We start from the raw sequence: 72,089 nt of genomic DNA, 5'->3' as shown, positions 1-72,089 counted from the left end.
ATGCAAGTTTCATTGTTTATATGTGATTTGAAAGTAGTATACTCACATGAAGTTAATCAGTGGCACATTCAGAGTTAATGCAATCATATAAGTTCTAGTATAAACAGGTAAACTCTCGAGGTGTGTGTGATGTGTGTGACTCAGTACACCAAGGATGCCAGTGGACACCTACAGAACGGTCGCTTTGACTCGGCCTAACTGGTATACCCTCAAAAACACTCAAAGAAAATGGGTTCACTCATCATATGTGAGGAGGAGTGTCGCGATCAAACATCCCACATATTAAAAGGAACAACGCTAAGTATATGGAGTGGACTAGTCTGGAAAGGATCTAGCCTATCTATGAGGTGTCGGGTCCTTCACCCTAGCATCTTCTCACCTACTCGCCATATCCAACTGAGACCACCCTAGATCAACTCATTCACAAACTTGCCGTGAATACATCTGAGGCATTAATCGGTTGAAGAATCTTCGTACGTAGAGAACATGTGTTGTGTCCTTGACTTTTTGTGATATTTCTGCGGAGCAGACATTAGCATTTCATTTCACGCGCATATTTATTTCTTATCATTTCTTCTACTCATTCTTTATTTTTCTGCCTTTTCTTGAACAATTAACACAATCATAACACTTCTTTTGTAATCGTCAAATAATCAATGGGATTTGAGCTTGAATAGGGGTCCATGAATTAAGTCTATCTCTAGGAGTGGCTCAGCCTTCACATCTTGAGTAAGCTACAAGACCTAGGTTTCTATCTCCCCACTAGGTGTCACCTCTAGGCTAGCAAATCAAAGACAGAGACTAGTGTACAAGGAATCATCCAAAAAAAAAAATTGAGTTCCATGAACTCTGATTTGATATTAACGCTCAAAATGACGATAATAGCTCAAGAATATCTCACAAAGGTGTCATAGTCGTCACGGGTGTTCTCTCAGTGCTTACAAGAAACCCTAAGTGTAATGAATCACGTGAGTGTGTATTCAATCTCGTGAGATGTCATGTAAATACAGAAAATTATATAACCAAATTAAATCGAATGTACTACCAATCAATTATTCATGGAGTCATAAAATCATATAAAGAGAAACTACGCATAAATGACTCAAGTGTGTAGTTCTTAGGTTATATGCAGGTATGTGAAGGGTACGAGTCAATGTTAAGCATAGCATAGTGCAATGTAATTCCTTCAGTACTCCTCCTTTATTTCTTTTTTTTTTTCTTTTTTTTTTTCTTTTTTTTGATTTTTTTTTGTTTTTTTGTTTTTTTAAATTAAGAAAAACCGGTACGTGTACGTGCATGGTATCACTTGCAAATGCTCACCCCCCAACTAAAATGGAACATTGTCCTCAATGTGAAAGCATAGGGGAAATAGAAAAACTGTGCACGGGAAAAGTGGGGCGTACCTGGATGAAGAAATAATGGGAAAGGAAAACTGAACTAAAGGAAATTGTACCTATCAATAAACTAAAAATAAGACATAATGAAACAAAATGAAAACAAAGGAAAGCAAAACGTCACAGTGTGTCTGGAGGAGGCTCGGGAGGAATTTCGTCTGGTGGGTGCAGATTTATAAATTGAATTAGCGAATCTCCAAATTTGAGTCGCCATAATGCATCAGCTTTGTTATCTGCACAAAAGTTATCTATGAATAAATTAATACTTTCCACAATATCAGACAACACATTTTCAAATTGTCTTTCTTGGTTTAACAAGAAAGGATCCTTATCCAGTATAGTTTCCAGGAAATATACTTCTTTAAGAACTGGCATTTGAGGAAAAGTTTTCGGAACAATTACCTTTGGTTCTTCAGAAGCATCAACATTAAAATTTGTACCTGGTTCCATGAAGGTTAAAGTCTCACCATTCTGCTCAACTTCTTCATTTAGTGCACCAGTCACCTTACCATAGCTGAGATTTGCTTCAGCATTGCAATCATTGACATTTGCTTCAATATAGGATGACGATTCCATGATTGCAATCTGTACTTGAGTATCTGGCTGGGCTTGAAATTGGGATTCATCTATCTCCAAAGCATTCAATAATGTGTTCAGCTGAGTCAATTCGGTGCTTATCTCGTTGATGGTTTGAGAAGTTTGAGAGTTGATCACAGTTTGGCTTGCCATGAACTGTTGCAAGCTAACAGTTAGCTGCTGTATGGAATCTTCCATTTCCCTTCTTTGCATTGGAGGAGGCTGGTTTGCAAAGTAAGAGGGTCCTGAGTCTTGGCCAGATGTTGTATAAGGAATGTATTGACTTTGTTCCTGGGGAAATGGCTCCACTTGGTCATTTGTCCAACTGAAATTTGAATGACTTCTACAACCTGCATTGTAAGTATCAGAATAAGGTTCATAAGAAATCTCAGAAACCATATACACCGGGTTAGACTGATCAAGCAAAACTTCCTTAAGAGCAGGAATAGTTGGACATGCATCAGTCGCATGCCCTGGATCCTCACATATGCTGCATTTTTTAGAAGATGATGGTAAAACATGCATTTCATTTACCTCCTTAAGCTCAATGGAATCTAACCTTTTGGACAAGAATGCAAGCCTAGCATTCAAATCATCAACTTCTTCCAATTGATACTTACCACCCCCACTAATACATTTTTGCTTTTCAGATCTATCATACACATCAGAGACAACCCAAGATTTGGCGTTTTCAGCCAAATAATCAAAATAGTCAAAAGCTTCTTCAGGCTCTTTATTGAAAAACTCACCATTACACATTGTTTCCACAAATTGCCTCATCTTTGGTTTCAACCCCTCATAGAAAAAACTGATGACCCTCCAATTCTCATACCCATGGTGAGGACATGCATTTAAAAGGTCTTTGAAACGTTCCCAACACTGATAAAATGTTTCCACATCCTTTTGGCAAAAATTCATAATTTGTCTTTTCAAAACATTAGTTCTTTGCATGGGAAAAAATTTCTTTAAAAACTCAGTTTGCATTTCTTGCCAAGTCCCAATGGATCTTGGCCTTAAGGAATAAAACCAGGTTTTTGCCTTATCTTTTAAAGAAAAGGGAAACAATTTCAGTCTTATTACCTCTTCAGTGCATGTTCTATCCATGAATGTGGCACAAACTTCTTCAAATTCTTTAATATGCAAATATGGGTTTTCAGATTCAATGCCATGAAAATGAGGTAATAATGGAATCATCCCAGGTTTAAAATTAAAAACATTTGCATTCAAAGGTAGAACAATGCAGGATGGGGTACTGGTTCTAACAGGTTGCAAATATTCTCTGAGTGTCCTATTAGGGTTCTCCATATCATGAGGTTCATTCTCAGCCATGATGCTATGTGTATCAAATAGTGATTCAAGTGAAACAGGTTCACTCGATGATGAGATGGATGAGTTTGTCCTGACTAGTCTAAATGTGTTATCTCTAGCCCAGCTAGTCATACAAACGCAGTATAAATGCAATAAAAGCAAACAGGTCAAAGGAGAGGAAGTAGATATCACCCAGGCTGTGAAGACGTTCACAGCTCTAAAACACCTCTCTGAAATCTAAGAAACACTTCGATGACACCAATTAGTCCCCGGCAACGGCGCCAAAAACTTGACTCGTTCTGAGTTATGCTTCCAAGTGCAGAAGTGTCAAGTTGTATCAAGGATGAGTCCAGGATCGTATTCCACAGGGACCACTGAGTATCAAAGTATTTACGCAAGTTTAGTGAAATCCTGTTGCTGAAAAATGGGGTTGGAAAATCTTTTTGGTCTTTTACGATTTTGAAAACAGTAAACAAAGTGAGAAAAGGTTGAGTAAACTATCAAAATGAAACTAAAATTTTATCAATTTTCCAAAAATGTAAATCTAATAACGCAACCAAATTAAACGGATTAACTGAAACAATTTACCAAATACTCGGGTTACGGGTCAATGTCTACTTGCTTCCATCGTTTATTAATTTCCTAGGCCTTACTCCTCTTCTTGTTAATCCAATCAAGGCATTAATAAGATGAAATTTTGTCACTAAAGATCGAGTAAATTGGTCACATCCAAACGGAAGAAAATAAAAACTCTTATTACGCATCAACCGAATGTCGTATAAATTAGTTGATGAAAATCCTAGATTAAATCAAGGTTTTGATGTGCCTAACGTCAACAACAAAACAAGAAGCAAGAGCTAGCGATTTATCAACAATGCCTTCAATTTTCGGTTTTAACCAAATAAAAGTTTAACAATGATATTTTAGGGAAACTAATAAACCATGAAACGCAAACGACATCGACCCACAACCCGAGTTACCGAACTTAGCCACTCATGCTTGCAATAAAAAAAATCAAATATGGAAATCCTAGTCTACTTAAGGAAATAGCTAAACACGCATTATTAAAGATAGCAACTACAATTAAGGAATTAAAACATGCAATGGAAACTCAATCAAACATACACACTCACACTAAAAAAATCAAACCTTTAATATGGATCAATAATTCAAACCAAGAACTCGAACGAAAAAATGCAAACACATCGAGAAAAAAAATCTAAACTTTGAACGATACCGAAAACATAAAAATACGAACTTTAACCAAACTGTAAAAAAATTTGAACCTTGACGAAACCGACCCTAATTAAATTTATTAAATAACTTGGAATGTTAAACTACTCTATGGAAAAAGAAATTAACCGAAAGAGAATAATAAAAAAAAACAATTAAACTTCACTAATCATGAAACACCCTATTTAATATTCAAAACCAAAAAAATAACAATAAACTCAAATAACAAGTTAACAATATTCAAAGTAATATTCAAAGAAAGAGAAAAGATAAGAGAGAAAGAACATAAGAATTTGAGGCAGCTTGCTTGCTGTGGTGCTTCACGGGTCTTGCAGCAGGTTGAGCAGGAGTGGTGGGGCTGGAGGATGAAGCTGTTTGCTGGTGTGGACGGGCCTTCCAGCAGGTTACTGCTGTAGCAGGGGCTGTGCTCTGCTGTGTAACTGCTGGAAGGAGGAGCTCTGGCCTGGGGGCTGTGGATGGGAGTTGCAGAGGGGATCCGTGGAGTTTGCAGAGCTGCTGTGCTCTGCTGGAGAGGAGGCCAAAGCTGTGCAGCAGGGGCTGCGGGTGGAAGTTGGTGTAGGGGCTGGTGTGAGGAAGAACAGAGGAGCAGGATAGAGAGGCCAGCGGGAAAGAAAGACAAGAAAAAAAACTAAGAGAAAAATAAGATGAAGAAGATGAAGAGGATGAAGAGGAAGAAGAAGAAGAAGGAGCGTGAGAGAGCCCCCACGGGCTGCCTCTTTTTAAAAGAAGGAGGAGGAAGAGAATATTTAAAGGGGATGGGGAAAAACCCTATGACCCGGATTACCCAACCCGACCCGGCCATGCATGGCCGGGTCACGTCAAATACCCATTCATATATATTTTTTTTCTCATTTTATTTGTTCTCTATTCGTCGTAAATTCTGCTCTTCTGGAGCCCGTATCTCACAAAACTCAAAACATGAAAGTTGTATATAATCCTTTCCTCTTTCTCCAGAAATTTGAATTGTATCAATCGGAGCTCGGACGGAAAAGTTATGTATGAAATACGAACAGGTGTCGGTTTTGATTCCCGGGAATTTTCCTGCGACAAAAAAAATTACCAAAACTTCATAAATAGTGCAATAAAGTTCAAGAATGATGATTTTGGCATTTTATTAAAATATTGGATAATTTTGGACATTTAATTAAAAATATAAACCGAAAAGCCCGGGTTAAGATGCCCAATTAAGTAGTTTTGACCCGTAATCAGTAAGCTTAAAGCATTCATTGCCGTGTCGAAATCATTGAAAATATTATAAACACTTGGCTGAGGATTTGAAAATTTGAAAAATGCATAAGTTGAATATATACATAACTCACAGGGAGCATCACTTTCATAATTATTTAAATTAAATGCTCTCATCATTTCATAACGTTCATGTCCAAATGCGTGGATGAATAACAATACTACACTGAACTCAATACTATCCACTGTTATTTGCTGTTCGTATTCTGAATTTAAGATATGGTTACATGGATTACTGTCGTGAATATGTTACATGATTACATGCTAGTCTAGAATGTCTCCTTCATGACGAATGTAGTTGATGTGTATTGCATGTTAGTAGTAGATATAGGTTCTCGTGTGCCTTCAACTTCTAATAAATGATCTATTTGAACCTATCAGGTGCATGTTTTATGGGAAAACGTTCAATTTATAGACGACATGCTGCCGAAATTGCATTAAAATTTTTCAAAGTCCTAAACAAAAGATATACTTAGTTTAATGTTAAACTATTTTTGAAAGGATAAGTGAAACATAGGAATCATAATAAATGAGGTAATGTAGACTTAGTTCATTTAGAACAGACATTTATTTATATGTTTTTGGTCTGGTAAGCTTAAAGCATTCATCGCCGTGCTGAAATCATTAAAAATATTATATACGCTTAGCTGAGGATTTGAAAATTTGAAAAACGCATAAGTTGAATATATATATAACTCACAGGGAGCATCATTTTCATAATTATTTAAATTAAATGCTTTCATCATCTCATAACGTTCATGTCCAAATGCCTGGATGAATAACAATATTACACTGAACTTAATACTATCCACTGTTTTCTGCTATTCGTATTCTGAATTTAAGATATGGTTTCATGGATTACTGTCGTGTATATGCAACATGATTTAATGCCAGTCTAGAATGCCTCCTGCATGGCGAATGTAGTTGATGTGTATTGCATGCCGGTAGTGGATATAGGTTCTCGTGTGCCTTCAACTTTTTATAAATGATCTGTTTGAACCTATCAGGTGCAGGTTTTATGGGAAAACGTCCAATTTACAGATGGCACGCTGCCAAAATTGCGTTAAAATTTCCAAAGTCCTAAACAAAAGATAGGCTTAGTTTAATGTTAAACTATTTTTGAAAGGATGAGTAAAACTTAGGAATCATAATAAATGAGACAATGTAGACTTAGTTCATTTAGGACGAACATTTATTTTTATGTTTTTGGTCTGGTAAGTTTAAAGCATTCATTGCCGTGCCGAAATCATTGAAAATATTATATACACTTAGTTGAGGATTTGCAAATTTGAAAAACGCATAAGTTGAATATATACATAGCTCACAGGGAGTATCACTTTCATAACTATTTAAATTAGACATAATTAGGGATTCTTTTGGACATATGAGTTGTAATGTCACTATAGAAAAGAACCAAAAAAAGTGGAAAAAAATGGTCCATGCACGAGATCACCGATGAAAGCACCTAGGGCATATTTTATTTTCCATAATTTTCTCTGCTATCAAACAAATGACTAATTTCATGTCCATTTGACTGAAATATTTTACATAGTTATAATATTTTCTCATTAAGGCTTGAAAAGATACACACTTGCTCATACCAGTTCATGACCTTTTTCTCCATGAATCTTCCCATTTCCCTCCTCTGCAAACCCCACAATCACTGTTTAGAGTTTTATTTCAAGTAGAGCAATAATGCTTGTCTACGAAACAGTAAAGCATGCTAATTGGACACGTGTCCCCGACTGGATTTATTCGTTGCATCCCCTTCCCCACGCAATGCTAATACCTCATTGAGTCATTGTGCAAATCCCCCATAAACTAATCTCATGCTGCGTTCCAGAGCATGCATTTTACATCTTAAGTTTATATTTAAATAGACTTTATTAAATTTCAATATAATTTTATGCTCCTCGTGTTTCGAGACACTTTGGACTTGAATTTACATTGAATTTAAATAAAATGTAATATTAAATTGTATTAAAATTTGTTCAAATCCATTCAAATGTTCGAAATCTATGCTCTCGAACACAACGTTACATTTTTCATTGTTGATATTACTATTTTACAAATTATGTAATATGCATGATTATGAAATCTTTGTCAATTTGTTATATCATATAATTATTTTTCCTGATTATACTTAGTGTCAGCTCTCCTTGATTTGGTATACTAAATTTCTTTTAATGACTTTTAATTTGTAGTATTCGCGACTGTCATAATATCAGTGTGATGTCATGCATGCATGCACTACAGTTGTCAGATGCAACTTTTGACTATTTCTTTATAATTTTTATTGTTATTTGGACAAATAGAGTTTTTGTATTTTAATTTGAATTTGTATTAGTATTTGTATTTCAATGTTGAATATTTTTAAATAATTTTTGTTATCTGAACATATGTTATTTCTTCATTTTAATTGAATTTGTATTTAAATTCGAAATTTTGAATGATTTACGAATTTCGTAGTAATTATGGTTTTAGTTTATATATTCAAAAATGTAATTATAGATTTTTATATAAGAATTCATGATTAAATAAAATTAGTATAAAAGTAATTTTTCTAATTATTAGTGAAGGATTCAAATTTGTCACTAATACCCTACTATTAGTGACGAATTTGCAATTTGTCACTAATACCGCTCCTATTAGTGACGAATTTCTGATGCGCCAATAATACCACGCTAGTAGTGATGAATTTCTAATTCGTCACTAATACCATACTAGTAGTCACGAATTTCTAATTCGTCAATAATACCAAGTAGTGACGAATATCTAAGTCGTCACTAATACCTTACTAGTAGTGACAAATTCATAGTTCGTCACTAATACCTCTACTATTAGTGATGATTTTGAGTTGAACCATTATATACTATATAGTGACGGTATTATTAGTGACGAAAACTATATTCGTCACTAAAAGTTAGTAGTAACGGTACATATAGCAACTATTTGAAAACCGTCACTACTACTCATAAATTCGTCACTAATACTATTAGTGACGAATTTATGACTATTAGTCACAGATTTTATCTGTCACTAATACCTTGATTTTTTGTAGTGACTTTGATTAAGGCAAAAATTCTCTCAATTTCCAAAACCCTAGTTTACCCTATACTACTCCAAAAACAATCATACACTCCATATTTCTTGATCTTTCAAGTGTTGTGAGTATTTCTAACTTTAGTGTGCTTAATCTTACTAGTTAGAACTCTTATTTGTGTTATTGTTTGACTGATTTTATTTAAGAGTTTAACATTAAAGTTTTTCCACCGATTTCATTTGATAAATCTTGTGTGGGAAGACTTTGAGAGTTGTGGTTCTTGCATTGTCATTGCAAGATACCTAAACCTACATTTTGGTGTGCAAAAATCCTTTTCAAAAAGTTAGTGTTTGAAACAACTCTATTGTGCTTTGTATATTGAAATATCTTATTGAGTTTGCTTGATTCAATTTGCTTAGCATATTTGAAACCCTGATATGATTTTGTGTTATTTACATATTGTGTTTCAAATTTTGCTTGGATATACACTCTAGATCTGAACTGAAAATCTGTACTTAATTGAGTGTTTAGCACATATTAGAGCACTGAACATATTTACATATTATTCGTACTTGTAATATTGATTGAGCTGTATTGATGCACATATATGCTTGTCTAGAAGTGAATTTCCGTGTGCACATTTTATACACATTGGTTGTATTCCAGGTGCGGGCGTGAAGAGGGAGACTAGCCTTGTTAAATAGTTTTGGATTGGTTTAGACCTGGTTAGGAAAGTTAGGTGCGCCATCCTCATAAGGTGTGTTGGTTGAGGTCAGCTTCGTGAATTGACCTGATTGTAACCGGTGCCTCTCTACCCTTTAAGTGAGCTTTAGTGAATTCTTGTGCTAGTGTAGCCAAGGCGAGGACATAGGCAATTTGCCTGAATCTCATTAATATATCGTGTGTACTATTTACCTTTCCGCACTTTTCTATTACTGCACGTGTATGTTTATTTATTGATCGCATAAACTGACCTTAGGTTGTGCAATACTACTGTTAAACTGATTGACCTAGGAAGGAATTTTTAAATATCCAATTCACCCCCCCTCTTGGGATTACACCAAAACTAATAGTTTGTCCAATGGCTAAAACATCGCTTGCCTTTTCCTTCAAGCACTTCAGTACATTTAGTTTTCAAATTGTTCATGTTGATATTTGGGGGCCTTTTTCTGTGGCTTCCTTATAAGGTTTTCGTTATTTTCTTAATATTGTAGATGATTTCTCTCTATGTATATGGATTTTTTTAATGAAGAATAAAAGTGAGACACATATGCTCCTTTGGAATTTTTTTATTCTTGTTGAACATTAGTTTCATAACTCTATCAAAATTCTTCGAATTGATAATGGACAGGAATTTCTTATGCCTGATTTTCTTGCTTCAAAAGGAATCATCCACCAACACACTTGTGTTGCTACACCTCATCCAAATTCAGTTGTGGAACGAAAGCACCAACATCTTCTTAATGTTGCCCGTGCTCTTCGATTTGAAGCTCACCTTCCTTTACCCTTTTGGGCAGATTGTATCCTCACTGCAGCCTATCTTATAAACTGAATGCCTACTCCTCTTTTGTCTAATAAATCCCCTTTGAAGTTCTATTTTCTAAGGTTCCTTCTTACAAACATTTGTAGGTATTTGGCTGTTTGTGTTTTGCATCAACTTTATCTTCCCTCCGTAACAAGTTTGATTCTCGAGCTTGGAAGTGTGTATTTCTCGATTATCCTTTTGCTGTCAAAGGTTACCGATTGTTTGATCTTTCCTCTCATGAAATTTTTATTTCATGAGATGTTATTTTTCATGAAACACACTTTCCTTTTTCATCTCTTCCATCCAATTTTCTCACCTCTACTTCTGATTTTCTTTCTTCTTATTTAGTTCTTCCACGACCTTCTGATGATATTTCTTTTCCTTTTCCATCAAACACTTTGGTTTCTTCTTCACAAACTCAAGCTTCTCCATCTAATTTCACTTCTAATGATTCTGATATTTCAATTTTTGTTCCTCCCGATCATTCTACTCGTATTTGTCATCCTCCTTCATATTTACACGATTATCATTATAATCTGGCCAATGTTTCACAACCAGGCAAGTCTGTTCTTCATTGCTCTCGGCCTTCTTCAGGTATGCCCTATGATCTTAGTTCAGTTCTTTCATATTCTTCACTATCTCCTAGCTATCACTCTTTTGTTCTTAATATCTTCCACTAAGGAACCAAAGTTCTATCATGAAGCTGTTAAGTTTTCTCATTGGAGAGATGCTATGGCTACTAAGATTAAGGCTCTTAAAGAAAATAATACATGAACTATCACTACTTTGCCTCCCATGCATCAACCTATTGGTTGTAAATGGGTATATCAGATTAAATATCATTCAGATGGATCAATTGAACGTTATAAAGCTCGTTTGGTAGCCAAAGGATGTACTCAACGTGAAGGCCTATATTACATAGAAACTTTTTCATCGGTTGCTAAGCTCGTTAGTGTTCGGTGTTTACTTACTGTTGCTGCCTCCCAGAATCTCTTTGCTCACTAGCTTGATGTGAATAATGCTTTTTTTCATGGTGATTTGTCTGAGGAAGTGTATATGAAGCTTCCTCCCGGATTTGCAGCTCAGGGGGCGAATATGGTTTGTAGATTGACTAAAAGCTTGTATGGTTTAAAGTAAGCTTCACGTCAATGGTTTTCCAAGCTTACTTCAACACTTTTCTCCTATGGATTCACTCAATCGAAGGCTAATTTTTGCTTGTTTACTCTTATTGATGGTGCTGATTTTACAGCTCTTCTCGTCTATGTTGATGACATTATATTTGCTAGTTCTACTATGTCTTGCATTACTGCTATTAAATCATTTCTTGATGAGAAGTATAAGATTATGGATCTTGGTTCCTTGTGTTATTTCTTGGGTTTGGGGGTAGCTCGCTCTTTAAAGGGCATTTCTCTTTGTTAGAGGAAATATGCCTTAGACATTCTCCAAGATTCAAGTTTTTTAGGTTGTAAACTAGTTGCTTTTTCCATGGTACAAAATATCAAACTTACCATTGAAGATGGTGAATTGCTTGCTGATCCATTATCTTATAGAAGGCTGGTTGGTCGCTTGTTGTATCTTATTAGCACTCGGCTTGACTTGACTTATAACGTTCAAGTTCTAAACCAGTTTATGGCCAATCCATGTACTCCTCATTTATAAGCTGCTGAATGTGTATTACGTTATCTCAAATCTAGTCTTGGTCAAGGCTTGTTCTTCTCAAGTAGCTCAAGTTTTCAACCTAGTTCTTTCAGTGACTCAGATTAGGCTAGCTGCTCTACAACTTGAAGGTCTCTTACTGGTTTTTGTGTCTTTCTTGGTTCATCTCTCATTTCCTAGCATTCTAAAAGGCAAACAATAGTATCTAGATCCTCTACTGAAGCTGAATATAAGGCTATGGCTTCTACTACATGTGAGCTGGTTTGACTAGCATCTTTACTTAAGGATCTCCATGTTTCCCATCTGCAATCTGTAGCCTTATACTGTGATAATCAAGCTGCTATGCACATTTCCTACAATCCAATCTTTCACGACGAACAAAACATATTGAAATAGACTACCATTTGGTTCGGGATCATATTCAGTCTGGTTTTCTTCAATTGCTTTATGTGCCCTAACGTCATCAATTGGCAGAATTTTTTACCAAAGCTTTGGGTTCGAATGCTTTCCATTATTTACCTGGCAAGTTGGGCGTGGTTAACATCCACTATACAACTTGAGGGGTCGTATATGAGTTATAATACAATAGCTCATCTCATCTCACGCAGCAGCAGCAGTTCGTAGTAGCAACAAGTCTTAGTTGGCAGCAGTAGCAACTTGCAATCATAATTTAATTCTTGTGTTGTTAGTTCAATTAATTGTTAATTTAGTAATTCAATTGGTAGTTCAGTTGGTAGTTTTGTTAGTTGTTAATTTTAGTTCTTGAGTTGGTAGTTCAGTTATTGAATTGTTGTATATATATATACACCTTGTTGTAGGCTACTTTTGATATAATAGAATTGGAGCATTTTTATAAATATGATAATCTGAACTCCCAATCCCAACTCTGATAAATGTAAACTGAGACTATTGGTTTCTTGGCCTTAGGATTAGTTTATAGATCAATCAAAAAGTACTAATTAGGTGAACTAATCACACTTAGGTAAATAACAGATTAATCGTGACTCTATCAAAATTTTAATATTATTTTTATTAGCCATTCTGGACCATTCTCTGGGACGTTTCGACATTAGTCATCACTAACCACATAGTTTTAAGTTTTAATAACATAAAATGATAAGATAGTAAAACGCAAATTAATCAATATTAATTTTATGTTTTAAATGACATAAATTTGTTTTTTTTTTTATATGAAGAAGAAATTTTAGATTTAGTTTTAAAGTTCTTAATTAATATATATATAGTTAACAAAAATAGTCTTGACTCAATTAGGCTCGTTTTAAATTGATTAACAAATGAGCTAAATACGGAAAAGATTGAGCTTGACTAGTTTAGTTAATGAGCACAACTCAAGCTCAATTCAATAAATGAGTGAAGTTTGAAAATGCTAAAATTTGGACCGACTAGATTTGATTGCAGCCTTATGTAAGACACATGTGACATGGGATGCATATATGATTAGAACTTGCAGGGCTATAATACATGCCTAAAACAATCTTTTTATAAGCAACATGATACAACAACATTTATTTTTTATTTTTTATTTAGCTACCTCTGTTGGTAGTTTAATTTCATAATGCATAATGCATATACGAGAGCAAAAACCACAGTGAAGCCCATCAAAACTCCAGCAACAGGTCCCAAGAAATTCAGGTTATACCCAAAATGGTTCTCCACGTACCATTTGATGCTCGGATCAGGTTCAACCCCAGGCACTTTGATGGTGTCCTCTAGGTCACCATATTGTGACACAATGAGCCCATAAACAGTCCATGCCACAGGACAAATCCAGTAATACCATATCCACCACTTGGGAATTCTCTGAAATGTCAAAAATAATTTGGGTATTGAATCAAATTATGCTTATCTGGGGAAAAAAAAAGGATGCCATATGATAGAAGTGAACTCACTGGTTTGGGGATAAAAAAGCCAGAGAATAGGGTGAAGAGAGCATAGAAGGCTGATGCGAGGATAGAAGCTAATTCATGGTTTGGTGTGATTGAAACCATCATCATCCCGTAGTATGTGAAGTAGAGGAAGGAGAAGAACGAGATGAAGAAGAACCAAGAGAACTTTGCTAGTGTCCATTGAAAGCTCAGCAATGCGTACACTATGAGTGAATAATACACGGCTTGAATAAAGATGTATGGTATTTCACAGATAACCTGCATGACAAGTAACCAATAAGTCCATTAGTGAAACTTCAATTTTCTATCATTTTCATTCATTGAAATATGTGCTTAACCCCCTTTCCCTCACTTGTGCCATAGCATATGGAAATGCAGAGTACATCCCAGCAGCTCTTTCTCTATACAATACTGTTTGTTCAATGGCGACTACGGGCTGGACAGTTGAGCAATTGTCGATTCCAATAAACAACACAGAAGCATACATTGCCCCTATGATCATAGTTAGATCAGTTGCGTTTTCCCTAGACCAACAACAGTTGCAAATGGTTAATATACTGAATCTTGTATCAGCAAGGGAATCACCCAAAATCAAAAAAAAGAAAAAGAAAAATAAAGACAGGAGAACTATTGGATTGGAGTAGGAATTGGATCGACCTTTTACTGCCCACCTGCCAAAATATAGTGCCAAGCATAAAAGCTGCAAATAAGGTGAAAGTGTATCGCACAAGGTTATAGTTGGGACTTCTCCAATAAGTCAACCACTGTTTCCAAAAGCAGGATTTGAATTGTCCCCAAGTTGACCGAGAGTACTGTGTGGGAAAATAAAGCTCTTTTGTTCCTTGTGTTGGTGTACTCAACTCCTTTACCAGATCCTTGTTTTGCCTAAATCATGACCATGCACGTTAGGCTTTTGAACACCCATATATTGCATGACACCAACCTAGAAGCTCTAACTAGTGTGATATTTTACACTTACTGGAATAAGGCAGATGCTTTGTAATGTTCAGCCAAATCAATTCCAATACGGACTTCTACTGCAACGGAGCTGGCTTCAAGCATCCATGCAGCCGGGTTGTACTTTTCTCTAATTGTTGGGACTCCAGGAATTGCCTATAGTAATCAAGCAAATGTGTAATAAGTCCACAACTTGTTCATTCATCTTCTTTCACATGGCTGTCAGGAACAAAACATGTTTCTGGCCAGGAAAATACATTACCTCAAAGTATTTGATAATCTTGTGGGAATTTTGACCCAATGGTCCTGAGTAGATGATTTGTCCCCCTCTCTTCAAAAGTAGAAGCTGGTGGAAAATCACCTGTCAGAGAGAGAGAGAGAGAGAGAGAGAGAGAGAGAGAGAGAGAGAGAATATTACCTCATCAAAGCTTTCAAATATGTCAATACTGGGCTGGTGAATTGTGCAGACTACGGTTCTTCCAGTATCCACTGTGTTTCTCACGGTCCTCATGACAATGGCTGCTGCCCTCGCATCAAGACCTGAAGTCGGTTCGTCCATAAATATGATTGAGGGATTTGCAACAAGCTCCACTGCTATAGTCAACCTCTTCCTCTGTTCTGCTGACAAACCTGTAATCCCTGGAATCCCAACTATAGCATTTTTGAGAACATTCAGCTCGATTAACTCCATGACTTCATCAACAAAAATCTGAAAATATAAAATGCATATTAAAATTTTGTGCTCATATTCTTGCAGCATAATACTTCAAGAACAAGTTTTGAGATGAGGATTCTAACCATCTTTTCTTCATCACTGACTTCTTTAGGGAGCCGCAAAAAAGCAGAGTAGAGTAATGATTCATATACTGTTACCTGGGGAGAGTGAATATCATTTTGTTCACAATAACCAGAAATTCTTGCGAATGTTTCTTGTTTTTTTGGGAATCCGCAGATTCTAATATCCCCATCGAAATAACCACCTGTTTTTCTTCCTGCTAGAACATCCATTAATGTTGTCTTTCCTGCTCCACTAACTCCCATTAATGCAGTCAGGACCCTAGGCCTGAATGCCCCGGTCACTTCTTTTAGCAGTTGTAATCTGTCTTCTTTCTCAGTCGCTTGTTTCTTCATCTCCTGTTAAATACTAGCATGGTAAGTTAAGTAACTAAAGTTTGTTATAGACTATGCAATATTATAAAAAGGTGATTAAAAAAAAAAAAGAAAAGAGTTGTTAGGCTATAGTTACGAATATGGAGCTTGAAAACAGAAAAATGAGAGAGAAAAACATTCCCACCAAGGGCATGTCCACGTAGTAATTGATGTTGTTGAATGACATGGATAGAGGCGTAAAAGGAAGAACCATTCCTCTCTTCAGAGTAACGTCATCTGTTGAATCACTGCTAGACCTTTTGCCATTGGGCTGCTCTCTCTTTTTTTCCATTGCTACTCCTGAAAGTTCCCAGTCCATCTCAAAAACTGTGACTGAAAAATCTAGGTTTCTGCAATTTAAGCTCAATGAATTTCTCACCAAGTATGTTGCTGAGCTTCTTACCTGTATTATTTCCATGAGTTAATGTTTGTCCCTCCAGCCTTCTTGTTACATGTACTTGTTGTTTTACCTTTCCTTCTTGGTCGAATGCTTCCTCATTTGTAGTTTTGTCGGATATTATAGCTTGTGGCTTTCCAAGGGCTATTGCCAAGGAAGAAAGGATTAAAATGAGAAAATCAGGGGTCTTGACAAAAAGTTTAGTAAATAAGACAATTATAACTTTCAAATGTTGGTTTATTGCACATGAAAGATCTATTACACTTACGATTTAAGTACATGAGTGATAAGATGAACAGGAAGTTGAAGAGGATAATAAACCCAAAAAGGGCCATGACCCCAATCCAATACCAGATACTGTTGGGAGAGACACTGAAGCTCTCTAGTACTGCCACTCCCAATCGCGTCATATTGTCTGATGCCTGCAATTAATCAATCTTTCTAACAATTTGCTACCTTGATTATCTCTCTATGTATGTGCATGCCAGCATTACACACACACACACACCACAAGTTGAGCTTAAATGTGTACCCTGTGATTCACTGTCTCCACTAATATTATGGAAAATTGTTGTCGTCTGAAAAGCAATAGAAATGAAAAATATCATACCATTTTGTTCATCCATCTCGGAGAAAGCATCTCATTGACTGTCATAGCCTTGAAACCATAAGCCATAGGTGACACCCAGTTGCCCCATTTCAACCATACAGGAAGCTCACCTATTACATCAAAAAGGTAAATCTTGTTCGTCATTAAACTGGTAAATAATTTTTCTTGCAGTAACTGGAACAAAAAAAAAAAAAAAACCCATGTCTTGTTTGTAGATTGGCATTGGAGACTGACAAATATCACTCTGGCTGCAAAGATAAGTTGAAAATAAACATTTTATTTCATTAAATTTGTTTCATATTGCCTATTCAGTCTTAGGTTTCCAAAATTACAGTTAAGATCACAAAATTAATGAGTAACTAACCTTTTGAGATGAACAGTCCTCCAAGAAGAAACAGAAGTAGCAAATAAAGTCCTCCACCAGTGTGAGCAATGATCATGGTCCTGCATACTCCAGTAATCAGCCTTAATATCCCGCAGGCAGTTTGTTGGATTAAAAATACTAACAGCAGCTGCTTGAAAAACCTGTAAGAGAGAGGACTAAAAGTTGGACTACTTATTGTTTTTCTTAGCTTCACTGAGGAACCCAGTAAGAAAGAAGTAGATTGCCTTCTGCCATGAAGCTCATTATTACTTCACGTCATATGTTATATTCAGTTTTTGGCATAATTAGGTTACCTGTTAGCTTCTGGTGTATATCCAATAGTGAAGTATGTAACTGTCATCCACACTCTGGATTCTAAAAGTGACAAAGGGATCCTAAGCAAAATATTTGGGAGAGTGAAAACCCATGCTGGATAGAATAAAAGATCCCTTTGCTTGTAGAACACGGGTAGCCTCATCATGGTTGCTGGCAGCTCAGCGAAACCATTGAACGTGTTGATTATAATAGAAAATATTATTGCACCAATATATAGTAGCCCATCATCATATTTGATGTCAAGTGTTGTCCTCAAGAACATTGTAGATAACAATATTGCAACAATTGTAATCTGAATGGTCTTGAAGACATGAACAAAAGCATTTCTCCTGATCATGAGCCACTCTTTATCAAAAGAGGCTTTCAAAAGATCCATTTTTGGAACCGAGCTTTTTGTGAAAACAAGAGCTGATTCATGATTTTGTCTCTTGTCATAGGCAATAGAGAGATCATCCGCAAGCTTTAGTCCTACATGGAAATCCTTAAACATGGTTGCAAATTCACCAACTGCTACATAATGGTAGGGCTTTCTCCTATCAGCCCAGTACTGCTCTTGATCCTTCTTTGATGTAACCTGCGACCATTGCACAAAGAGAACATGAATTTATGTTTTGATTTCACATTTACTCTATGCAGATGACATTTTGATTTTTCTTAATGGAGAGAAACGATTCATGCGGCATCTTATTAGTGTTTTGGGTATCTATGAGAAGTGGCTTGGGCAAATGATTAGCAGAGAAAAATCAGCTATCTTCTTTTCAAAGAAAATTCCATTGTGGCAGAGGCGGAGTCTGATAAGATTAACGAGATTTGTGGAGGGTGTTTTCCCGATTACTTACTTAGGTGTCCTGCTTGTTTCTGGGCATTTTATGATTATATCCTTGGAGCCATTGGTTCAAAAAATAAAAAGTAAGGTGGTGGGGTGGAAGCTAAAGCTGCTCTCGCAAGGTGGTCTTCTAATTCTTTTAAAGCATGTCCTCACATGTGTGGCGACTCATTTGTTGGCGGTATTAGACATTCCGAAGGCAGTCCACAAGAAGATGAATTCTATCCTCTCAACTTTCTTTTGGGGTGAGATGTGCCCGTGGTCTAAACTGTGCAAGCCCGGTAGTGAGGGTCGATTAGGTGTTGTGATTTTGGTGAAGTTCAAAAATCTCTACATATGAAATTTGCATGGAGGCTCATGACTTTAGACAATCTTTGGACAAAATTCTTCCGTGTTAATATGTGAAACATGGACATATCTCCATGGTGGTTTCTAAAGACTCGAGTTCTCAGTTTTGGAAATCAGTCATGTGGGTTTTACCTCAAGTGATGGAGAATGTGCAGCTGAAGGTAAAGAATGGCAAGGGTTCGTTTTGGTTTGATAATTGGTTGGCTAGTGGCCCGCTTTGTTTTCAATTTAACAATATTCAAAACCTACTGCTTAATATTAAAGATGTGTGGGTGGATGGTGCCTGGGATAGGCAACACTTAGTGGAGCTGGCTAGTAATGACAAAGCCGAAGAAGTTATTTAGAATATTGCTTGTGGGAGACCAGGTGAGGATTTTCTAATTTGGAAACTCAAAGATAAAGGAAGCTTCACGTCGTCAAGTGCATAGGATTTAATTAGAATCAAAGGGCCACATGTAAGGGATATGGATTGGTTGTGGCACAATCTCTTACCAAAGAAGGTCAACATATGTGCTTGGAAAGCTCGTTTTGACAGCTTTCCGTTGGATGAGAAAGTTCAATCCTTTGGAATTGATCTTGCTTCTCGGTGTAACTGTTGCGAGCTGGGGCAAATAGAAACCTTGAATCATGTGCTTTGCTAAAGCTAAATTGCTGTGAAGGTTGGGGATTTTGCCATTATAGCCTTGGGGGTTCCTTGTACGACTACAGTTTCTTGGAATTGTTGTGTACAACAATGGTTTACTTATGCTAAGAGATCGTCTCAGAGGGGTGTAATCATTGGCATCTTGCCAAGTTTAATAACTTGGAGACTTTGGGTGCGTCGATGTAGAGTCTGAATGGAAGGTACTAAGGAATTGGCTGAAAGAGTTTGGTTGGCAATCAAGGTATGGCTTAGGAGGATTTCGGAGAATATGAAATCAAGTGGATCCCTTTCCACTTAGGATAGAAAAGTACTAAGTGCTTTTGAGATTCCAATTATCACTCCAAAGGCACGGACTCCTTGTGCTGTTAGGTGGGGGAACCCTCAGGTTGGGTGTGAAAAATTGAATGTAGATGGTAGATGCCGTGGAAACCCAGGGACATGTGGAGGTGGTGTGATTCGAGATTGCAGTGGGGCTTTCCTAGGTGCTTATTCTTCCTTCTTTGGCTGTGACACTAATAATAAAGCCGAACTTAGGGCCCTGACAGAGGGAGTGCGGATGTGCAAAGAGATGAGTTATATAAATGTGGAAATTGAATGTGACTCTAATGTAGTGGTCGATTGGGTTCGTTCTAGGAGATGCATGGTATTGTATTTGTGGGATTTTTGGGAAGAGCTTCTTGAGACTCTTTCCATGATTAATTTCACCATTGCTCACCAATTCAGAGAGGGAAATAAAGTTGTGGACTTCTTGGTACATCAGTAGGGGAGGCAAAACGGGCGAGCGGGCCAGGTTTGGGCGGGTCACCAACGGGCCGGGTCATAAACGGGTTGATGTTAAACGGGTCACACACATGTCAACCCTAGTCCGCCTGTTTAATAAACGGACGGGTAACGGGTCACCTGTTTAAAAAATATATTTATTTATTTTAAAATTTTTCAAAAAATTCCATATAAAATGACTTTTTTTTTAAAAAAAATATTGCATTATATTTATTAATACAGGAGTAACAGGACTGTGGAAGTTGGAGGTGTGGTCCGTGTGGACTATGGAGGCTGGAGCCTGGAGGTGTTGACTGTGGAGGCTGGAGGTGTGGCTTGATCCGGGACCATGAGTGGATCGTTCGCAGCATCGAAATCGCAGCACGTAGTAGCGCACCAAAGGAGAGTTGGAGAGGAGAGGACTGAGAGAGTGAGATCTGAGAGGAGAGTCGAAGAGGAGAGGACTGAGAGAGTGAGAGCTGTCAGGAGAACCATGGGCCGCAGCGTAGCAGCGCACTAGAGATCCAGAGGAGAGGAGAGGATTAAGAGGGTGAGAGCTAAGAGGAGATCAGAAGAGGAGAGGATTGAGAGAGTGAGAGCCGTGGGCTGCAGTGTAGCAATGCTCCAGAGGTCCAGAGGAGAGGAGAGGATAGAGAGGGTGAGAGCTGAGAGCTTGAGAGGAGAGCCGCGGCTGGCAGCGCGGGTTAGGGACTTAGGGTTTTTTTTTTTATGTGGCTGTGTGGGTGGAGAGTCGAGACTGGAATCGCCGAGGCCCGAGAGTCTTCTGACCGAGAGTCTTCTGAAGAGTGAAGAGTGAAGACTGAACTGAATATATATAAAGGATCCAAATTAACAAGTCACCCGGCGGGTGACCTGCCCGAACCCGGTTGAACCCGTTTATAAACGGGTCAACCCGTGACCCGCCCAATTATTAAACGAGTTAATTTCTTTAAACCCAAACCCGTTTTAAACGGGCGGGTCCGAATAACCCGACGGGTCATGACCCGTTTTGCCAGGCCTATACATCAGGGAGAGGAAGACACCACTATGAGATATCTAGAGTTTGCTTCTTTATCCAATCTAGTTAGAGGCATGATATGACTTGACAAAATTGGTCTTCCTAATTTAAGAGTTTAATGTGTTGTTTTTACTTTGTTTCGTTTTCGTTACGTTTTGTTTTTATTTGTTTCGTTTTCGTTACGTTTCGTTTTTATCTACTTGTAGCTTGTTTTATTGGAACCACGGTATTCTTCTGCTATAGGTGAGAGGTTTTCTAATAAAGAAAGGAGTTGCCGCCCTCTTTTATGAAAAAAAAAGAAAAAAAGAACATGAATTTATGCTAAAGACCAAATTATAGACCTATTTCTTATGTACATTCCACTCTTCGTTGTGATGACATGTTTGAATGCTTAAATATGTATTTATTTGTGCTTGATGTTTAGGTTTACCTCTTGTAAGAAGTCGGCAATGCCCTTTCTCTCAGGGCATTTGAATCCACACCTTTCAAAGAAATCTAGTATGTGCTTCCGTGGCCCCTGGTAGACAACTTGACCTTCTGATAGGAGGATAATGTCGTCAAAGAGATTGAATGTCTCAGGATCAGGTTGGAGCAGGGATACGAAGATGGTAGCTTTGGTAAGATGAGCAGTCTGCTGTAGGCACTTCACTATCTGAAAAGTTGTCGAGCTATCTAGACCCGCTGATATCTCATCCATGAATAGGGTTTTTGAGGGTCCAACTATCATCTCTCCTGCAGCCACCATATCAATTTATTATATAACCCCAACTCTAATATTTCTATTTTTTAGGACTCTAGTCATTGAATTCTCCTCAAAATTTCCTACTAGTCTCTTAAGTGACATAGAAAGATGTTAAGAGAACTAAACCTATTGTCAGTCGCCTTTTCTCACCACCAGAAATGCCTCGCATCATCTGGTCTCCAACAATTGTGTCCTTACATTTATCAAGTCCCAATATCTGTTTTCATCCATTATTTAAAAATATTTAGTTAACTGGTTGATGATGAGAGTAATGTGACAAGTAAATAAATAATCATAAATCAATGTGTGGCTGTGAAAAATGTCCTACTTACTCTCAAAACATAATCAGTCATCAGACTGTTCTTAGCTCCTTCCATTGCAGTCGCCTGGACAGAAGAAATGCCATAATTAAAACATATCAAACACACAATGACATCATAAAACAATTATGTTTGACACGGTTTGCCAGCTGCTTGTGAAGTTTCATTGACCCTGTCTCTTAGCTTGGGGAAGTTTTCTTTGGTTTTACCTTCATAAAAAGGCCCACTTCTGCATCTGGGACTATCCCAGCCTCCATCTCCCTCTTCACAAGCTCAGTTAATAGTTCTGAAACATTAACCAATTTGAATGTCAGAATCAATATATGGAATGGAAATTCAAGAGAGGCAATTACAAGTTGAGTTATCCAATTACCAAGTCTAGAGCCCACCCCTTGAAACCTTGCTGAAAAATCCAGAGTTTCCCTAACAGTTAGCACTCCTGTATGAACATCATTCTGGCTTATGTATGCCGATGTCTTCCTTGGCACAAATTCACCTAGCTCATACCCATTGTAACTCACTTCTCCACTCACCTGATGCACCCATATAATTTGTTGGGTCAAATTGAAGAATGAAGACCAAGGAAGAATGAAAGCCTGGCTTTTCATGTTTCTGTTTTTGTTTTAATCAGCCTAAAGGTAAAAAGTTCATGGCGCCAAGGAAACACAAAATCACCATAGAACCAATGGAACAGGGAAACACCCAAAGACGCCCAAAACAAAAAGAAAAGAAAAACACCAAACAAACCAAGAAGCACATAGGCTGATGACTTTAGCTGCTTGGATTGAGGTCTACAGAATTGTAGAGCCATGAACTAACCTTTAAACTTGGGTCCAACTTTCCAGCCAATGCTAGCAAAAGGGTTGTCTTCCCAGACGAGGGAGGACCCAGCAGCAGTGTCAACCTGTGACAAAATGGGAACAGGGCTTGATCACAATGGTCACTAAATTCATCATTTATTTTTCTTCACATTCTCACCCCGACAAATAGAGGGAAAAGAAAGAAATAGATGTTTTTCCTTTTTACCACATTGTCAACAGATGTTCCCGTGAAATTGGTCCAAACTCATGCCAAAGTGGTTACTGTACCTTGATGGTTTTATAATGCCGGATATATTGTTGAGGATGGTCAGCTTTGATCTCTTAGCAAATCTTAATCCGAGCAAGCCAACGAGTGACTCTAATGCGTTGCGGGTGGCGTTTACAAGTGTGGGAAGAGCTCGGCTACCCACATAACAATCTGCTCCAACAGCTAGTTCCTTGAATCTTACTTCCACTGTGGGGAGTTGGATCCCAACCCTGCAGAAAAGAGGATGTAATAAAGATTCGGTAATAATGATATCATGCATCAACTCCAAGCATATAAGGAGTTGCTCTTGAATTTGCTCGCTGAATTGAGTCAATCCACATGATGGACTTCCAATCTTAACCGGCACAGCCCAACAAGGAAACAATTAATATAAGTACTTAGATAGAATTAATTCAATTCAATCCAATTAATTTAATTTTCAAACAATGTTAGTTGAAATAAATAGAATTCTAACCCTATGTATAAGAGCATAGGGTCTGAATTTCAGACAGAACTGAACATTGTCATTGTGCTTTGGGATATGAAATTTAAAGTTTGAATTCCTTTGCTCACTACTGCAAATAAAAGGAATATATTTACTCATTTTTCCTATTTGTTTACAAAACATTTAATATTCTCACCAAATCCAACCATTTTATTAAGACTTATAATTCTTGATTATACTGTTTCTTTTAAACCATATAGCAATAGTTAGGATTAAGGATTATAAATGTAATGAAGGAAGGTAATCACTATGCCTTGATGCCTTAATTTTTTTTTTTTTATAATAATTTTCGGCTTTCTATAACACTACCATTTGTAATTTTATTTTTTTTAACCATCCCATTGTACCCCTCACATAACAATAGGAGCTTAAAAATATTGGAAAAAAGAAAGGAAAATAGGAAAGATTTTATTTTATTTTTATGTTTGGTTATCAAGGAAAGAAAGAAAGAAAATAATTGTTGTAGTATGTGGTTAATATCGAATGGAACACATGTGTAGACGAAGCAGGCTGAAGAAAACAAGGAAACTGGTCTAAAGGAAAATTGTCGACGGATTTCATAGGTACATCGACCGTTTCTTCCAAAAGCAAATTAGAAAGAGAACCATCGATGGTTTGATGTAGGTACATCGACTATTTCTTCCAGTGAAAAAAAAAAACTATCGATGGTTTGATGAAACCATCGACGATTTTGTTTGATATCATTTTTGAAATTTAAATTAGGAAGATCAATAGGTTGGGGATACGAGGGCAAATCCTCCGCGGTTACGTCGACGGTTTCTTCCAGAAAAAACCATCAACGGTTTGATGTAGGTACATCGACGGTTTCTTCTAATGAAGAAAAAACCATCGATAGTTTGATGAAACTGTCGACGATTTTGTTTGACATCATTTTTGAAATTTAAACTTGGAAGATCAATAGGTTGGGGATGTGATGGCAAATCCTCCGCGGAATGGTACAAGGGTATTTGATAAATTGTCTAACACCTCTCTATGTCTAGGGTTAGTTTAAATACAATGATCTAACCATATTTTTTATGATAGTAGTGAATTTCAGCTGCCACTTGCTGTCGTGGATGTAGGAATTCTATTGAACCACGTTAAATCATGTGTATGTTGTTTTCTTGCCTTCCTTCTCTGTGTGTGTTTCCGTATTATTCATCGTAATTGTTGCACAAACCGTTCCGCATTCATTTGCACAACAATTGGTATAAGAGCCATATGTTACGATGATTGGGATTTCCTCTGCGAAGTTTGATATTGTCAAGTTCGACGGATCTGGAAATTTCGAATTATGGCAGAGGAGGGTCAAGGATCTGTTAGTGCAGCAGGGTATGGTAAAGGCATTATACGAAAGGCAGCCGGAAGACATGGATGACATTAGTTAGAAGGAACTAGAAGCAAAGGTTGTCGGAACTATCAGGCTTTGTCTGGCTAATGACGTGATGTATCACGTCATGGATGAGGAATCACTAGCGGCAGTTTGGTTGAAACTAGAAAGTCAGTCTATGTCCAAGTTGTTGACAAACAAGCTTTATCTTAAGTAGAAATTGTATGGTCTTAAGATGTGAGAGGGTTTAGATTTGAACCAACACATCAACATATTCAATTAGATCATCAGTGATTGAAGCGAGTTGATGTGAAGTTCGATGACGAAGAAAAGTTATTGATGTTACTGAATTCCCTACTTGCTTCTCCTACGTACAAAAATTTGGTTAAAACTCTAATGTGGGGAAAAGAAACTCTCGAATTAGAGAAGTTCACATGTGCTCTTTTAGGTTTTCATCAGAGAAAGAAAGCAAGTGATGAGAATTTACAAGGTGAAGGGGTTGTGGTGAGGGGTAATTAGGAATGTGGGAGAAGCAAGTTCTGGAGCGAACTGAGTAACAATAAATCTCGGTCCAAGAAGAGGAAGGACATACGTTTTTTTAAGTGTAGGAAAAAAAGGGTACATATAACAAGATGTCTAGAGAAAAAGAAAAGGAATGTAGAGAATAAAGAGGGTCCATCAAAATCTACGAATGTAGTGGAAGAAGGAGACTCAGATAGCAATGAAGGGGATATGCTTTCGATTTCATCGAGTTTAGATTGTCTCATAGATTCTTGGATCCTGGATTTGGTATGCTCCTTTCACATGACACCCAATAAAGATTGGTTTCACACCTACATGTTACTAAAATTCTGGTTCTGTTTTGATGGGTAATGATGCATTATGCAAAGTTATTGGAATAAGGAATATCAAAACTAAAATGTTTGATGGTGTTGTTAGAATGTTGTGTGATGTTAGGCATATACCAGATTTAATGAAGAATATGATTTCATTGGGCACTTTAGATTGTAATGGTTTTAATTACAAGTTTGCAAGTGGAGTAATGAAGGGGAGTAAAGGTGTCTTAATAATGATGAACGGGGAGAAATTAGCAGGAAATATCTAAACACTACTAGGTACCACTGTTGTAGGTGGAGCTGCAGCTACAGAGTCTAAATCAGATAGTACAATTTTTTGTGGCATATGCAATTAGGGTATATAAGTGAGCGTGGGATGATAGAAGTTCATAAAAGAAATCTATTGAAGGGTGTCAAAACATGAAAGCCTAATTTCAGCAAGTATTGTGTTTTTAACGTCTTTCAACTCAAACAATCACTTGAAACACGCTGCCGTTGCAGCATCCTCCTCCACCCTCCCTTGTCAACCCACCTCCACAGTCGCCTCACCTGCCCTTCCAACTTGCCCATACCCACCTTCCCTTCCTAATGTCACGGAGTACCATCCCACCCACCACCACCACCACCACCTCCCCTCTTTGCTCCAACGCCCTCCCCTGTACACCCACTGCCGCAGCCGCCTGACATGTCCCTCTAGCTTGCCCACACCCACCTTCTCTTCCCAACGCCGTCCAGCAAGCCGTCACACACTCATCTTCCCACGCCAGACAGTTTTCTCTCCTGTAGAGACGATATCCGTCCACCCCATTCAATGCCGCCTGAGTCACCATCGCCCCAACGCCCACTACTCTAGGCCATCTCCTGACTACGTAGTTATCAGACGCACTGAGAAACTAGCAACGTTTTTGCCACAACCTCCTTGCAGAGTCGGGCTCCACCTTTGGCTACGGGAGAAAATCGCCGTCACCTACTTGCCATCACAAGTTGAAGGGGATGCTATTGAAATAGAACTCAAAGTTCCAAGTTTTTTGGTTCATACGGTCAGTTCTTCGGTTGAAGCAGACATTGTTTGAAGACCTCAAAGCTTAGATACGAAGACTCTCCCAGTATCCATTTTTGCCAAAGATTTGAAGTTTTGGGGGACGTCGTATGCCAGAAGGAGTTTGCCATAGCCATCACAACTTAGGTTTTATCTACTCTTTCCTTTAGTTTTTTATTTTTAGGCTTTTAATATGGAAAACAGGTAGTCTAGAGTTGTTGGAAAGGTGTCATCCCCCCTTCGATGGCCTTACCGTCGGCATGCCATCCAGGCTGGTTCTAGGGTGCAGTTGTATGCACAAACTGTGAATAAAAAAGTGGAGAAACTTGCGTTTAAAATTCTTATGAGATTTTCAGTTAATACCAATGGTGAATTGAGATTTATTTTCTCAAAAGCGGAGATGGTTAAGTTTGAGGAAGAGTTTCGTTTTGCATTAGTGATGAAATTTTTGAGGAATCGGCCATCTATTGATAAAATTCGGTTATCAATTGTGAAAACGTGGGGCTTGACGAAAATTCCAACGATCAGTGTTATGGATGATTACCATGTGCTTATACACATGAAAAATGAATGTGATTTTGTGCATGGGTGGGCAAGGGAAGGTAGAACTATGAAAATTAATTCATTTCAGCTATTTAAGTGGAGGAAAGACTTTGATGTCAAAAAAGAATCTCCATTGGCTCCTTAACGGATTTTCTTACCCGAGTTACCAATGCATCTTTATCGAGCGGATTTTCTTCAAATTATAGAGACACGTTTTGGTTGTTATCTCAGGATCGATAATGCAACAATTAACCGTACGAGAGCCTCGAGGGCACATATTTGTGTGGAAGTCGACTTGACGATGGAGCTGGTTAAGGGATTTCCTCTTGTTTTATTTCCAAAACAATGCCTTTGGCAAGAGGCCAAATATGAAAAGATGGGTATTTTCTGCTCTAAATGTTGCCGGTAAGGACATACCTTGATTGTTTGCAGGGTAGGAGGGAAGCAAAGGGATGAGGGAAAATATAAAGAAAAAAAAGATATGGAAATCAAAGACGAATTACGGTGTAATGGAAACTACTACCGATGTGGATAAAGGAGTAGAGAGGGTGGAGTAGGAAGCATGACCTAGTAATGTGTCAATAACAAAGACGACCAAGGATAGGTGCCCTGTATTACCGAAAATTCCTGCGACTCAAGAAAAAAGGGATTATGCAAGTCAAAAATTTGATGTACCACAGAGACGCTTGGAAAATAATATGAATGAAGGTTCAAAAGAAAGTGATGAAAAAGAGTGTGAGGAAGTTGGGTGTGATGATGATGCTCGAGTTTCATATGGTAAACCTATGTCTTACGAGAAAGTGGATCATGCAGACAGTATTAAGCAGACTGAAGGTGGGAACCATGGTTTGCATCAGAGGGATTTGGCTCTAGGTTATTCGTCTGAGAGGGAGGAAGGTGAAATTTCAATGTTGAAGGGCAAAGAAAAAATGTATGACTTTGATACAAGGCAGGGATGGACTTCCGAAAACACCGAAATCGGAATGGAAACATCTATGAGGAAATCTCAGAAGGTTCACATTCGACCGCATAAATTAAATTTATGACTGATACAATTTGTTTTTAGAATATTAGAGGGTTGGGCAGGTCTAGAGGCAGGTTAAAGAAACCGATCAATAAGTTTAATGTTTGTTTGTTTGCTATTTCAGAACCTTTCTTGGGTGAGGAACGGAGGGTAATGTTGGGTAATTTTCTGAATTATCACCATTTTATATCTAATGAAAATCAATGCGGTGAATTGTGGCTTTTTCGGAAGGATATGAATGCCTTTGAGGTGATTTCAATCATGACTCAAATGATCTCTCGGTGGTTCTTTAGGAACGACCAAAGGATTTTGGTGAGTTTTGTCTATGCCAAATGTTCTTATGTTGAAAAAAGGGAATTATGGCAGCAATGCCAATCAAATTTTCCTTGGTTGGTCTTGGGTGATTTTAATGTTATTCGAATGGATGCAGAAAGAATTGGTGAAAATCCAAGACCACTCTTACCTATGATAGAGTTTAATGACTGTTTACATCATTGTGGTCTCTTTGATTTATCAAACACAGGCTCTCACATGTCATGGTGCAATGGCCAAGAAGGGGTGGCTTGGAGTTGGGCTAAGCTTGATCGAATTCTTATTAATAATGCTTTTTCCAACTTATATGGTTCGGCTAAATTCAAATATCTGAGTCATAAGTCCTCAGATCATAGTCCTATGGTGGTGTATACGAATACATCATTCTCTTTGTATGGCCCTACCCCATTTCAGTTCCTTAATATGTAGAGTTTGCATGATTTGTTTTTGTCGTGCATTAAAGATGCCTGGATCAGGAATGACTTGGCCTCGGGTCTTTTGAAACTTTCTATTCGCCTTAAGAGAACTAAAGTTGCTTTACGAGCATGGAATAAAAATGTCTTTGGGAGAGTGGGAGAAAACCTACAAGCTCTCGAGGAAAGGATGGAATCTTTAGGAAATCAGCTGCAATCAGGTTTTTTTGAGGAGGTTGAAGTCAATTATTTGGCTACTATGTTAGAGATTCAGGTGTGGGAGAATAGGGAAGCATCTTGTCTAGGACAAATTGTGAAAAAAAATGGTTGATTAAGGGGGATCAAAACTCTAATAATTTTCTCTCAGAGGCTTCAGTGGTTGAACCTTGTGATCTCTTCGAGTTAATTCAAAGGCAGATTTTAGATGCCGATAATAATTTTATCTGCACCAATCCGATAGAAGAAGAAGTTAAAAGAGCGGTGTTCTCTATTCCCAAAGAAAGCAGTCCGGGACCAGATGGGTTTGGCTTTGAATTTTATATTTCTTGCTGGGACATTGTTAAAAAAGATGTCTTGGATGCGGCAAAGAATTTTTTTTAGGGCACTCCTCTTTCTAGGTTCTTTTCCTCCTCGTTTATTGTTTTAATTCCAAAGCTGGACAATCCTTCTAACTTTGATAAGTTTTGGCCTATTAGTTTGTGCTCTGTGGTTTATAAAATTTTTTCCAAGATTATTGTTTTTAGCCTAATTGACTGTGTTGATAAGTTGGTCTCACCTGAGCAAGAAGCTTTTATTCCTGGGCATAGTATTTTTGAGAATATTATGCTTGCACAGGAAATGATTCATTTTTTGCACAAAAAAATGGTTGGCAGCAATGTGATGGTAAAATTGGATATGACTAAGGCTTATGATAGAGTGAATTGGAATTTCGTTTTGGGGGTTCTTAAGGCTTTTGGATTCTTTGAGAGGTTTTGCAAGCTCATAAAAAATTGTGTGGAGTCCCCGTGGTTTTCCGTTATGATGAACGGAACTTTTAAAGGGTTTTTCTCAATCAACTAGAGGCTTGAGGCAAGGGGATCCACTTTCTCCTTATTTATTCATCATAATGGAGGAGGTTTTGATAAGGTTGCTTAAGAAAAACTATGAGACATGTTGTATTGGACAATTTAATCATCCGATTGGGGCCCCTTTGGTTTCACATGTGCTTTATGCGAATGATATTTTTATTTTTGCAAATGGTGGGAAAAGGTCTATTAGAAATTTGGTTCACACTCTAGAGATGTATAAGAAGTGGTTGGGTCAAAAAATCAGCAAGACAAAGTCTGCATTATTCCTTTCGAAATACATTACTCTTGCATGGAAACGTAGGTTATTAAGAATCACGGGTTTCATGGAAGGTAAATTCCCAGTTACGTATTTGGGTGCGCCTTTGGTTTCTGAAAAATTATCTTCTAAGATCTTGGAGCCTCTTGTGGAGAAGATTAGGAAGGAAATTGCAGGGTGGAAATTTAAGTTGCTCTCATAAGCTTGAAGGTTGATTTTATTAAGACATGTGTTGTCTAGCATGCCGATACATTTGATGTCAGTTATTAATGTTTCACAGGTCACATTCTCTCGTATCAACTCTCTTCTTGCCAATTTCTTATGGGGAGAGGTGAATGGTAAAAGGAAGATTCATTGGCGCTCTTGGGCGAAAATTTGTAAACCCACCTTGGAAGGGGGTATGGGCTTGAGAGATCTTAAAGAAGTCCAAAAATCTCTTTTCATGAAATTTGCCTTAAAACTGCTCACTACTAACAATCTATGGTTAGGTTTTTTCAGAACTAAATATTGTAGAAATGATCATTTATTAATAAGAAAGGGGAGACCAAATGACTCCCGGTTTTGGAAATCAGTGATGGCCACTATTCCGGAAGTTATGGAAAATGTTAAAATTTTGGTGAGAGGTGGGAACTCTTCTTTTTTGTTCAATAAGTGGCTTACATTAGGACCATTAGCGGTTCGTATTGAGGATATTTCGAACAAGAAGTTGTATATTAAGGATTGCTAGTTGAATAACAACAAGAACTCTGATTTATTAATGGAATTGGTTGGGGCCGACAAAACAATGGAAATCTTGCATAATGTGCCAGTTGGTAAAGTTGGTTAGGATATATTCATATGGAAGTCTGCCCCTGACGACAATTTCTCAAAAAAAACGGTATGGGAGGCAATGAGGAGCAAAAGTGATAATTTGGAGTGGAATGACTGGTTTTGGCATTCTCTATTGCCTAGAAGAATCCCAATGTGTTTATGAAAAGCCTGATTTAGATGCTTGACAGTAGATGATAGAATTTAGGCCAAAGAAATATCGATAGTTTTGGCTTGAAATTGATGCGTGCAGAGAATTCAGGAAAACGCTGATCACATTCTTTTTTCAAGCAAGGTGGCTTCAAAGGTTTGGCATCGAGTTAGTGCAGTGTTGGGGATTCCTTTCCAACGGTTAATTCCCTGAAAAAACAGAACTGCAAACTGGTTTCACTATGCTAAAAAATCATTTATTAAAGGTATTTTTATCGGTCTAATTCCATGTTTGATTACGTGGTGCTTTTGGAATTGAAGATGCAAAGTGAGAATAGAAGGAGTTTATCAATGTGCGGATCACACATGGAGAAGTGTTCGATATTAGGTTAGTTCTTTAGCTGAGAGCTCTAATTCTTTTCGAAAATTGAAGATAGAAAGAGTTTCAAATTCAATATTAGGGAGTTTGTGCCAAGCTTGGAAAAATTATTTCGTGAGTTAAACCCTCAACAGGATAGATAAAACTTAATATTGATGGGAGTTGTAGGGGTAATCCGGGTACTTCAGGAGGTGGAGGAATCATTCGGGATTAGGACTGTACACGGTTCGGTGCTGTTTGGTTTTGGCCAGAATCGAAAACCGAATCAAAATTTTTGATTTTGGGATTTTCAAACCAAAACTGAAACCGAACTAAAATTATGCTTTAATTGGAAACCGAAAATGTGGCGGTTCGGTTGCGGTTTTTTGGTTTTAAATCGATTTTTTTTTTACAAAAAAAATAACCTTTATTTTTCATTAAGTTGTTGAAAATTTATTGAGCATTTTAATTTTTTATAGGGACTCATAATTTTAACAAAATAAAATCTGTTGGGCACTTTTATCAAAATAACCTTTATTTTTCATAAAATTCTTAAAAATTTATTGAGGATTTTTATTTTCTAGAGTGGCTATATGGCTATATCGCATGCTATATTTTTACTAGCCATATATATATATCTTATATAAAATATCTTATATAAATCAAAATTTGAATTTTTATTGGTTCGGTTTCAACATAAAACTGAAACCGAAACTGAACATTTTTATTTTTAAAAATCGCAACCGAAACTGAAAATCGAAAAACCAAACCATTTATGGTTTCGGTTCGATTTTCAATTTTTTGGTAATTTTTGTACACCCCTATTCGGGATTGCCATGACATGGTGAAAGTGACTTTTTGAAGCTATTTTGACAATGGTATGAACAATAGTGTGGAATTAAAAATTTTTTTGGAAGGAATTCATTTATACAAATGACTTCATTATTTTAATGTGATTATTGAAAGCGACTCATGAATTGTTGTTGATTGGTTTCGGAAAGGTAGATGTATCTTATGGTATCTTTGGGATTTTTGGGAGGACCTCGTGGCGGAGCTAGAAGGAGTGAATTTCATGGTGATCCATCAATATAGGGAAGACAATAGTGCTGCTGATTTTCTCACTAGAAAAGGAGAAATGGGAAACAATGTCATCTACGAAGAACAACATCTTTTACCACATTTTCTGAAAAGTATCCTTTGGATGGATAGGTTGGGTCTCATTTCCTTTCATCATTAGTTTATCCTCTCTATTTTTGTTTGGTTGGTTTAGATTTTAGTTTTTTTTTTTATTTTTGTTTTGATAGGCCTGCTTAAATTTTTTTTTTTTTTTTTTTAGCTTTGTTTGGATTTGTAGTCTTATTTTGGTTGGTTGTTGGTGTTGTTTTTGGGAGGCCTTTAATGTTTTTTATCTGTAATCTCCCAATGCTTGTCTTGTAACCACAGTATTCTTCCACCAAAAGTGAGGGTATATCAATAAATAATTGGAGGTGCCGCCCTCCTTTAGTTAAAAAAAAAAGGTATTATGTTCTTAAGAAACAAAATGGGGTGCAGCTTAAGACAGCCACACACAAGACGAAGGGAATTCTTGACTATGTTCATACAAATGTTTGGGGACTAGTAAAAGTGGCATCAAGGGGAGGACATACATATTTCATGAGTTTTATTGATGATTACTCATGAAAGGTCTGGGTGTACTTCATGTGACACAAGTCAGAAACGTTTGCCAAGTTCAAGTTGTGGAAAACTGAAGTGGAAAATCATACAAGGAGGAAGATCAAATGCCTTAGGTCCAACAATGGTACTGAGTACACAAGTTCAAAGTTCATAGAGTTGTGTGAACATCATGGGATCAAGAGACAGTTCATAGTACGCAAGACACTACAACACAATGGTGCGGTGGAAATGATGAAGAGGACAATGGCTGAAAAAGTTCGGTGTCTTAGGTTCAATGCAGGACTTGCAAAGAACTTTTGGGCAGAAGCAGTGAGTATGTCATGTTTCTTGATCAACAGGTTACCAAGGGCAACACTAGACGAGAAAGTAGCATAGGAGGTGTGGACAGGCAGTGCAGTAGACTACTCTAGTTTGAGAGTGTTTGTATGTCTAGTCTACATGCATATTTCTAGTGAGGAGACATCGAAACTTGATGTGAAGTATAGACTGTATATTTTTATGGTATCAAAAAGGGTGAAATGTTTCATGTAGAGACTTGGGAAAATAAAATAATAAAAGAAATGGGAAAAAAGTGATTTTTGGCTGGAAAAGAAAGAAACCGACAACGATTTTCTGGAGGAGCCAAAAAACCAGCGACAGTTTTGGTTTTACCATGGAGCGGTAATAGGTAAACAGTTAAAATCGAGCCGGTTAAATAGAAAATCGGTGACAGTTTTACAACGGTTTTCTCTGCAATGAGGGTTATATAAGGGATTCTGCGAGTGTTTTGTAAAACAAAATAAATTCACTCTCTCTCTCTCCCTCCCTCCCTCCCTCTCTCTCTCTCTCTCTCTCTCTCTCTCTCTCTCTCTCTAACATGCAACCCACAGACCTCTCTTTCTCTCTTTCTTTATTCGATTCTAGCTCCGTTTAAGCTCAGATTGATGATTGGGAACCATCACGGGATTCCTGGGAAAATTCTCTACAATGTATGCGGAGTAGATTTTCAAGTTGGGGTTCTGGGGCACCATCCCAAAACCAGGGTAAGTGGTGTATTTTAGGGTTTTTAAGTTAATTTGGAATATATGAAATGTAGGAGGTGTTAAATGGAAGTTATTATGGGAGTTGTGTCGAATAATTTGGGAAAAATGTGTGTTGCAGGTTTTTGGGCTACGAACGCCGAAGGGGGTAGAGAATTGGATGTTTAGTGGAGTCTTAGTAAGTGAGGTAAGGGGAATAAATTATAATAGTATTTTTATGAAAAATTATGGGTTGAGAAATATGTTAAAATTGCGTATGTTACTTTACCGGAACTTAATTATGATATAAATATCAGATGAAATTTGTGTGGCATATGATTTATATTGGGAAATGTTTAAACTGGATTAAATGATTTACCCTGTGAAATATGTGATACTGAAATATGTTTTGATATAAGAATTGAAATGTGGGAAAATGATGAAAGTGAAATGTGCAAGAAGTGTATCTTTTGAGAAAATGAAGAAAGGTGAAATATGAAAATGTGTTTTGAGAAATATTGAGTAATTGTGAAACGAGATATGTAAATGATGGTATGTGATTAAATGAATTATGAACTGAGGAAATATCATTGAAATGATGAAATGTGTTGAGAATACTGATATTGAATTGTGAATATAAAAAATGTGAATATTGCAATGTAAATTCTGCAATACTGATATTGAAATGTGAATATGAAAAATGGTAAATATTGCACCGTTAATTCTGCAATATGAATTTTGAAATGTGAGAATTGAAATGTGAAATTCTGAAATAAGAATACAGACATATGATTGATGAAATGTCATTACCATATAATGATTGCTGGTATGTGACAGTGATAACCCTAATGGATGGATATGGAAACCCTAATGATGGGTAGTGATATTAAGCACGATACTGTTGCTAGTCGTGTTAGTGCAACCAGATGGACTCGTAGAGCGTGTGGCGTGATAGTACACTGAGCTGTATAGTAGAGTTGTTGTGTCCCTTGAGTTTGGATTAGGGTTTTTGGTCGGCTAGCCGTATTATAGACACGAGATATGTGACAACCCGAATAATAATGGGATTTAAATAATAAGAAGAGGGGAATTGGAAATGATAACAGAAGGAGGAAGTCGGCTTGCGTTCGTTGACGGAATTGCATTTTGGAAGGAAAAACCAAAAAGGAAGCATTAGGGCTTCGTTGACAAATACAGGGGATTTGTTGATGAGGGCTTAAGAAAATTCATCGATGAGGACTAAATTTCATCGACGAAGAAATACCGAGAGGCGTTTTTGAGCCGACTGAATTTTGTCGACAAGGACTGAATTTCGTCGATGAAATTAATGAAGGATTCGTCGATGAATGACGTGGCTCGTCGACGAATCCAGTTCTATATATATATATATATATATATATATATATGTAAAAATCCGATTTTTAACTTCATTGTTAAGCTATCTTCATCCTCTCTCTCTCCTCTTCGGTGCTCTCTCTCTCTCTCATCATTTTTGGGCCATATTTACACTGGATCGACAATCCGGGGTCACCATGACGCTCTTGGCGAAGTTCTCTACAAGTTTGCAGGAGCGGATCGTTGGGAAAACAAAGTTGGAAATCATCCCTGAGTTGAGGTAAGGCTTTTTAAGCCAAATTTGGTCTTGTGATAGTTATAGGAAATGATGTATGCATGAAAATACCGAGGTTTAATACTGGGAATTTTTAGTTTCAGGGTATTGATCAGGAAATCCTATGGGGGTCAGGCTAGGATATTTTAGGAGCGTTCTCAGTAGCCAGGTAAGGGAATAAACTAAAACAGTTATTTTCCATGCAAATTATTATTAATTATGAATAAATCTATTTTCAGAAAAGCATATGTTATATTTGTTTATTATGAATGAAATGTATGATTGGGAAAATACTGCTATGATGATTAAAATGTATAAGTATGTATGAGATGCCAGAAAATCACGATTTTAGAATATGAAGTATGACTTTTAATAGCACATGTGTGGCATGAATATTATTTTATGTGAAATGTATTATGATATGAAAGATTTTATGAGCAAAACACGTTTTCAGGTATTATGAAAAGATGAGTTATGTTGTGATGATTTTGATAAATATATGATAAATGATTTATTTTTAGAATATATATGTATACCTGAAACGATCCTAGCGGGAGGCCATGTATTTATGTTATCGACATGAGGCCGTATTTATGATATTGGCACGAGGCCATGTATATATGTTATGTTCGGCATGAGGTCGTAATTTATGTTGTGTTCGACACGAGGCCGTAATTTATGTTATATTCGGAACGAGGCCGTAATTACTATACTTTTGGCACGAGGCCGTAATGATGTTATATATGATCATGTATTATATGTTATCACAACCAAGATGTTAGTTTAGTTCAGTTCAGGGGCTCGGTACCGTAGCTTATAGATCAGATGTTTATGATCAGATTAGTACCATCCCACGAGGGGGTGGGAGATGGATAGTCGATGTGGCTTTCAGTAGAGTGTGGACGTCCACCTGACAGTCCAGACTAGGGTGTGGTGGACCCATCGTACTTACAAACATATTTGATTCGGCAGTGGTCTGCCAGCCATTGTCGGGTCCCGCCTTCGGGCTGCACAACCCGCCATGGGGGGTAATACATGACATTAGCTGGCTATTCATCCTGGACATGTTTTCAGTATTATCTGTATAACAGATGTTTCATTTACGATATGATTTATTAGAATATATGAAAGTATGCTATTATTTAGTATGATATGACGAACATTTACGAAAATATGAAATGTACTGTATATGTATAGTTGCATTAAATATTCATGTTGCCATACAACTGTATTTAGTTTATTTTTCCTTACTGAGAAGTGTCTCACCCCTGAATATTAAATGATTTTTAGGAAACCCAGAGGGACCGGCGGGTCAGGGCTGCCGTTAAGTGGGTTTAGCTTCCCTACTAGAAGGGTAAGCGTTGAACTAGGATCAGGAGATTTTTGTTGTACGATCCTAGTGTTATTTTGAATTTTTGGAAGATTGTAAATAAATATAGTATTTTGAGAATGTAAATAACTTTGGTATTATGTTTCATGGTTGAATGATTGAGATTTTATTTTACTGCTGCTTAGGTTTCCGCTATGATTGACAGGTGTCCCCATTACCCATGGGTTCGGGTTGACTTTTCCATTTATTATATTTCATTTTATGTTAAGGAATTTAGGGTGTTACAGGATATATGATGATATTTGACCTAACCAAGTCGTCCAACCGCGATTAGGTCCAACCTTTGGCCTGCACAACCATATTCATGGGGGAAGCATGATGTGAAGAGTTATCCTCAAGGCAGCCATGAGTACAGATACAGGTATATTAGTTACTAGGGACACTCATGAGTTAGATATGGAAATAAAATGAAAGTGGAAATGAAACGAAAATGGAAATGTAATGAGAATGGAAATGAGAAAGGAAATGAGAAATGAATAGCGTGAGTTAATAAATAATTAAAGCGAAGTAAAACACACCGCCTGGGGGCTTATTGAGTAGGTGAGTGCTTTGATAAGTATCAATTATAACTAAACCCGAGTTAATCGGGTTAGGCTACAAACGATATCAGGGCAGAGGGAAGCTACTTGTATGGGCAGATAAGCTTCCCTATTCTCATGAACTTTGCCAGTAAACTTGGGTTGTGAACGAATGATTTTGGAAATGGAAGTAAAAGCTTATGAAAGTTTGTGTTGTTTATCTATATGATTATGATTATGGAAATGGTATATTTTCTTAGAAAATATTATTACTGAATTGAATATTCGTTATGATATAATGAATCTCATACTGTCACACATTGTAGATAATTTATTCCGTCTTACTGAGATGTGTCTCATCAAATCATTTAAATATTTTAGGAAACCAAGTTAGACCTGGTGATAAAGCTTCGAGATAGAGGTGAGCAGATACCCTGGGTTGACAGGGTGAGTATTCTGAGCTAGAGAGGTTTGATTCCCCTAGAGATTTTGTATTAGACTTGTATTTATGGATGGTATAGTACTTTGGTATGTGTATTCGCTATGGTGTATATATATATGAAATGACTTCCACTGTTAGGATTGTGTTTATGAGTATGATTGTATACCTGGTACCCACTTTCGGGTCGGGTTATGTATTATGGTATCAATGGTTGACGTGGCCGATGTGTCTAATAACCAGTTGAAAACTCTATTGAGAAAAGAATTTGACATGAAGGATTTGGGTGCAGCCAAGAAGATTCTTGGAATAGAGATTTCCAGGGATAGAGCTTAATGGAGATTATGGTTATCTCAGCGTAGCTGTGTTAAGACGGTGTTGGTAAGGTTCAGCATGGATAATGAATAACTAGTGACTACACGTTTGACGAATCATTTTAGATTGTCTACCGCCCGGTGCCCAAAGACAGATGATGAAGTTCAAGACATGTCAAAGGTTCCATATGCTAGTGCAGTTGGGTGCTTGATGTATGCTATGATTTGTACAAGATCAGATCTGGCACAAGCTGTCAGTGTGGTGAGCAAGTTTTTATCAAGTTTGAGACGACAACATTGGGGTGTAGTCAAGTGGATTTTCATGTACTTGAGGGGTACTACAAACTATGGCATCATGTTTGGCAGGCAATAGAGTGATCCTTCAATTGTGGCATATGTAGATGCAAATTATGCAGGAGACTTCGATGACAGATGACAGGAGGTCTACCACATGGTATGTATTCACTCTTGTGGGGGGGGGGGGGAGCTATTTGTTGAAGGTCCATGGTTTAGTCTCTGGTTGCACTATCTACTACTGAGTCAGAGTATATGACAATGATTGATGTTGCCAAGGAAGCTTTGTGGCTTACAAGATTAGTTAAGGAGCTCGGTATTCAGTGAGATGGAATTCAGTTGCATTGTGATAGTCAGAGTGCCATTTATTTGGCAAAGAACCAGGTGTATCATGTGAGGACCAAGCACATATATGTGAGGTTTCATAGGATCAGGGAATTGATTTCTTCTGGTGAACTATTGCTTGAGAAAGTCCACACTTCTAGGAATGCAGCAGACATATTGACAAAGTCTGTTACTACAAACAAGTTCAAGCACTGCTTGGAGTTGATTAACGTCTCCAGATGCTAGATAGGAGGTGTCTCAACCTATTGTCCAAGGTGGAGCTCCAGGTTATGTGCTCTTATTTCTCCTAAGGGGTGAATATTTACCAAGGTGGAGATTGTTGTAGTATGTAGCTCATATCGAGTGGAACACATATGGAGAGAAAGCAGGCTGAAAAAAACAAAAAAGTTGGTTTGAAGGAAAACTATCGACGAATTTAATAGGTATATTGACGGTTTCTTCTAGAAGCAAATTAGGAAGAAAACCGCTGATGGTTTGATGTAGGTACATCGACGACTTCTTCCAGTGAAGAAAAACCGTTGACGGTTTGATGAAATCATTGACGGTTTTGTTCAACATCGTTTTTGAAATTTAAACTAGGAAGATCAATAGGTTGGGGATGCGAGAGCAAATCCTCCGCGGAACGGTACAGGGGTATATGAGGAATTGTCTAATTCCTTTGTATGTCTAGGGTTAGTTTAAGTACAATGATGCATCCTTATTTTTGATGATAGTGATATTCAGCCGCCGCTTGCTCCCATGGACGTATGCATTTTCCCAAACCACGTTAAATCTTGTGTGTGTTGTTTTCTTGCCTTCCTTCTCTATGTGTGTTTCTGTATTATTCATCGTAAGTGTTGCACCGATTGTTCCACCTTCATACGCACAACAATAACAAATATATACATTCTTAATATATGATTTTTATTAATTCTTAATCATATTAGAATACTCATTTTTAATGGTATTTGATATAGAGAGAATGTACAGTGGTAAATGAATTTCCTTCTTGTTTTTTTTTTCTAAGTAAAATCCTTGATCCAAACTGACCCTAAAAGATCAAACTCCCTTTAAACAAAAGTTGACAATAAACAAATTTTGTTTTGCCAAGAGCTGGAAAGTTTTGGATTGGGCTTTGTCCCCAAATCAACCTGTCTCAAACAATACCTAAATTTTCAAAATATAATGTTCACTTTTCGAATCATTAATTCAAGAACAAAAATAATTTTTATTTGAAAATATCAACTAAAAGTAATCTGATATTCATGAGCTAATGTTGCAGGAAAAAAAATAAAGTCCTTTAATAAGACTTATCCTTCTATTGTTCCCCACAAAGTTATAGCGATCGGTTCAAAGTAAAATCCACAATACTTTATTTATGAAAGATGCTTAACAACATCGGCTCGTGTCTGTATTGCATAACATGGTTGTTTATTTATTGAGATTCTTAGGCTCTGCTCTTACTATGTGGGCTGTGATGTGGTGGGGGTGCTTGACAAATTAAAGATTAAAACTTACCGATCAAAACGCGCCCTCAGCTTCTTCAAGAATGTTTCATTGTCTTCATGGGCAACCTTAAAGCAGCGATCAATGAACTGCGTCCGATCGCCCGCGTCAAGCTTCCGAACGTCAATCTTCCTAGGATTCTGATCAGCCTCCTTCTCATGATTATGATGATCACCTTCTGCCGGTTCCATAGAACTCATCCTCAAGCTTCCGGCGCTCTGTTGGTCGTCGTCATCCGCCCTCTGCGGCGGCGCTGCCATTTCGCCGCTCTCTCATATGAACGCCACAGCTACTGATCATATGCATATATATTGCTAGCCTTGAGGATGTAGCTGGGTAGAAGAAACCAAAGGGTGCCTGTGTTTGGATTAATTAAATTTGAACTCTCTTTTGCCGTTTTTTGTTTGTGGTAAGGCCAATTTAATGCGCTACATGCAGAGGAAATGAGGTGCATGTCTTTATTATTATTATTATTATTATTTGAAAATAAGGATTTCATTAAATAACCATAAATACAACAACCGGTTCCCACTCTGCAAATTAATGACACTAAAATGCACGGAATTAATACGTAGTAATAATAATTATATTGAGGAAGATAAAAATTGATCCAAACTAGCTAAGAGAAATATTTGTATATATGGAACAAATCTTTTAAGTATGATATGAAATCCATCGTTAAATGTTGCTCAACATGTAAACCCATAAAGTGGTGTGTAACCCATATGATTAGAATCCACACCAAATTGTGCGGATCTAAATGCATTTAGTGAATTCCTGTAACGACCCAAAAATTCTTGTCATTTTTTTTTATCGATATATATATAGACTGTATTATATTGCTCTGATACCTCTAATGAAATCTACTATAACATCCCGATCTCAAAGGAGCACTGAGTAATTCCAGTTCATAAGATTAGACACCTATGCAGTGGAAAATATAAAATCATATAACCATAATTACAATACCAGAATTCAGTATTCTCCCAAAACATATATATATATATATATATATATATATATCTCCTCAATTCCCTGTTAGATCATTTAGAATATACACAAAAACATCTCTCAGCATTCACTTACCCTACAGACAGGGCAGTACAAGATCCTCTCTATCTTCAAGCTTGGTTTGCTCGTCTAACTGGATTACCTAAAACGTATTAAATTACTTGGATGAGACAACTCTCAGTAAGACAAAATATGCTATTACCAGTGTGTGGCAACTGAGTTTACATGAACAATATATTTTTAATCAACAGAAATTGAGATAACATGAAACATAATATATAACAAAACTCACACCTATGTAACTTAAAATTCAAGTGTTACTAAACTTTCTATATAGTCATACTTTTAGTATCTGTAGGTATATGCGCTGTTTTCTTTAAATCTATATATATATACATAACTGTGAAAACTTCCCTAGATGGCTGTATGTCATGATTTAACTCCTCATGATAGGGTTGTGCAGCTCGCAGGCGGGACTTACCATTGGTTGACCTACAAGATAAGTCAACTGAAATCTCCCTGGTCAGATCGACCGCCTTAACCCGGACTACCGAGGAGTCTGCAATACCTCCCTAGGCACGATTGACTACTAATAAAATCCACAAACAATCTGAGATATGTGGTTGCACTTTGAACTGAAATAGCTATGGTACCGTGCTCTGAAATTTGATCTGATCTACCAGGGTTTGATACTATATATAATACTATTATATATATATATATATATATATATATTTCTTACTGTTTTACCATGATTTTGTTTCAATTGTAATAATTGAAAATGCTTATCTGAATAATTGTAATATCTGATTTGAATAAACTGTAATATCTGAATATCATGATATCCTGTAAATGATGATTCTTTGAAAGTTGTGAAAATTCTATACTGAATTGATATTTACTCATGCCACACAATTAAATAAATAAAACCCATATGCTGTAACCTGTATTTAAATCCATGTACTATAAGTTGTATATTTTTTATAATAAAGATAATTTATAAATTGTAGAATTTTCTTGAAAACACATAATTTCATATCATAAAACATCTAGTATTCATATCCCAAAATACTTATATTTTATTGGTAAAAATTCCTAAAATTACTAGTATAGCATATGTAACGACTTGCCTATTTTGCCATAAATTTTTTTCCATATAATAACATACGTAATAATCCCGATATCTTATTAAACAGTCATAGTCGTGATCAACCTAGTCCCATGGGTACCAAGGATATATCTGTCATAGAACTCTGATACCTAAGCAGTAGAAAACATAAAATTACATCTATGCCATACAACACCAGAAACCATACCAGAGTTCTATTGAACCTGTCAAATATATACAATCATCCACAAGAAGACCCAAAAAGATACCCTAGGGTCTCAATCCAAAAATTCATCTGACCCTAACTCAATTGCTTACCCTTATGACAGGATAGCTTGGTCAACTTCTATTGCTGCGGGGCATTATCCGCCCTCCAACCTGGATTTCTTGAAATGTTTGTAATGCTGGGGTGAGACACCTCCCAGTAAGGGAAATAAACTAACATCAGTGTGTGGCAACATAAGTATTCTTGTTTAGTAAATAAGTGTACATAAATCATATCTGTAACAACTGTCTGTTTAATTTATGAATAAACATAATCAGTCATAACATACATATCATGCTATATTTCTGTAACATGTAAATAATCTTATATAATTATACAATACGTGAAATAATACCCTGAATGGATAGTTAGCTAATGTCATGTCTTACCCCCACATGACTAGGTTGTTTAACCCGAAGGTGGGACTTAACAATGGTTGGGCGATCATGCTAAGTCAAATATAAGTCTATAAGTATGAAGGGCTTGCCCTCACTTGGTCCAGATTGCCAGTGAGACACCTACACTACCATGAAGCCTCATCGACTGCCATCTCCTACACTCTATCTGAGATGCGTGGCAGCACTAACATAATCATGAACTCAAACATATAGCTATAGTACTGTACTTCGTGAAACTAAACTAAGCCATCTGGGTTCTAATATCATATAGTACATTTCAAATACTGATACATGGTTGTTTCATATTTATAGTAATATCTAACGTGATAGTATTTTCATGAAATCTGACATATCATACATAATCACGACATCTGCGCCAGTATATCATAACATGTAAGTCACGACATCTGCACCGACCATATCATATCATATAAATCACGACATATGCGCTGACATAAAACATAACATACTATATCATGATATTTCTGTACCGTTAAAGTATTATTTAAAAACCATAGTTCCTATACTTTTTTTATGGTTTTCCTGAAAACGGTCATAACATGCTTATTTTGAAGAAAACATAATATTTTACCATAACATAATTTTCATGGAAAAATCATACTCATGCCACGCAAGTGTTAGTAATGTTCTAACATACAATCTGAATTAAAATAATATTTCCTAATAAAATATATTGTTGACCTTATAGGTCACGCCTGATTTTGATAATGACAAATACTCATTATATCTAATGGGTGTTTGAGGTTATGTGCAGGAACTCAATTTGACAGATCATAATGCACATAGAGAGACTAAAATTGAAGATCAAATTTCTATTGAAGACCCAATTTTTATGTATTGTAATGTATCTTATTTATGCAAAGGGTTTGTAATAGTAATTAGGGTCTTTGGTTTGTAATAATCACACACATCACATGCATGGTCTAATATGTAAGCTCAAACTGAAACATAAATGAAACTGGACTTAGAAAAGACCCTAGAACACTCATTATTGCATATGTATGTATTAGACTTTTGAATAGGGTGCTTGTTGAATGAAATAGGACCAAAATGCACAAAATGTGCACCTTCAGTCGACCGACCTTTCAAGTATATTTTCAGCCCGGTCGACCGAACCTGGTCCGAGTCAACCGGTTGACCACAACCCGATCGACCGAACTTATATAGTTCAATTGACCTCGGTCGACCGAACCTGTAGTGACCTAAAGAATAATAGCATTTTAATAATAAGAGGGAGAGAAAATAGATACGGAAACAGAAGGAGGCCGTAGGCTTCATCGACGAACACAGGGTCTCGTCGACGAAGGTCTTCAGAATTTCGTCGACAAACACAGGGCTTCGTCGACGAGAAAATACTGAGAGAGGTTTCCGGCTGCTCTGAATTTCGTCGACGAATACAGGGCTTTGTTGATGAATTTTATGAAAGACTCGTCGACGAGGTGACGTGTCTCGTCAACGAATCTGGCAGTATATAAGGAGGAAAATCGGGATATTTCTCATTTCTCTCGCCGCTCTCTCTCTCCTCTCTCTCTCTCTCTCTCTCTCTCTCTCTCTCTCTCTCTCTCCTACAACTCTCTCTCCCTTCTCTCTTCCATTCTGGCCCCACCAGTTGCCGGATCGACGATTCGAGGTTACCACGACGCTCCAGGCGGAGTTCTCCACAAGTCTACCGGACCGGATCGTCAGAGAAACGTAGTTGGATTTCGTCCCAAATTTAGGGTAAGGACTTTTATCCAGTTTTTGACTTCCTGACAGTTATAGGAAATGATGTAGGTAGAAAAATACTGATGTTTAGTTCTGACAAATATCATTTTCAGGGTGTTGTATAGGAGACCCTGCGGGTATCGGGCTAGAGTACAGTAGGGGCTTTTCAGAGTTAAGGTAAGGGAAATATGCTATGCTAGGAAAATTCTAAATATTATACAGTGTATTTATTTACGAAAATTATGTATTAAAGTATGGTGTGGCTTGTGAATATGTATGTAGTACGGGGAATGTTTTACGAATTGTAGTTTCATGATTTTATGGACTTAAGTACTATGATTATGTGAATTTCAGTACCATGATTTTACGGACTTAAGTACTATGATTATGTGAACTTCAGTACCATGATTTTACGAATTTTAGTACCATGATTATACGAATCTCAGTACCATGATTATACGAATTCCAATATTACGAATATATTAGTTCCATGTTATGATTATTCAGATTTCAGTACGTTTTGTAGTATCATGGTTATTATGATTACTTCAGAATCATGGTAATCAGATAAATATGTATAGAAAAATATTATATGATATCAGACCCTGTTGGACTTGCAGCTACAGAGCACGGTACTTTTGCTACAGATACTCTGTTACTTTATGAGTGCAACCACTATTCACATAATACGTGGTACGGTCGACCACCTAGGCCCTGGAAGAGGTTAGACTCCCCATCCAGATATGGGTTGAGGTGGGCAGGTCGACTGACGGAGTTCAGTGATTTATTCTTGGTTGGCCAGCCAGGGTAAATCCAGCCTATGGGCCGCACAACCTCGTCATTAGGGGAATGTCATGACACAGATAGCCACAGGGAACAATTTCAGTTATTATTACTTACGTATTGATTTACAGAACGGGGATCCTACTTATATACATTAGAAGTATTTTGAATTATAACCATAATACTGATATGTCAACCAATAGGGAAAAGGGGTGGTGTATTTTATTATTTGTGGTGTACTGTTGTACTCAGTTATTCATGTTTATATGAAACAGATTTCATGATATATATATATATATATATATATATATATATATATATATATATATAGTAACTCATTTTCCACACACTAGTAATAGCATATTTCTTCTTACTGAGCGTTGGCTCATCCCAGTGTTGAAATGTTTTTCAGGTGATCCAGGTAGGCGAGCAGACCAGGCTCGCAAATAGAGGGGCGTCTGTAGTGCCCTGTCGGAGAGTGAGTATCATTTTGGGAACATTTTTGTAAACCCTAGCTAGCTAAGGGTATTTTTGGGAAACAAATACATGTACATATTTTGGAAACATGTAGTACTCTGGTATTATGTGGTATTGTATATAATGGTTTATGGTTGTGTTTGTATGATTTTCGCTTCCTGCTGCTTAGGTTAATACTATGGTATCAGAGTATGTTATTTGCTATTATGAAAAAAAAATCAATTTAATAAGCAGGTCGTTACAGTTTGGTATCAGAGCCTAGGTTTGCTAGGTTCTGTAGACTTTAGAGTGTAGCAGAAGCAATACCAGAGTATAGGAAAAGGGAATTGAGGTTTGTTCTGTGTCTGGGTACAGGATTTCCGTAGTGGTTTCTGTGCTTTTCCTAGGGTGACGATTTCAGGAAAACCATAGTAAACTATTGTCGGGTTGTGTGTCTAGGTGACAAAACTGGATATTGAGTTAAGATCAGGGAAGGTAGTTAATTTTGAGTTGGCACAGGATAGGTCCGTATAGGAGATAAAGTATTCAAGTGTGTTTCTTATTTTCAGGATGGATCTAGGAAGCAGCGGCACGAATGTTGGGGAGGACAGGCCAGGACCTTCCAGCATAAGTGGACTAGATACTGATGCTGTGCTGCGCAGTATCACTCAGCAGGTGATGGCTGAGATGGCTAGGAGTTCTGGAGAGCGTGGCTGTTCGATTGAGCAGTTTACACGTATGAAACCCCCATCCCTTGTTGGAGGATATGACTCGACTGTAGCTAAGAATTGGGTCCAGGATATCGAGGAGATGTTGGCGGTGCTTCCATGTACGGATGAGCAGAAGGTAGTTTCGTGACGTCCCGGAGCGCGTGTGCCTCGGGCGGCAAAATAAAAATCAATTTTAATTTTTCAAGTAAAAATAGGGAATATCGGAGCTGCCACTAACCTTTTAGTGTGGTTAGAACACATGATTACTACCTCGTTAGGGGTAGAATGGGTCTACGTTACCAGAGCTGGGGTCGAGAGTTCGGTTACGCGAGGGGAAGGTACGAGCACCCCCTACGCGCTCGTTCTTACGAACGGTACCTAATTAATTTAGGATTATCCCTAAGTTAATTTAAAAAGTCTTTAAATTACTCCTTTTATGAATTTATAAATACACATGGAAAATAAATAAATAACTAAATAAATATAATATATACATATATATTCCCTCAGAGCTTAAGGTACGTGAAGCCCAAAGGCTCATACCCCCGCATTAAAATCATAAGGATATACCCACACAAAAATACTTACTAAAATAATACCAAAATATTAGAAATAATGGATATCTCCATAAAAAATATAATCAAAGGATATAGTTGAAAATTCCATAAATATGTGAAAATAATAGCACTAATATATTATAATGATAATACATTACCTGTAATAATAATACTACTATAATAATAACACATATATATCTCATAATATTAATAACACATAAATACCAATACGATATTATAATACCACTTTAATATATATATATATATATATATATATATCATAACACGTAAATATTAATACTATACCATAATAATACTACTAGACTAATAATACATATATATCATAATTTTACTAACTATACAATATGATAATAATATATCTTAACAAATATATGCAAAAACCCTAACTATAAATAATCAAATCTTTAACATGACACTAATAAGACCCTAATGTTAACAATAAAGGAAACATTTAAGAACATGACAATAAATCAAACTCTAAAAGTTAAAGGTAATATAAACAAACATGGAAACAAATAAGACGAAATTATGGAATTAGACAAACCCTAAAATAAATATACAATGTCAATCAGACCCGCAATAATATATACAATAATATGGAAATAATCAAACGTGCAATAATATGGTAATAAATCAAAAATCCTAAAAAATATGTACTAATAATTTAGAAACATATCAGACCCTAAAGTTGAAAAGTGATAACAATATGGAAACACTCATAACCCTAAAATTAATAAACAATCTATATAGAGGCAATTAAACCCTAAAAATATTAATAATGTGGAAAAAAAAAAAAACCCTATAATACACATGCAATATGTACAACAATGGAAACAGTTACACAAGTAATATTATGGGAAGCAATTTAAACCCTAAAGTTAACAAGTAAAACACGCGACAATAATTATGAAAATAATTTAAAACCTTACCATTAATATATCATGACAACATGAGAGACCAATCGAACCAGAGGTGCATCTGGACCTTCGGGTATGTGTGTGTGTTGCCGGAGGTCTTGGGGTGCTTGGGAGGAACTGCTGCAACTGGGGTTGAGGGCTGCTGCTACTGCCGGAGCTGACGTCGGAGATAGGCGTGAGGGCACTGCGGGGTCTCGCTGGGAACAGCAGCAGGAGGTCACCGGAAGTTGGCTGGTTCAGCAAAGCTTCGAAAGATTAGGGCTGTGGCGGAGAGCTCTGCTGGTGCGTGGCAGGAACACTAGTTGCAGAGAGTAGTGTGGCCGTGGCTGGGTTGCTGGAGAAGATGATGATGGAGCGACGAGAGAGAGACGTAGCCTCCTGGAGTCTGGTGCCGATGGCGTGGTGGCAACAGCATGGTCCTGCGGTGGCGAGGACGTTGCGTGGCCGTGGGGGGGTTGGCCGGAGAAGCTGGGCTATTGTGAAGATGGCTACGGGGCAGTGTACGTCGTGGTCGTCGGAAAGAGCTGCAGAGGGTGGTTGTGCATGTTGTTGCAGCGGCGGCTGTGGATGGCTCGAAACTGTTGTGACTCTGCTGGCGGCTGAAAAAGCGGGGAGAGTGGGATGGAGAGAATGAGGGAGATGGAAGGAGAGGTGCCTACTGTGTGTGTGTTCGGGAAGAAAAGAAGAGTTTTTTTTTGTTTTTCTATTTTTTCCTTTTTTGCTCTTGCTTGCTGCGTGTGCCCCCCCTTTATAAAAAAATTTGGAACCCTAGACTACTTTTTTTGATTTTATTTTGCTTTTTCTTTTATTTTTCTGCTTTCACTCTTATGGAAATAATGAATATGGTAACTAAATATAATAATAATAATGATAATAATAATAGTAATATAATAATGACAAGATTTGAAAATGATATAATAATAGTATGATAATAGTCATAATAAAGTAATATTTAATAATAATAATAATAATAATAATAATAAGGATAATAAGAAAAATAATAGTAAAGTAATAATAATAATTATAACACTCTAATAATAAAATAATATTTAAAATAATGATAATGATAATAAGCCCATCATAATATATTAATAATATTAATGCCCATGGTCATAAGTCATCCTAATCCTCCTAATCATACCCTCTCCTCCCCAACTCCTCTACTCTCCTCCGGTAAAAATAAATAAATAAAAATAACCCCTAGTAAAATTCTCTCCCTCCAGAATAATATAGTAAATTCCCATAATAAATAATAAATAATAAAAATAATTATAAGAAAGTAATAATAAAATAACGATAAAAAAAATACTAATAATAATAAAATAATAAAAGGGAGCCCCTTGTTCTATTTGGTTAGGGCAAAAATAGGGTGTCTACAGGTAGCATTTACCACTTTTAAACTAATAAGGGAGGTGAAATGCTAGTGGAGAGCAGCGCGTTTGATAGAGGAGCAGAGGCCGGTTTCAGTTCCAGTGACGTGGGACGGATTCAAGGATATGTTCTTCGAGCGATATTTCCCTACTATCGTTCGGAGTGCGAAAGCAGTAGAGTTTCTGCATCTGGTACAGGGGCAGATGACTGTATCTCAGTACACGGCTCAGTTTATCGAGTTGTCACGTTTTGCTCCACATCTAGTGCCTGACGAAGAGAAGAAGGCGAGGAAGTTTGAAGAGGGACTGAGACAGAATCTGTTTAAGTAGGTGATTGGTTTCAGGGCTCAGACATTTACAGAGGTTGTAGACAGAGCTGCGATCATTGAGAGTGGTATTCAGAGGGGTGTGGCAGCTCAGAGTCAGAGGAAGAAGCCTGCGCCTTAGGGTTTCCAGGCTGGCACTAATAGGGGTCTATGGAGAGGTGGTCGTGATAGGGATGACTAGAGGCAGATGGCAGGACCTTGTGGGAACCACGGTGCGCAAACTTACCCGGTTTGTCAGACATGCGGGAAACATCATTTGGGAGAGTGCCAGATAGGCAAGGGTGTATGTTATCGTTGTGGGAGACCCGGCCACGTGATGCGTGATTGCCCAGGTCAGCAGGATCAGGTCCCAGCACTTAGGCATTATCAGGGAGGACATCAGGCAACACAGGGAGGATACCAGGCACCTCGTGGTGGTCAGCAAAGGAATGTGGCCCCAGCACGAGTATACGCTCTGACGCCAGGAGATGCAGAGACTACTACAGATGTGGTGACAAGTACATTTATATTTCATCATATCCAGTTATTGTTCTTTTTGACTCAGGTGCTACACATTCTTTTATTTCTACATCTTATGTTAAATTATGTGAGGGTGAGACCCAGTCATTAGATATAGCACTATTGGTAGCTACACCATCAGGATCAGTGATCAGATGTCAGAGGGTACTTAGAGGCTATCCGATAGAAATTCAGGAGAAAGTGCTACAGGTAGATCTGATTTTGTTTGATATGTGTGAGTTCGACATAATACTGGGTATGGACTAGTTGGCTGCCAATCATGCCAGCATTGATTGTTTTCAGAAAGAAGTCATTTTCAGACCCCCTGGAGAGCAGGAATTTAGATTCGTTGGTTCACGGGTACGTGCTCCAACACAGCTAGTGTCAGCCGTGCAGGCGAGCAGATTACTCTGGGCCGGAGGTCAAGGGTTTATAGCATTTGTGAAAGAAGCATCTGAAAATGAACTAAAGATTGATAGCACTCCAGTGGTATGAGAATTTCTGGATGTTTTTCCAGAGGAGCTACCAGGGTTACCTCCTGTGCGCGAGGTAGATTTTCCTATAGATTTACCTCCAGGTATGGCGCCGATCTCTAAGGTCCCATATCGTATGGGTCCAGCCGAATTAGGAGAATTGAAGGAGCAGTTGCAGGAGTTTTTGAACAAGGGGTTTATACGACCCAGTGTATAGCCATAGGGAGCTCCAATGTTGTTTGTAAAGAAGAAAGACGGGTCCATGAGGATGTGCATTGATTACAGGGAGATAAACAAAGTTACTATCAAGAATAAATATCCTCTACCCCATATAGACGATTTGTTTGTTCAGCTCCAGGGTACGCGGGTATATTCCAAGATTGACCTCAGATCCGGGTATCATCAAGTGAGAGTAAAAGCGGAGGACGTCACGAAGACGGCCTTTAGGACCAAGTATGGACACTACGAGTTCCTCATGACGAATGCCCCAGCCATGTTCATGGACTTGATGAACAGAGTTTTTCACCAGTATCTAGATCAGTTTGTAGTAGTCTTCATTGATGATATACTGGTGTACTTGAGGAGTTTTGAGGATCATGAGGTACATTTGAGGCAGGTGCTGTAGACTCTCAGGGAGGAGAAGCTTTATGCTAAGTTTAGCAAGTGTGAATTCTGGCTAGAAAAGGTGGCATTTTTAGGCCACGTGATCTCAGGGGACGGTATTGCAGTGGATCCCAGCAAGATTGACGCAGTGGTAAATTGGGCTAGGCCGAGGAATGTGTAGGAAGTTAGGAGTTTCTTAGGATTGGAAGGTTATTACCGTCGTTTTGTTGAGGGTTTTTCAGCCTTGTTAGGTCCTCTTACGCGGTTGACTAGAAAAAATGCCAGATTTGTGTGGGATGAAGAGTGCGAGCAGAGCTTCCAGGAATTAAAGCAGCGGCTCGTCACTACACCAGTTCTTACGATTCCATCGGGTGGGGATGGTTATGTTATCTACAGTGACGTATCCTTGAAAGGGCTTAGTTGTGTGTTGATGCAGCATGGTAGGGTGGTCGTGTATGTGTCCAGACAGCTGAAAGAATATGAGAAGAACTACCCTACTCACGATCTAGAATTGGATGCGGTGGTACATGCATTGAAGATCTGGAGGCATTACCTTTATGGTGAGAGGTGCGAGATATTTTCTGATCATAAAAGCCTGAAATACATTTTTACACAGAAAGAATTGAATATGCGGCAGAGGAGGTGGTTGGAGCTCATCAAGGATTACGACTGCACCATTAGTTACGACCCAGGTAAAGCAAATGTGGTAGCTAATGTACTGAGTCGTAAGTTAGGAGACACAGCACAGTTAGCAGTAGTAATTCAGCATTCGATTCAGATGGACTTAGAAAGACTTGGTATAGAGTTAATGGAGGATGTTCCTCAGGCATTTATGGCCAGTTTTGTTGTACAGCCCATGTTATATGAGACGATTAAAGCTGCTCAGAGAGATGATCCAGAGTTAGTGGAGGTGATAGCCAGAGTTCAGGACGGTCAGGGGGAGGAGTTCAGTATTTATGATGATGGGGCTCTGAGACTTCGCACCAGATTGTGTGTGCCTGCAGATGATAGCATCAAGAGGACGATTCTAGAGGAGGCACACAAATCTCTATACACTGTTCATCCTGGCAGTACAAAAATGTATAGGGATTTTCGAGATTCTTTTTGGTGGAGTGGCATGAAGAGGGAGATAGTAGAGTTTGTGCAGCAGTGTTTGACGTTCCAGCAGGTTAAGGCTGAGCACCAGAGGCCGGCTGGTCAGTTGCAGCCACTTTTCATTCCCAAGTGAAAGTGGGACCACGTATCCATAGATTTTGTTACTAGGCTGCCGCCAGCGTTGCATGGTCAAAATGCCATTTAGGTGATAGTTGATAGATTGACGAAGACAACGCATTTTCTGCCCATTAAAGTCAGCTACCCTATGAACCAGTTAGCAGAGATATATATACAGAAAATTGTACGATCCCATGGAGTGCCAGTATCCATAGTCTCGGACCGTGATCCACGTTTTACATCACGATTCTGGAGGAGTTTGCAGGAGGCACTAGGAACTCAGTTAGCATTCAACACAACTTTTCACCCTCAGACCGATGGTCAGACTGAGAGAACCATCAAGGTATTGGAAGATATGCTTCGTGCTTGTGTGCTAGACTTTGGAGGTAGCTGGATTCAGTTTTTGCCGTTAGTTGAATTTGCTTATAATAATAGTTATCAGGCTAGCATCGACATGACACCCTATGAAGCATTATATGGTAGGAGATGTAGATCTCCTCTTTTCTGGGATGAAGTTGGCGAAAGGTGAGTTTTGGGTCCCGAGATAATTAAGCAAGCATGTGATAAAGTCCGGCTTATTCGTGATAGGATCAGTGCAGCGCAGAGTCGGCAGAAAAGTTATGCAGATACTCACCGCCAGGAATTGGAATTCGGAATAGGTGATCATGTCTTTCTAAAGATATCACCATTGAAGGGAATTTTAAGATTTAGGAAGAAGGGTAAGTTAAGCCCTAGGTTTATTGGCCCTTTTGAGATACTTGAGAAGATTGGATCAGTAGCCTATCGGCTGGCTTCACCGCCATCCTTATTCCGAATTTATGACGTATTTCATGTTTCTATGTTAAGAAAATACGTCCCAGATCCTTCCCATATCATCAGCCATGCAAAACTAGAAGTCAGTGAGGCTTTAACGTATGAAGAAGTACCAGTTCAGATTTTGGACAGAAAGGTTCAGACTTTACACACTAAAGAAATACAGTTAGTTAAAGTTTTGTGGATAAATCAAGCCATAGAGGAAGCTTCTTGGGAACTCGAGGAGCAGATTAGACAGAGGAGAGATACTCAGGTAAAGTATAATGGTTAAATAAGTTTTCTTTTGCAGGTACATGTATTGATTATGGTTAGTAGATAGTATTTTGTTCTGGGAGAAATTTTGTTTCGGTGTATGTAATCTCCCAGACCACCCATGTAACTACGGTATTCCTCCGCCATAAGTGAGGGCAGGTAATAAAATAAGTAGACTCTTTTCTTTATTGGATGATGGAGAATATAGATAAAGATACAAATAGTAAATTTCGAGGACGAAATTTTATGAGGGGAGAATGTAGTGACCCGAAGAATAATAACATTTTAATAATAAGAGAGAGAGAAAATAGATACAGAAACAGAAGGAGGCCATAGACTTCTTCGACGAACACAGTGTCTCATCAACGAAGGTCTTCAGAATTTCGTCGACAAACACAAGGCTTCGTCGACGAGAAAATAGTGAGAAAGGTTTCCAGCTGCTTTGAATTTCTTTGACGAATACAGGGCTTCGTCGACGAATTTTATGAAAGATTAGTCGACAAATCTAGCAGTATATAAGGAGGAAAATCGGGATATTTCTCATTTCTCTCGCCGCTCTCTCTCTCCTCTCTCTCTCTCTTTCTCTCTCCTACAACTCTCTCTCCCTTCTCTCTTCCATTCTGGCCCCACTAGTTGCCGGATCAACGATTCGAGGTTACCACAACGCTCCAGGTGGAGTTCTCTGCAAGTCTACCAAAGCGGATCGTCAGAGAAATGTAGTTGGATTTTGTCCCAAATTTAGGGTAAGGACTTTTATCCAGTTTTTGACTTCCTGACAGTTATAGGAAATGATGTAGGTAGAAAAATACTGATGTTTAGTTCTGACAAATATCATTTTCAGGGTGTTGTATAGGAGACCCTGCGGGTATCGGGCTAGAGTACAGTAGGGGCTTTTCAGAGTTAAGGTAAGGGAAATATGCTATGCTAGGAAAATTCTAAATATTATACAGTGTATTTATTTACGAAAATTATGTATTAAAGTATGGTGTGGCTTGTGAATATGTATGTAGTACGGGGATATGTTTTACGAATTGTAGTTTCATGATTTTACGGACTTAACTACTATGATTATGTGAATTTTAGTACCATGATTTTACGGACTTAAGTACTATGATTATGTGAACTTCAGTACCATGATTTTACGGATTTTAGTACCATGATTATATGAATCTCAGTACCATGATTATACGAATTCCAGTATTACGAATATATTAGTTCCATGTTATGATTGTTCAGATTTCAGTACGTTTTGCAGTATCATGGTTATTATGATTACTTCAGAATCATGGTAAATTAGATAAATATGTATAGAAAAATATTATATGATATCAAACCCTGTTGGACTTGCAGCTACAGAGCACGGTACCGTTGCTACAGATACTCTGTTACTTTATGAGTGCATCGACTTATTCAGATAATACGTAGTACGGTCGACCACCTAGGCCCTGGAAAAGGTTAGGCTCCCCATCTAGATATTGGTTGAGGTGGGTAGGTCGATTGACGGAGTTTGGTGATTTATTCGTGGTTGGCTAGCCATGGTAAATCTAGCCTACGGGCCGCAAACCTCGTCATGAGGGTCATGTCATGACACAGATAGCCACATGGAACAGTTTCCGTTACTATTACTTACGTATTGATTTACAGAAACGGGGATCCTACTTATATACATTAGAAGTATTTTGAATTATAACCATAATACTGATATGTCAAGCAATAGGGAAAAGGGGTGGTGTATTTTATTATTTGTGGTATACTGTTGTACTCAGTTATTCATGTTTATATGAAACAGATTTCATGATATATATATATATATATATATATATATATATATATATATATATATATATAGTAGCTCATTTTCCACACACTAGTAATAGCATATTTCTTCTTACTGAGCGTTGGCTCATCCTAGTGTTGAAATATTTTTCAGGTGATCTAGGTAGGATAGCAGACTAGGCTCGCAAATAGAGGGGCGTCTGTAGTGCCCTGTCAGAAAGTGAGTATCATTTTGGGAACGTTTTTGTAAACCCTAGCTAGCTGAGGGTATTTTTGGGAAACAAATACATGTACTTATTTTGGAAACATGTAGTACTCTGGTATTATATGGTATTGTATATAGTGGTTTATGGTTGTATTTGTATGATTTCTGCTTCCTGCTGCTTAGGTTAAAACTATGGTATCAGACTATGTTATTTGCTATTATGAAAAAAAAAATCAATTTAATAAGCAGGTCGTTACAGAACCTCCATGAAGTCAACTTTATTGACCTCCTTGTCGGCCAAGTGATTTTTGTATTGCACCAACCTGGTCGATCGAGTTTCCACGTGTGAGAACTCAACGGTCTGGTTGACCGACCAGTCTAGTTCAAATTGACCCAAGTCGACTGAACCTCGAAAATATTGAAAAATCGCCTCGAACATACATGTCCGGCCAACTGAACGGGTAGTTCATTTTTTGCCCTGTCGACCGAACCCCAAGAACTTGGGTCGACCGGTGCTCTTGGGTTGGACTTATTTTTTTGCCGTGGTTAACTCAGTAAAACAGGTTTAAAATAATTAAATAATGTTAAAACTTTCCTAATTGTTCCAACCATATCCCTAACGGTTATAATTCAGGGGAAGTCTATAAATACCCCTCATTTGGGATAATTAGTATGGGATTAAAAATATTAATTAAGAGAAATTCTCTGAAATTCTCAATATCCATAATAGTTATATCTAAGCTCCATTCACTCATACTTACCTTCTACTATTGCCTACATCCTTTGTAAGTTTTTTTTTGAGTGATTAATTGCTTTAAGAGGGTTTGCTCTCCTTTGGTTTGTGATTGTATGATATAACTTTTCTTGAGAGCAAAACCTCACGTATTCTTAGGGGACTTTGTTAATAAGTCTATCCTAAGAAGACTTTGTTAGGTCTTCTGAGATTGCACCCTTATTGCAACATCTCGAGAAGCTTGTATTTTATTTTGGTTGTAAAATCTTTTCAAAACCATTTTCAAATATCTATTGTGTTTTATCTTGAAATACATTTGAAGAGATATTTGTTTATGAGGTGAAAATCTTTGTTGAAATATTCTTTGAGTTATATCTTCTGTTGAACACAAAGATTGAATCCCTTTTGCAAACCAAATTTATATGTTGCTCAAGCTTTATATGATTAAGAAAATCTGTTGGTTGAAACACATGAAGTTTGACTGATATCTTTGTTTGAGCTTTTAGATTGAACATCTTGTGATACAAAGATCATACTGGTTTGCCCTCTCACGCACTGATTACATAGATAGTAAATATATATTTGAGAGTTGATATATTAAACCACATTAAGCTTACATATTATTTCATATTGGTGTATGTGATTGTGCTTAACTAGGTACATATCTGTTTTACTTGAAAGCATAATCATTGTACCAATTTCAATGATTGTGAACATACTGTTGCACGGGTCTGAAGAGGGAAACTAGCCCTTTTGAAATAGTCCCAGATTGGCTTAAACTTGATTAGGAAAGCTAGGTGCACCATCCTGTTAATGTGTACGTTGAGGTCAGCCCCACTAATTGACCTGGTTGTAAAGGTTGAGGTCAGTCCTATGCTAATTGACCTGATTGTAATCGGTGTTGCTCCACCTGTTAAGTGAGCCTTCAGTGGAATCCTCGAGCTTGCAAGCTAGAGGCGGGGATGTAGGCACAGTTGGCCGAACCCCGATAACATATCGTGCGTCTGTTTATATTTACAGAACGTGTATGTTATTGTGTGAATGATGTACATGATTTAAATTCCACATATTTTACTTATCTGGGCATTTGGGTAGACTGACCCTAGGTTGTGAATATACTGTTGCTAAACTAGTTGAACCTAGGGGAGAAACTTTTGAATACCCAATTCACCCACCCTCTTAAAAATACACCAATTCCAACATATATTAAAACCATTTTCTTGTTCAACAGTAGTATTTCCCAAACACAGTTCCATATCATGCTTATTTTTCTGAAAATAATTGTTGTATAATAATGAATAATTTCATGAAAAATGTTAATTTAGTTTATCCCCTTACCTGATTTATTGAGAAGCCCACAAAATTAACCAAACCTGCACCTGTGGTGTTCCCAACTCAACACCCTAAAAATTAACATTTTTCTCAACAAAACTTTAGTACAATTCCATCTACTACACTTTTCTCAGTCTAGAAATACTAAATACCTTATAAAACTCAAAATAACCAACTTACCCAGATTTTGGGATGGTGCCCAAGTTGGCCTAACAAAAAAACTACTCCAGCAGACTTGTAGAGAATCTTCACAGGAGTAGTGTGGCGGCTTCCAATCGTCAAATCGGTGAAGGACGAAGTCGAAAATCTAGAGAGAAGGAGGGGGAGATGAAACTTTGAGAGAGAGAGAGAGAGAGAGAGAGAGAGAGAGAGAGAGAGAGAGAGAGAGGTAGTTTGCATGAGTTTTCTCGCTGAAACCCTAAGTTCAGCATATTTATAAGGTGCGGATTCGTCAATGAGACACGTAACCTCGTTGATGAGTCCATGAAGGGAGTTCGTCGATGAACACTTACCTCTCGTTAAGGAATTTCAGGCTCTGAAATCAGCCCTCTCGGTAATGTCTCATCCATGAGACATGCGTCCACGTCGACAAGCCCAAGAAGCCTGTTCGTCGACGAATGCTTTGCGCTCGTCGATGAGACCCTACTGAATACTCTTTTCGAAATTCCCCTATTTCTCCTTCCTTTAATTATTTAATTACTATAATTCTTTGGGTCTCTATATTCTCCCCTCCTTATAAAATTTCTTCCTCGAAATTTACTATTCGCATTGAACACCGTCCTTTAAGGAAAATAGGCTACTCATTTTATTATTTACTCTCACTTGTGGCGGAGGAATACCGTGGTTACATTCAGGGTTCTGGGAGATTACAAATACATAAAATAAAATTATCCAAAACCAAAATACTACTTACTAACCAAAAATCATTACTTGTACTGACTAACCTGCACAAAAGAAACTTAACATACTTATCTGTATTATTCCTGATTACTGCTGGTCCCCACTAAATAGGTGTAGGTATTTCTACCGTATTTCTTCCTCAAGCTCCCAAGAAGCTTGTTCCACTACGTGATTTCTCCATAGGAATTTTACTTATGGAATTTTCTTACTGCACAATTCGTGCTCCTTCCTGTCTAAGATCTGTACTAGTACCTCCTCATAAGCTAGTGAATCCTTGAGCTCTATCTCTGCATAACAGACCACATGGGATGGATATGGGACATATTTCTTCAGTATAGAAACATGAAATACGTTATGTATTGTCGACAAAACTAGTGGTAAAGCTAGCTGATAGGCAACTGACCCCACTCTCTCAAGTATCTCAAATGGGCCAATAAACCTAGGGCTTAGTTTACCCTTCCTCCCAAACCTCATAGTACCTTTTAGTGGCGCTATTTTCAGAAATACATGGTCTCCCTATTTGAATTCCAACTTCCTGCCAGCCTCTAGTGCTTAGCCTTTACCTGCTAGCACGTCAAACACTACTGCACAAACTCAGCAATCTCCCTCTTCATGCCATTCCACTAGAAATACTCTCGTAGATCTCTATACATTTTAGTGCTGCCTGGATGAACCATGTATAAGGATCTATGAGCCCCCTCAAGGATTGTCCTTTTAATATCCACATCTGCAGGAACGCACAGCCTGGTACGGAACCTCAGAGCTCCGTCATCAGAAATACTGAACTCCTCCCCCTGTCCTTCCTATACCTTCTCTATCAACTCCATCAATTTTGCATCATTTTTTCTGGGTTGCTTTAATCATTTCTTGTAGGGTCGGCTGCACCACCAGGTTGGCAATAAATGCCTGGTGATCACTCTCTACTAATTCCACGCCAAGCTTCTCCAAGTCCATCTGGATCGGGTGCTGAATTTCAGCTGCTATCATGGACTTTCGGCTCAGCGCATCAGCCACCACATTTGCTTTACCTAGTTGGTAATTGATGGTACAATCATAATCTTTGATGAGTTCTAACCGTCTTCTTTGCCGCATATTCAACGCCTTCTGCGTGAAGAAGTACTTTAAACTTTTATGGTATGAAAATATTTCACATCTCTCTCTTCATACAGATAATGCCTCCAAAATTTCAATGTGTGAACCACTGCAGCCAATTCTAGATCATTGGCGGGATAATTCTTTTCATATTCTTTCAATTGTCTAGAGACATATGCTACTACTCTGCCCCTACTGCATCAATACACATCCGAGCCCCCTCAAAGATGCGTCATAGTAGATCACGTAACCATCACCTCCCGATGGAATAGTTAATACTGGTGCAGTGAGGAGCCTTTGTTTTAATTCCTGAAAGCTCTACTCACAACTGTCATCTCATTCAAACCTAGTATTCTTTCTAGTTAGTCGAGTCAAAGGCCTTGATAGAGCTGAGAATCCTTCTGCAAACCGATGATAATATCCCGCCAGTCCTAAAAAACTCTGATTTCCTGAATGTTCCTCGGTCTAACCCAATTCACCACTGCCTCTATCTTGCTGGGATCAACTAAAATTCCATCCCCTGATATAACATGTACTTCTTGGGCTTGTTGACATGGACTCGTGTCTTGTCGATGAGAACTTACCGAGAGGGGTTTAGAAGAGCCTAAAGTTCGTTGACGAACTCCCTTTATGGACTCGTCGACGAGATGACGTGTTTTATTGACGAAGCTGCATTTATAAATAGGCCTAACTCGGGTTTCCCAGTGAGAAATTCATGCAAAAATTCCTTGACTTACTCGAAAAACGAGTAGCTCGGAAGCTATCTCAAGTATAGGAGTTCTATCGTGTAATATTTAGCCCAGAGGCCAGATCGTCTCCTCAAGGAATGCAGTTTAATTCCAAATTTTGTGCAATCCAGAAAAAATAAGAAAAGAAAAAGTTTACTGAATACAGTTTAGAGTCAGTTCCTGAGATGTTTGAAATTTTTTTTGATGAAATTAAAACAACGTGAAATTTAATTTATGACTCCTCACTAAAATATTAACATGCATAAAAATAACTAAATAGATGCTAGACTCAATACCAGAATAACGAAGTAAATAAACCCTACAATCACCCAACTTAAAAAAAACAAACTAAACTAATTAATAAATAAACTCAACTAAATAAAATTATTGAATTTAATAACAAGACCAAACAAGATTAAACAAAATAAAAATGCTGACTTAATAAAAAAGATACTCAAAGTGAATATTCAAATCCTACAAAGATGTTTAAATAAAAAAAAGAAAGAAAAAAGAAAACAAACTACTAAATAAGCCAACCACAATTCGAAGCTCAATAATTATTTTAAAGCAAGAAAAAAAAATTGAAATTAACAATACTTTAATAAATATTAAAGTAACATAAAAAGAGAGAGAGAGATTAAATAAAAATTAATCTACTAAAAGGATTCTCCAACAATAAATTAAAATAAACACAATAATTTTAAAATAAACACTAATATTCAATCCTAACTTTAACTTTTAAAAAAATAACTAAAAGTTTAACCATAAGATTAAATTCAATGAGAGAGAGAGTGAGAGAGAGAGAGAGAGAGAGAGAGAGAGAGAGAGAGAGAGAAAAGATAGCAAGCCGTGTAGAATTTGGCAGCAAAGCTGCTCCTTGCGCCCCCTCTCCGGCCTCCTCCTACCAGCACCAAGACAAAAAGAAGAAAAAAAACTCTAAAAATCCTAACCCTCTTTGACTTTTCAAAAGCCCCCTTCTTTCTTTCCTTTCTTTTTTTCTTTTCTTTTCTTTCTTTCCTTTCTTTTCTCTTTTCCTTCTTTCCTTCACCCAGCGTATCACCCATGCCCCTAAGAGGACGCGGTTCCATGGCCGGGTCACATCACCTTTTATATAGGTGCAGGTATTTCTGTCGTATTTCTTCCTCAAGTTTCCAAGAAGCTTCTTTCACTGCGTGATTTCTCCACAGGACTTTTACTTATGGAATTTTCTTATTGCGCAATTCGTGCTCCTTCCTGTCTAAGATATGTACCGGTACCTCCTCACAAGCCATTGAATCATTGAGCTCTATCTCTACATAACTAACCACATGGGAGGGATCTAGGACATATTTCTTCAGTATAGAAACATGAAATACGTCATGTATCCTGGATAAAACTAGTGGTAAAGCTAACTGATAGGCAACTGGCCCCACTCTCTCAAGCATCTCGAATGAGCCAATAAACTTAGGGCTTAGTTTACCCTTCCTCCCAAACCTCATAGTACCTTTTAGTGGCGCTATTTTCAGAAATACATGGTCTCCCTCTTCGAATTCCAACTTCCTACCGGCCTTTGGTGCTTAGCGTGTACCTGCTAGCATGTCAAACACTGCTGTACAAACTCAGCAATCTCTCTCTTCATGCCGCTCCACTAGAAATACTCTCGCAGATCCCTGTACATTTTAGTGCTTCCTGGATGAACCGTGTATAAGGATCTGTGAGCCTCCTCAAGGATTGTCTTTCTAATATCCACATCTGCAGGCACGCATAGCCTGGTATGGAACCTCAGAGCTTCGTCATCAGAAATACTGAACTCCTCCCCTTGTCCTTTCTGTACCTTCTCCATCAATTCCATCAATTTTGCGTCATTTTTTCTAGGCTGCTTTAATCCTTTCTTGTAGGGTAGGCTGCACCACCAGGTTGGCAATAAATATCTCGTGATTACTCTCTACTAATTCCACTCCAAGCCTTTCCAAGTCCATCTGGATTGGGTACTGAATTTCAGCTGTTATCATGGACTTTTGGCTCAGCGCATTAGCCACCACATTTGCTTTATCTAGTTGGTAAATGATGGTACAATCATAATCTTTGATGAGTTCTAACCATCTTCTTTGCCGCATATTCAATGCCTTCTGTTTGAAGAAGTACTTTAAACTTTTATGGTCTGAAAATATTTCACATCTCTCTCTTTATACAGATAATGCCTCCAAATTTTCAATGTGTGAACCACCACAGCCAATTCTAGATCATTGGTAGGATAATTCTTTTCATATTCTTTCAATTGTCTAGAGACATATGCTACTACTCTGCCCTGCTGCATCAATACACATTCGAGTCCCCTCAAAGATGCGTCACAGTAGATCACGTAACCATCACCTCCCGATGGAATAGTTAATATTGGTGCAGTGAGGAGCCTTTGTTTCAATTCCTAGAAGCTCTATTCACAACTGTCATCCCATTCAAACCTAACATTCTTTCTAATTAGTCGTGTCAGAGGCCTTGATAAAGTTGAGAATCCTTCTACAAATTGACGGTAATATCCCGCTAGTCCTAAGAAACTCCTGATTTCCTGAATGTTCCTAGGCCTAACCCAATTCACCACTGCCTTTATCTTTTTGGGATCAACTAAAATTTCATCCCTTGATATAACATGTAGTAACTCGAAGAATTAAAGTAATTATATAATAAAAGAAAAGAGGGGAAAAGGAAAATTTCAAAAGGGATTCATAAGGTCTCGTCGACGAACACAGGGAACTCGTCGACAAGCATACTTCTTGGGCTCATCGACGTGGACTCGTGTCTCGCCGATGAGAACTTAACGAGAGGGTTTTAGAATAGCCTGATGTTCATTGATGAACTCCCTTCATGGACTCGTCGACGAGGTGACGTGTCTCATCGATGAATCTGCATTTATAAATACACCTAACTCAGGTTTTCCAGTAAAAAATTCATGCAAAAATTCTTTGACTCACTCGAAAAATGAGTAACTTGGAAGCTATCCCACGTATAGGAGTTCTATCGTGTAATATTTAGCCCAAAGGCCAGATCGTCTCCTCAAGGAATACAATTTAATTCCAAATTTTGTGCAATCCAGAAAAAAATAAGAAAAGAAAAAGTTTACTAAACACAGTTCAAAGTCAGTTTGTGAGATGTTTGAAATTTTTTTTGATGAAATTAAAACAACGTGAAATTTAATTTATGACTCCTAACTAAAATATTAACATGCATAAAAATAACTAAATAGATGCCAGACTCAATACCAGAATAACGAAGTAAATAAACCCTACAATCATCCAACTGAAAAAAAAAAACAAACTAAACTAATTAATAAATAAAACTTAACTAAATAAAAATATTGAATTTAATAACAAGCCCAAACAAGATTAAGCAAAATAAAAATGCTGACTTTAATAAATAAGATACTCAAAGTGAATATTCAAATCCTACAAAGATGTTAAAAAAAAAAAAGAAAACAAACTACTAAATAAGCCAACCACAATTTGAAGCTCAATAATAATTTTAAAGCAAGAAAAAAAAAATTGAAATTAACAATACTCTAATAAATATTAAAGTAGCATAAAAAGAGAAAGAGAGAGATTAAATAAAAATTAATCTACTAAAAGGATTCTCCAACAATAAATTAAAATAAACACAATAATTTTAAAATAAACACTATTATTCAATCCCAACTTTAACTTTAAAAGAAATAACTAAAAGCTTAACCATAAGATTAAATTCAAGGAGAGAGAGAGAGAGAGAGAGAGAGAGAGAGAGAAGATAGCAAGCCGGGTAGAATTTGGCAGCAAAGCTGCTCCTTGCACCCCCTCCCCGACCTCCTCTTGCCAGCACCAAGACAAAAGAAAAAAAATTCTAAAAAATCTACCCTCTTTGACTTTGCCAGCCCCCTTCTTTCTTTCCTTTCTTTTTTTCGTTTCTTTTCTTTTTTTCCTTTCTTTTCTCTTTTCCTTCTTTCCTTCACCCAGCGTACCACCCATGCCCCTAAGCGGCTGCATGGCCGGGTCACATCACCTTTTATATATATATATATATATATATATATATATATATATATATATTATTTTTTTCTTTTCTTTTCTTTTTTTAAAAGCACCCGGTTTGCCCTCCACTTTGAAGTCCGATTTTGACCATAGTGAAGCTTGTATCTCTCAAAACTAAAAACACAAAATTTATAGATCTCATTTTCAGATTTCCCCAAAATTTTGAATCACCTTGATCGGAGCTTGGACAAGAAAGTTATACCCAGATTATGGAGTAATGCCGAAATAGTTCATAAAATAGCGTTTGGTGACTTCACGTCTGATTTCGTCCTTGATGCAGCTAGTATTTCTCAAAACGAAAAACACAAAAAAATTGTGAAGCGTTTTATTATCTTTCTATAGCATCTTGAATCATTAGAATCGGAGGTCGGATGAGAGAGTTACGCATAGATTACGAAGTGTCGTCGGTTTTTAGCTTCCAATAATCGCTGTGTGATAAAAAATACCAAAAATTCATAATTTACTCAATAAAACCCAAATATTATAAATAGGACCCCGTGCTAAAATATTTAGAGCAATTAGGTATTTAATTAAAAATATAAGTCTCAATGCATGAATTAAAGCACCTAATTACACAGTTTAAGCTCGTAATCACACTCCCTAACTAACGTTTTGCTAGTCTTTAGCAAATAACGTGAATGAATTCTAGGGCGGTATCCACAAATACTAACTCTAGAAAAAATGAAATTAATGCACATATGACGCAACCATACCGTTTCACATATAGAGATATAACCAAATTTCACACAAGCTCATCATATACAATGCACACAGCTCCTTAGTAAGTCATTCATGCAAGTTTCATCATTATATAGCATCTAAGAACAGTATACTCACATGAAGTTAACCAACGGTACAATTTAAAATTAATGTAGTCATATAAGTTCGAGTGTAAATAGGTAAAATCTCAAGAACTGTGTGATGTGTGTGACTCATTACACCTAGGATACCAGTAAACACCTACAGAATGGTCGTTTTGACTCAACCTAACTAGTATACCCTAAAAAACACTCAAAAAGAATGGGTTCACTCGTCATATGTGAGAAGGAGTGTCGCAATCAAACATCTCACATATTGTAAGGAACAAACGCTAAATGTATTGGGTGGACTAGTCTAAGAAGGATCTAGCCTATCTATGAGGTATCGAGTCTTTCACCCTAACATCTTCTCACCTACTCGCCATATCCAACCGAGACCACCCTGGATAAACTTATTCACAAACTTGACGTGAATACATCTGAGGCATTAAATGGTTGAAGAATCTTCATACATGGAGAACATGTGTTGTGTCCTTGACTTTTTGTGGTATTTCTGTGGAGCAAGTATTAGCATTTCATTTCATGTGCATTTTTATTTCTTATTCTTTCTTCTACTCATTCTTCAATTTCTATCTTTTCTTGGTCAATTAAGACAATCATTACACTTATTTTATTGTCTTCATATCACAATAAGAATTAAGCTCGAACAATAGTCCATGAACTAAGTCTATTTCTAAGGGTGGTTCAGCCTTCGCATCTTAAGTAGGCTACAAGACCTAGGTTTCTATCTCCCCACTAGATGTCACCTCTAGGCTAGCAAATCAAAAACATAGACTAGTGTACAAAGAATCACCCATAAGAAAGGAGAATCGAGTTTCATGAATTCTGATTTGATGTTAACACTCAAAAGGGCGATAAATAGCTCAAGGATATCTCACAAGGTGTCATAGTCGCCACAGGTGTTCTCTCAGTGCTCACAAGGAACCTTAAGTGCAATGAATCACGTGAATGTGTCTATTCAGTCTCATGAGATGTCGTGTAAATACAAGAAATTATATAATTAGATTAACACGAGTGTACTACCAATACATTCTTCATGAAGTTACAAAGTCATATAAAGAGAAACTATGCATAAATGACTCGAGTGTGTAATTCTTAGGTTATATGCAAGTAAGAGAAGGATTTTAGTCAGTGTTAATCATGGCATAGTCGTGTAATTCCTTAATGCTCTTTCTTTCATTTTTTTTATTTTAATATATAAAACCCAGCAAGTATACGTGGACAATGTCACATGCAAATGCTCACCCCCCCCCCCCCCCCCCCCCCCCAAAAAACTAAAGTGGAACATTGTCCTTAATGTGAAAGCATAGGAGAAATAGAAAAAACTGTGTACAAGAGAAGTAGGCTGTGCCTAGGTGAAGAAGTAATGGAAAAGAAAAACTAAACTACAAGAAAATGTACCTGAAAATTAACTAAAAATAAAATAAGTTAAAACAAAATGAAAAGAAGGGAAAGAAAAAACATCACAGTTGTTTGGTGGAGGCTCTGGAGAAATTTTGTCTGGTGGGTGTAGGTCTATAAATTGAACTAGCGGGTCTCCAAATTTAAGCTGCCACAATGAATCAGTTTTCATACCTGCACGAAAGTCAGCCTCAATTGAATTAATACTCTTCAAAATACCAGTCAATACATGTGCAAATTGACTTTCTTGTTTTAACAAAAAAAATGATCTTTGTTTAGCATATTTTTTAGGAAATTTACTTCTTTACGAACTGGTATTTGACGAAAAGTTGTTGGAATAGTTACCTTTAGTTCTTCAGAAGCATTAGCGTTAAAAGTTTTACCTGGTTCCTTGAAAGTTAAACATTCACCATTCTACTCAACCTCTTTATCAAGTGTACCAATCATCTTACCACTGCAGGGATTTGCTTCAGCATTGGACTCCTTGACATTAATTCCAGTCGGGAGTGATGGTTCCATGGTTTCCAAGCTTTGAGGATAAGGTACCACAGGTTGGTATTCCTAATTAGTATCAGTTTCCTCATTAATTGATTGCTCCACTTCTATGCCCGCTTTCTCTGATTTTTCTTTGACTTTATCTATTTCAGCCGTAATTTCAGGTTCCAGGATAACTGGTTGTTCGGTGATGAACATCTTAGGTTGGGGAACTTTTTTTCCACTTCTCGAAGTAATGACGACCTCCACTATCTCAAGAGAAACATTATGTATTTGTTGTTGTAGCTGCTGGTGTTCTTGAGGACTAGGCTGAGGTTCCACTGAAAATTCCTCTTTTTTCTAAGATATTCAACTGCGTGCTCATCTGATTAATGGTCTCCCACAATTCATTCATGGTGTGAGTATTAATCTACATGAATTGTTGAAGAGCATCGTCAAGAAACTTCTCCGATGGAGCAAGTGCTGCATTAGATTGAAATCTTGAAAGTGCATAGCTCTGAGAGATCTATTGTGGCTGACACTGATGTCGAAAGGCATCATGATGATATGATGACTGATAAGGAGGTGCATAGGACTAGGAAGGTTGATTCCAACATTGCTTTGTACTAATCTCCTTTTCCATCTCTATAGCAGCCAATCTTCTAGCACGGTCAGCCAAACATGCCTCAATATCAAAATCATCTTTAAATTTAGACCAACCTCCACCATGTATTGCTCTCAATGGTTGAGCTGCATTTGGTCTTCTGTAAATCCTAGTGTTCCACTGCTGAGCATAGTTAGTTAAATGATCTAGAAAATCCAATGCCTCGTCAGGCTTCTTGTCAAAGAAATATCCCGAACACATAGTATGAACGAACTATATTGATTCAGGAGTCAACGCAGTGTAGAAATAGTTGACCAGGCCCCATGATTCAAATCCATGGTAGGGACACATGTTAATTAGATCTCTAAATCTCTCCAAACTTTCATGAAATGTCTCATCAGCTGCTTGCATGAATCGAATGATCTGTTCCTGCAAAAATTGAGTTTTTTGTAAGGGAAAAAATTTATGTAGAAATTTATTTTGCATATCAGCCCAACTAGAGATAGAATTAGGCTTAAGAGAATTAAACTACATCTTGGCCTTGTCTTTCAATAAAATGGGAAATAGACGCAATCTAATTGCCTGATTAATAGCAGTCCCATCTATGAATATAACACATGCAAGCTCAAAATCAGTTAAATGCTTATATGGATTTTCATACTCCATCCTATAAAATTAAGGTATCACAAATATCATTCCAGGTTTAATGTTAAAGTTCTTTGCATTCTCAGTCAATATGATGCAAGATGGTTATGTGGTTCGTGTGGGTTGCAAAAAATCCATAAGCTTGCATGGTACAGATGTAGCCATATCTATATATATATTTTCAAAACTCATTTTTTTTCTTTTTTTCTTTTTCTTTTTCATGAGAAAAATTAAAATAATGGGAAAAACACTAGTTTGAAACTAAAACTGACATTCTCGACATTGGCGCCAAAAACTTGACTCACTCGAAAAATGAGCAGTTCGTAAGCTATCCCAAGTATAGGAGTTCTATCATGTAATATTTAGCCTAAGGGCCAGATCATCTACTCAGGAAATGCAGTTTAATTACAAATTTTGTGTCATCTAGAAAAAAATAAGAAAAGAAAAAGTTGAACACAGTTCAAATTCAGTTCCTGAGATGTTTGAGATTCTTTTTTAACGAAATTAAAATAACTTGAAATTTAATTTATGACTCCTAAGTGAAAGATTAACATGTATAAAAATAACTAAATAGATGTCAGACTCAATACTAGAATAACAAAGTAAATAAACCCTACAATCATCCAACTAAAAAAAAAAACAAATTAAACTAATTGATAAATAAAGATCAGCTAAATAAAAATACTAAATTTAATAACAAGCCCAAACAAGATTAAACAAAATAAAAATGATAACTTTAATAAAAAGGATACTCAGAGTGAATATTCAAATCCTACAAAGATGTTTAATTAAAAAAGAAAAAGAAAAAGAAAATAAACTACTGAATAAGCCAACCACAATTTGAAGCTCAATAATTATTTTAAAGCAAGAAAGAACAAATTGAAATTAACAATACTCCAATAAGTATTAAAGTAACATAAAGAGAGAGAGAGATTAAATAAAAATTAATCTACTAAAAGGATTCTCCAACATTAAATTAAAATAAACACAATAATTTTAAAATAAACACTATTATTCAATCCCAACTTTAACTTAAAAAAAAAAGTAACTAAAAGCTTAACCATAAGATTAAATTGAAGGAGAGAGAGAGAGAGAGAGAGAGAGAGAGAGAGAGAGAGAGAGAGAGAGAGAGAGAGAGAGAGAGAGAGAGAGAGAAGAGTGCAGGCCGTGTAGAATTTGGCAGCAAAGCTGCTCCTTGCGCCCCCTCCCCGACCTCCTCCTGCCAGCACCAAGACAAAAAGAAGAAAAAAAACTCTAAAAAACCTAACCCTATTTGACTTTTCAAAAGCCCCCTTCTTTCTTTCCATTCTTTTTTTTTTCTTCTCTTTCTTTCCTTTCTTTTCTCTTTTCCTTCTTTCCTTCACCAAGCGTATCACCCATGCCCCTAAGAGGACGAGGTTGCATGGCCGGGTCACATCACCTTTTATATTTATTTATTTTTTTTTCTTTTATTTTCTTTTTTTAAAAGCACCTGGTCTGCCCTCCACTTTAAAGTCCGATTTCGACCATACTAAAGCTCGTATCCCTCAAAGATCAAAACACAAAAGTTGTAGATCTCTTTCCCGTTATGCCCAGATTACGAAGTAATACCGAAACAGTCCATAAAACAGCGTATGGTAACTTCACGTCCGATGTCGACCTTGATGCAGCTAGTATTTCTCAAAACATAAAACATGAAAATTGTAGAGCGTTTTCTCATCTTTCTATAGAATTTTGTATCATTGGAATCGAAAGTCAGATGAGAGAGTTTCGCATAGATTACAAAGTACGGTTGGTTTTTAGCTTCCAATAATCGCTCTGTGATAAAAAAAAAAAAAACCAAAAATTCATAATTTACTCAATAAAATCCAAATATTATAAATAGAACACCGTGCTAAAATATTGAGAGTAATTAGGTATTTAATTAAAAATATAAGTTTCAATGCATTAATTAAAGCACCTAAGTACATAGTTTAAGCACGTAATCATTCCTCTCTCTCTCTCTCTCTCTCTCTCTCTCTCTCTAACCCATCCCTCTCTCCTTCTCTCTAGATTTTTGGCTCCATTTCTCCTCGTTTCAACGATCAGAAGCCCCTATGCTACTCTTGGGAAGATTCTCTTTAAGTCTGCTGGAGTAGATTGTTGGTTAGCAAACTTGGGCGCCATCCCAAAACCAAGGTAAGTTGATTATTTGAGTATTTTTAGTATTACCAGGCTTATCTGAGTTTAGATTCTGTGTTGTATGGGAATATACTGGTGTTTTGTGGAGCAAAACTAGGGTATTATGTTTTCAAGATTAGGGTGTTTTGGGACCCTGCAGATATGGATTGAGGAACCTAACAAATATATTTCCAGGAGCTCTAATAAATTATAGTTTAGAAATACTGAATATGTGGAGTTGAGGAAAATATGAGTGTAATAATCATTATGGTAAATTCAGTTGTGTGACTGGGGATTATATGAGTGTTATTTCAGGGTGTTGAAAATTATGAACGCCGCATGTGTAAGATTGTTAGATAGTATCTGGAAATAGATAGTCAGGTAAGGGGAATACATGTTATGTTAGAGAATGAAAATTATATAGTTTTACAGAACATATTTATAGAATTTTATTGAATTGTGTGGCATGAGAAATATTGAAATATTATAGAATATGTTATACAGTTTTACAGAAGCATGATTATATAGCTTACAGAGTTATGAAACATAGCTTATATAG

General features: G+C 37.3%; 1 protein-coding gene across 1 annotated transcript; it reads right to left on the bottom strand.

Moving 5' to 3' along the window:
• Positions 1-13,427: 13,427 nt before the first annotated feature.
• LOC131164765 (ABC transporter G family member 29-like) lies at positions 13,428-41,528 on the bottom strand. The gene is made up of 22 exons (XM_058122203.1): positions 41,164-41,528; positions 23,466-23,675; positions 23,197-23,281; positions 22,751-22,910; positions 22,587-22,663; positions 22,390-22,443; positions 22,184-22,274; positions 21,746-22,047; positions 17,700-18,295; positions 17,386-17,546; positions 17,022-17,131; positions 16,680-16,833; positions 16,418-16,555; positions 16,160-16,314; positions 15,664-15,999; positions 15,284-15,574; positions 15,128-15,211; positions 14,888-15,021; positions 14,566-14,793; positions 14,261-14,432; positions 13,912-14,166; positions 13,428-13,822 (listed from the first exon to the last, which is right to left on the bottom strand). The coding sequence occupies exons 1-22, from the start codon at positions 41,409-41,411 to the stop codon at positions 13,550-13,552; spliced, it is 4,314 nt and encodes a 1,437-aa protein (XP_057978186.1). The 5' UTR covers positions 41,412-41,528; the 3' UTR covers positions 13,428-13,549.
• Between the last annotated feature and the right edge of the window lie 30,561 nt (positions 41,529-72,089).

Source organism: Malania oleifera, chromosome 9, assembly GCF_029873635.1.
Source record: "Malania oleifera isolate guangnan ecotype guangnan chromosome 9, ASM2987363v1, whole genome shotgun sequence".
NCBI classification, from domain to species: domain Eukaryota; kingdom Viridiplantae; phylum Streptophyta; class Magnoliopsida; order Santalales; family Ximeniaceae; genus Malania; species Malania oleifera.
This window is presented reverse-complemented; position numbering and strand designations above follow the sequence as displayed.

Coding starts and splice junctions, on each gene's coding strand:
- LOC131164765 (XM_058122203.1), bottom strand. CDS start 41,411: ATGGCAGCGCCGCCGCAGAGGGCGGATGACGACGACCAACAGAGCGCC. Junction 22,048..22,183: donor GAAAAGGCGACTGACAATAG/GTTTAGTTCTCT, acceptor TGGTGGCTGCAG/GAGAGATGATAGTTGGACCC. Junction 17,547..17,699: donor TATACACCAGAAGCTAACAG/GTAACCTAATTA, acceptor TCTCTCTTACAG/GTTTTTCAAGCAGCTGCTGT.